Raw genomic sequence first — 51,551 nt, 5'->3', positions numbered from 1 at the left:
AGTATTTTGTCATGCACTGCTTTTTTTATGAACAGCCAATATTAAAAAGCGGTTTTTACTGTGGCAAAGCTTACGTTAAAAATCGATAGTACTTATTTTCTATTATTATGAATAAAATATTTTAGTTTGTTATTAGAATTTTAATAATGTATATTATAACGTTGATATTGAAGGCCTTTTTGTTTTATTTGGAAGCACTGCTATTTTTATTAACACAACTGTAAATATGTAGATCACAGCAAACTTTAAGTATTTACATTTATTTTCAAATATAAGAAAATTCAAATAAATGTAGAATGTATGTAGGTTCAATCAATCACTCAATGTTTTAATTAATTCAGACCATAAATTTACAAAAATTTGTACATGAGTATAATAATAGAAATGTACCATGAACTGATAAGGTATATTAAACTTCGAAGCATTACAATGCAAAGGTCTTATGCGTATTTTGATAATGATAATACTTAGATAATATAGTCATGGTAGAATATCTACACTGAGTTGGTTTCTGAAACAAAAAAGTTAAAAGACAATCGTGCATCGATAAACCCACATAATTTTGTTCTGTGATAAGTTTAAATAAAACAAATGTTATTGTACTTCTCAAAAAAAAAATATTATTATTATATTATAAAAAAGCATTATTTTTTATGCTGGATAGATACAAAAAACCATCTTTAGAAGACATTTTAATTTTAATTTAAGTTTACATTTATGTATAATTATATTTATTTACCATACTTTCTAGAAACAAAAAGAAATAATACATTTTGAGTTTGATTAAACTTTTACATTCATAATGTTTCACACATTTATTTATTTATTTCATATTTTATATTTTATTACTAACTGACCAGTTTATCAGCTTACAAAAACACAATATTCTTTTTTACAGAAAAATCACACTAATACAATAAAATTGAATATTTTTCAACTTTTTAATATAATATACCTAATTTTACAACAAAAAAAAATTATTTAAAAAATACATTTTTACTAAAAAAAAATACTAGTTTTGAATAAAAAGAAACACAAATGCACCTACTCCTTAATGTATGTTATATGTTTTGCGTGAAGAGGAGAAGTAAGCTAAAGCTTTTATCTAAATGCTTGCACCGACCCTCGTCGATTGGAACAGATTTATATATAAGAGTTCGGCCAAAACGTTCTCAGTCTGGAACAAAGGAACAAAAAAAAATGCAATTTGGAATAATTGTATTCAAAAACAAAAATTCAACAAGCAAAACAAAACTCAATTTTACATAATGAAGTTTGTGTAGATGCATATTTATTAAAGAATTAATGCAATAAATTATTGTATTTGAATGATTTCAGAAATATTTGGCGTTGAAGTTTATTGACAAAAAAAAGAACAATTTAAACATTTAAATGTCTCACAAAATAATCACATTATACTTTAAAATTATATAATTCGCCATATGAAATAAATATTAGAATAATAATTGTGCCTAGTGAATTGGGTTGAAATTTCTCTAAGTTTTATTATAAATTATTTTTTTTATGTTAATTTTATTTAACATTCGATGTAGTATTATTTTTTGACAATAAGTTCCATTCAAGTTAGTTTATACAATTTAATATTTTATGTGTTCTGTTGTGAAGAGTCGTCGAACTAAGACGTGTCTATCATTCATTACCTTTGCTTGTATAATAAATTGGTCTATACCGTGATATACATTGATTAAATACAATCAATTATATTCCCAAAAATGAATGAGTGTGTAATGTGCTAAAGAAAAATAACCTTAAACTTTAAAAATGGAATGAACTGGATAAAAGGAAAAACCTTAAACTTTAAAAATGGAATGAACTGGATAAAAGAAAAATAATATGCTATTTCAGAAATGATGGCTAGTGGAATTTAAAGAACACTGTTTTGCAAAAGATGAAATTAGAATGAGTGACGCACTAAAAGAAAAACCATGTGGAACGACTGAAAGGAAATAACAACTGTTAGCCAAGTATTTTCGCCACTGAAGTACCATCGTGACACCGCCAATAAATAACATAAGTCAAAATGTTATTAGAATATTAGATTTGAAACCAAGGGATATGGTAGGTAAAATCAATGTTTTTTTTTTTATTTCAATAAACACATCATAGATAGCCCTATTATGGCTATCAACTATCAATTATTTGATAACTGATAACTTCTATCAATTTATTGATAATTTGGTATTATGAGTATCAAATGATAATATTTCACCCGTTGTGAATACTAATCAATATACGATTGTGAATAGGTTTTGTTTGCTGTTTGACGTTTGTCATTTGTGCTGAGTTCTTGTGTTTTGTTTTATAAATAATTTCGGCGGTAATGTAAGTTGTTTTCATTAAATAAATTTCTCTTTTTTCTTAATAATATTTTGTTTATTTAGGAGTAGAATAGTTAGCAACAAAAAACAACTAGAAAGGCTTGTGGAATTGGAATTGTGCTAAGCCAGTTCTAACAAAAAAATGGGAAGACATCGCTCTGGAACTTAATAGCTTGGGGCCTCCAGAACGGGACTCAGCTAAGTGGCAAAGAGTGAGTGTTTTAATTTGGCTAATTTTAATTCATTAATTTATAATTTGTCTAATTTTATTCATAACCTTTTAGGTATGGGCTGATTTAAAATGTAAAATTAAAAAAAAATTTCGCAAAATAAAATTGAACTCAATGCGACCGGTGGAGGGTCCAATAAATTGCATCGATTGACTGACACCGAAGAAGCAGTTATGCATTTTCCTGCCTGCGTTGATCCACCAGGTGTTGAATTTGGATTGAATTCAACAAGTTTTCTTATTGAAGAAGATGAAGGAGTCGGAGAAATTTCTGCAATGGACACCAAAGAAGTAGTCACGGCCGTGCAGGTTGGAGAAGTGATTGCAGCGTCAACAAATCCAAATCGAAAAAATAAGGCAACATTTAAGGACACAAATGAAAAAGAAAGAATGGCTCTGTTGGAAAAGCAAACGTCGGCGCAGGAAAAATTTTATGACAACATGAGTAATTTAATGAGCAATAGCGACACAAACTTACAAAGCATGAAATCATCCATTCAAAACACTGAATATTATGCCAAAAAAACTTACAATTTAAAAAAAGAAAAACAAAGTGAATTACTTAAAATTAAAAAAGAAAAGTTGCAGCTATATAAAGAAAATATTAAAAATAAAGAAAACGATAGAAAAACCAAATTAAAATTAAAAAAACAACTTTTGGAAATTGAACAAGCAAAGCATAATGTGTAATGTAGTTCTCGCGCTTGCAAAAGACACCTAAATCTACTTTTCAGAACACCAATAGTGCGTTCGATAATATTTCGACCCTGTGCATGTTTTTTATTGAAGTTTGCTTGCAAGGAACTCTCTTCAACGTTCCTATATGGTGTAATTAAGTATGGTGAAAGAGGATATCCCCCGTCACCAAGAATTCGAAAGTTGGTTCTTCCATTACGATACGAGCCTTCTAACTTTACTTTTAGCTGTGACATACTCCAAACGCTAGCATCATGTGAGTACCCTGGATGTTTTGCATTTACACACCTGATGTACATTAAGTGATCACAAACCTTACAAAAAAAAAAAACAAATACCTAAATAATAATCGTCTATTGCCTAGTAAAAAAAAAACTCACAAGCATCGCATTTATACTATAATAGCCCTTTCTATTGTATTACACATGCTGAAGAACGTCGGGCAAAAATATACTTCTTCGAAAAATATAGAATTCCAAATGTGGTCGGGGCTATCGATGGTACGCACATAAAAATAATTGGACCCAATAAGACCAATATTAAAGTCATTCCCAACGCTCAATTGGTAGCTTCCTTGAGCAAAGAATTTTAAAACAGCTTCTAGCTTGAGTATATTTGGGATAGATTGTTGACTTTTTATTGCTTTAAGTTTATCGTCAATATCGGTGAATACATCTAGGAAGGCTTGTTTCGAAAGTCGGAAATTTTGTATGAATCTGGAAACGAATCACAGTAAGTACCTAAAGTAAAAATGGAAAACCTTATTGCCTACATATTTTCGTCCAAATCCATTGGGTTTGAAGCATCTCGTAATGCCCTGCGTATCTTGGCGTGCGTGATAACACTTCTTTCCTCATCATAGTTGCCTTCAAAGAACAATTCTACCGAAGACATCGTTTTAAAATGTTTGTTGCCAATACAAAAAATACCTAACAATTTATAAGCTGTATATAAATAAAAACTATTTACAGGCTGCGATAATTTGATACATTAGGCATGTTCCACAAACTGAACGCTCAAGATCAGATTCGGCGTGTTATTAATCTGAAGTTTGAAAATGAAAAAAAATTATTAAAACTTTTATAAATCGTATTTAAATTACAATTCTTTACCAATAACGAATGTTTGATACATTTGTCAACGAAGATTTTGTAGCTGATAGAATATTTGATGGGTATCAATATGTTTGATAGCCGTAATACCGATTTTATCAATAAAGCTATTCACAATAGATCTTTTAATTCACTATTTATCAAAAATATTGATAATTTATCACCATAATACCGATTCATTAATTTTGTTGATAATTATCAACTATTATCAAATATCGTGTTGATATTTGGTAACCATAATAGGGCTGAGAGTGAATGTTGTTCAAACATCTCTGCTACAGTTTTAATTTATGCGTCTTGCAATACAAAACAGCCATTATATAATTATACAAATAGTCCAATAAGTCTCCGTACAGCAGCTTTCTTTTTTATGATTTGAGATAAAATATTTACTATAACAATATATTAATAACGCGTTTTTGGAAATCACAATCACAATTTTTTTTAAATTTGGTATAAAGGTGAAGGTTTTTACATTTACATCTAGTACTTTTTTCCAAAAAAAAACACTAAAATTAGGCTGCTGTAAGGAGACTCTAAGTACTAAGTGTAGGTGTGAATTTTAAGCCATTACATTCCTTGTGGGGAGATTCTAAAATACATCTGGTTAAGTTATCTCGATAATAGATTTTTAGATATCGACATTGTAGCAGCTTCAGGTGAAGGAAGTAAAATTTCACGAACGAATGAAACTGAACCCGTATCCATGAATAGCGATCCTTAACAGAAAAAAAGCTGCAATTAAACTGAAGACACTAAATTCTAAACTAATAGTATATACAAAATTATTTCGTGCACTCCTAAATAATGATTTTCTCATATTTACATTTTCCCCAATGTTGCTTTTCAGATGCACAGATTTAAGAGGAAAATAGTTAGAATATGTATTACAAAATATCATAGATTATCAGACAAGTATTATTATAATGAGACTCTGTATTATGAAAATTAGACAAGCCTATTTGACAATTTCAAATCAATTGGTAAAAAAATATTTACGCGCTTAAAAACCTTGAACACACACTATTCTTTAAAAAGAATATTTGGACAACATCTACTGATCTTAGTGAAGGTTCGAGTTTCGATTTCATAATCGAAATAGATGTCATCGAAAAGAAAGCGCTATGTTACAATACAAATATTTCTACCTCATGAAGTTGTACAGTTTTTCTGGTGGCAGATTTATGTTCCGAGCTAGGTTCGCGCAACTGCTTCGGCTATGAAAACTCCACGGCTAGGGTCCAGTTGAATTTTAAGGACTCCCGAAAACATTGAAGTTGTTGAAGATAGTTTACGTGCAAAATCCACAACCTTCTATTCGGAAAAAGCCGCTGAGACTTTAAAGAGCGATTATTCATACAATTTTAAAAAAGGATTTCAAGTTCCATCCACTCGAAATTCAAATCGTTCAAGAACTTAAAGAAAGTGATTTTGTTAATAAACGAACGCTAGGAACGTAAAAGAAAACATTTCGGGAAATCAGCGCAGTTGAATCAAGTTTACTGCAGCGTTTGGGGCGCAGATTTATGTTCCGAGCGAGGTTTCGCGAAACTTCTTCGGCTATGAACACTTCACGTCTAGGGTCCAGTCGATTTTCAAGGACTCCAAAAAACATTAAAGTTGTTGAAGATAGTTTACATGCAAAATCCACGACCTTCGATTCGGAAAAGTGCAGCCCCACTTTGACTTCCAAGAGCGATTATTCATACAATTTTAAAAAAGGATTTAAAGTTCCATCCATTCAAAATTCAAATCGTTCAAGAACTCAAAGAAAGTGACTTTGTTAATAAAAAAAACTGCCATTACTGGGCTTCAAGAACCCATGGCCCTCGACTAAAACACCAAAAGCCATTGCATAGCCCTAGGATAAGTGCTCGGGGACAGGCGACAAATGTCGATAGTGACGATTACCGACGCATTATAATGATTTTTTTTTTTTGCTTAACCTGCAAGCTCATCGCACACGTGGTTCCAACAGGAGAGTCCCTTTAGAATTTGGGGACATCACGTTGCCACCAAATTAACCCCAATGGATCTTATTATGAGGCTACTTCCCAGAACTCTAGGAACGTAAAAGAAAGCATTCGTCGAAAAATCACCGCAATTAAATCAAGTTGACTGCATCGTGAGGTGCGCAACACGAAGCTTCGTTTTGAAAAGTGCGACGGGAGACATTTGGATTAGTCTGTAAGTTTAGTATTTCTAATAAAACGATAAATCAATAGATTTGTTTATGTTTTATTTTCAAAATACAAATCTGCCACTAGACACGCATAAAAAGCAATGAAGTTAGCCATCAATTTAAATAACTTTGAAAAGAATGAACATATAGTTGCTCCCAAAATTGAGCGTACACTCAATTGAGAGTTAGTTATTTGTTACTTTTCAAATTTAAGATGCAATGTTTTTTGAAAATTCTTTTTAATTTCTATTTTTTCTTACGAATACATAAAAAGACATTACTTAAACAACAAACAAAAGGTAATATTAAAAAAAAACTTCATTATCTCAACATTTCATCACACAGAATTAAGCGTACACTTTGTATTTATGGCTTCTTAAATCAAGTTTTCAAAAAATGCACTGCTATATTTACTTGTTTTTTAAATTGAATTTGAAACCAATGTTCGTCGGAGAATTTATTAACAAAATCATGGACAAGTGGACATTTTTGGACGTTCTTAAAAGAAATATGCGTCAGTCTGCAGAAAAACTGAATTTATCAGCAACCTTTAACTTCCAACAAGATAACGATCCAAAACACACATCGTTTTGGAATGAAGGAATTTCCTCTGGTAAACTTAAATTGTCAAGTGATATTTTTGAACAAAGCCTTACAAAATCGGTCATCTTTCCAATTCACAAAAAAAGATCTTTAGATAAGTGAAAAACTATCGAGAAATCTTTGCTTAAATATTAGAATTGTCGATTGACGTCAATAATATCCTCACTTTATATCCAGCTGGTTTAAGGAAAACTATTTCAACCATAATTGAGTTAATTTGTTGACAAATTTGTGTAACAGTTGTGATTAGTGGATGTATAGTTTTCCGTCGGCTTTTTTGGTCGCTGTAATTTTCGCAATGAAACAATTAAGTTACATTAGCTTTCCCAACGTTTCGGCAGTTGTCAAACATAGGCAACATTTGTTCTCACTCTCAAAGCTATTGTTGAAACTGCCCTCTCAGACTGTTCAATACTTTGAATTAATTTATACTTTGTTTTTATATATTGTTTCAAGTAAATTTTTGTTAAATGTTTTTATGAAAATTAAATTAATATTATTAAATCATAATCATCGTTACTAGAAAGAAGTCCTTGTTTTTATTTCTAAAGGAAATATATATTGAAGAGGATACTTTCAATACTTTTCGAGCTAGGAACAAGAAGGTTGGTGCATTCTTTGTTGATATCAAATCAGCCTTTGAAATCGATGAATAAGAACGCTCATTTGTATAAGCTCTCTCAAGTGTGTTTATCTAATAAATTTATTCAGTATTTTAAAAGCTGCCTGGGAGGTCTTCATTGCTCTCAAAATGGTTTACAACGGATAATGGTGTCAAACAAGGATATCTGCTCAGCACTTGTTCCGGTATAAAGCAATGAATCATTTAAGAACCAATAAAATAAAGAAACTAACAGAATCATCTTAAATAGCTGGAAACAATACTGGAGCCTTAAACATATTTTACAATTGGACCAAAGTGCAGACACAATTTATACCGATCCTTTCTTGTGGACTACAAACAATGAGCTTGACTGCAAAAACTCTGACAAAAATGGAAAGAAAACTCCTGAGCATACGACCAAGTCAAAGGTTACGAAATGAAGAGATTCGCAATAGAACTAGAATTATTGATGTCATAAATAGAAGGCTGAAAGGGAGCTGGACAGATCATGTATCAAGACTTCATGACCAAAAATGAACGATTCAATAAAAGATGGCGTGACAATCTATCAGAAATAAGCACAAAGAAGCAAAAAATAGAGAGACATGGATAGCTTTGGGGGTGGTTTATGCCAATAACCAACATTATTAACTTTAAAAAGTTGACCTAAATATTTTATTTTTAAATTTAATATACAAATTTAGGATTTTAATATTAAGGCCTATTCTGCTATACGATTCGTCCGAATCTTTCGATTCACGTGAATGATTCGTTACATTTACTTCAAAATATTTCTTGAAATCGTGCATCCTTTGAAAACAAAACTTTAACAATATTTATTATTGGATTTCTAAAGGCAATCTAATTGTTTAAATTTTATTTCGCTATCAATTTATAAGCATTTTCAGGCAATTTCTTTCATCCTGGCGGATAGCAAAATACAAACATTCACGTGAACGTTTAGCAGAATAGGGCTGATTGTAAGTTTTTAAACTTTAAAAAAATATTTGTTTTTCGTTTAACGCTTTAAATCATATAGTTAATACGATTGTAAATATTTATAAATAAAATCATCAAACTGAGGCAGTAAGAAGCTTATAAGAATAATAATGAAGCGATTAAAAGATTCCTATCAATAAACTTAAAAATAATAGGGCTTTTGGAGGAAACTAATCGGAAAACCCTCGGCTTTAATTCACACCATTTTTTACAACAAATAAAGTAAAATTTAAAATGGTTAAAAAGAACATTTACTGCTAGTCTTTAATTTTTATCTGATTTCTTTCGGAAATAACAAGGAGTTTTTAAATTCCAGACAGAGGAAGTTTGCCTTTGATTTTTAAAATTTATGAACCATTTAGTCAGTCATAATGATAAAAAGCGATTTTAATTTTACACAGGCCCACAAAATAAGAAAATTTAGACCAACATTACTTTCAAGTCAAAAATACATAGAAGGCCGAATTTTATAAAGATAATTTCAGTCGTTTTTAGTTGACTTACGAGATTAAAAAATCAAGAAAGTACATTACATTACGCACTACTCAGAACATAAATGTACAGAGTAGAGAATGTAGCACCTTAAGCGACTAGACTATGTAAGGTGATAACAAGACAAGACAGAAGGACAGAAGAGAAAGAACAACAGACAGAAAGAAAACATGACAACAGCACGCGGTAGGTGCTGTTTACTAACGAGGCTCACTAATGCCTGACTTCGGTGATCGATGAGAACCGAAGCTTTATCAGTAACTAGGCCGTTGCCCATCAAGAAAATAACTATTAAAATCCTAAATAAAATTAAAAAAATTACCAAAAAACCTGGTGCTCAACTTTCTGAAAAACAAATTTAACAGGCTGGACTTAAAAATTAAGGAAGATTTATATCTAAATGGGATTACCACAAAATGGCTGATTAATATTGCACTAATATCACAAGAAATTGTTTCAGACACTCATGGAATAAAAATCTTCTTGTCGAATTCTGAAAATAACTGTTTGTAAAAAGGATAAATTGAGTGTATTTGCACATATGCTAAATGTCAAATAATTGAAGTAAGATACAAAGTCTAAGCATAAAACAAGTTAAGCTAGCTCAAATCTCTCTTCGTTGGGTTAAAAATTACCTTTCGGACCGTTCAATTCAAGTAGTCTTGGACGGGTTCAAATCTGATATTCACAAAATAAACGCTGGTGTGCCTCAGGGCTCCGTTTTGTCTCCGACACTTTTCCTTATTTTTATAAATGATCTTTTGTCTGAAACTTCTAACCCACTTAATTGTTTCGCTGATGACAGTACCCTCAGCTTTTCATATTCGTATGATGAGCTCATTAAATTCTGATCTTGACAGCATTGTCCAATGGGGAATCAAAAACCGTGAAGAATTTAATGCTTCGAAAACTCAATGCTGTCTACTGTCACAAAAGCGTAACCTTTCCCCTATGCCACTATCCATGAGTGGTACTTGCATCGAGGAGACTGAACAGCTTTCAGTCTTAGGTATGTGCATTACAAACCACTTGTTGTGGAGTGATCACATATTTGACATCGCCAAAAATGCTGCTAAGTGTTTAGGTTTTCTTCGAAGGTGCAAGAAGTTTTTTACTCCTACTGATCTGGCTATAATCTATAAAGCCTATATTCGTCCGAAACTCGAGTACAATTCCCATATCTGGGCAGGTGCTCCTATAACCTACTTGAGTCTCCTAGACAGAATTCAAAAGAGAGCTCTAAAGATGATAGGTGACCGTTGTCTAACTGAAACTTTTGTATCTCTCGAGCACCGTCGTAAGGTTTCATGCCTGTCATTATTTTATCGCTACTTTCATAAACAATGCTCTAATGAAATAGCCAGTTGCATTCCTCCCCTCAAACAATTCAACCGTAATACCCGTTCCTCTAGGAATGCTCATCAGTTTACCCTTGAGCCTAATTTCGGACGTACTGTAAAGTAGAGAGATTCTTTCTTCAGCCGCACCACACGAATGTGGAATGCTTTACCAGACTCAATGTTTCCCACTCATTACAATATGCAGACATTCAAAACCAATGTGCATCGGTATCTCCTTTCTAATCCTATCCTCCCTTCTTAATTGCTCGCACTGTGATTTATCATGATAAGGGTATTCATATCCCCTTGAGTGCGCGTATAATATATAAAAAAAAAAAAAATAAACTAAATGAGTAATATTTAATTTTAAAATTATGTGTCTAAATTCTAATACAATTGAATTGGAATGTTAGAAGATATCGTTTTGTGTTAAAAAAAAACATAATAAATAGAAATGTAGACATTTAAATAACACAAATTCGTATATACTACATTATAGCAAAACCCGATTGATAGAAGCTAACTTTTGTATTATGCAGACAAAGATAGACCCATTTTTCAGTTGTGCCTTTCTTTTGCTAAGTTTTTAAAGATGTTTTTTTTTTTGCATTAAATTATAATAATTTAATGTAGGCGCAAGTGTAACACTTTCAATAATTTCAACAAAACATATAACTAAACTAAGGCAGTGCTTAGAATAATACACATAGGTATATTTAATGTATTTTGCGTTCATATTTTTTTTACTCATACATACATAAAAACATAAATACTATTTAAGAGTGATAAACTTTAAGGTCCCTAACCACCATTTTATTACTATTAATTTTTGTTATGTTGTAATTAATACTATCCAATAATAAAATAAGTCATAACTGGTTTCATAGTCCAGAAGTAAGCTCTTGTTTGTGGCTCTTGATACAATTTTTGTTTGCCAATTACGGTCATCTGGCAGAAAGGACTCAACATATTTATGTACCTTATATGGATATATTTATATTTACCATAAAACTAAAGGATAATTGGGGGAACTTATTTTAGAATGTTTATTACAATCCTAAAAAGGGCAGTGTTCAACATCATTTTATTTCTGAATGTTTTCAATAACCTAAATAACGAAAATAAGGAACGAGGACATTCGATGTCATTTGATTGAAGCGAACAATAAAATCCAAACAAAAAATATTGCACATTTTATGAAATCATAAAAATATATTCTGCTACATCTGTAAACCCTAAAAGATCTTTACCATAATATTACCATCGGCTCGCCGACCGAGATCCTCATTCAATAAGTCTCTTTCTTAATCAATCCCGATCGCGAGTTCATACCCTCCGTTGTGTACCCTATGGCATCGGTTGTCTTGCCAACTCTGAAGCCTACCATAAAATATACTTAATTTTCAGTGTCTTGACTACAGAACCTGGGCCAGATTCGAAATATCTTGTCCCAAGCACAAGACCCATCTTTTTTGTGAAAAATATGTGATTGATTAAAAATTTTAACTCCATAAATATTCTTTACAAAAACATAAATAAATACATATGATAGTAAACATATGTTTTGGCAATATTATGGACTTGTTTATTATATTGAGTGCAGTGCATTTGTTATATTTGTTTTTTGAATGGGTTAAGACATTTTGTATCAGTCTATTACACGAAAAAAAATTCTTATTCTATCACAACATACATATTAAAATTTTCCAATATTTAAATAATTATACCATTTACATATACATTTATCATGTTATTTTCAGTTCTTGGAGAACATTTGAGTCTAAGTTCATATCAAAATGAATTCATATTAAAAGACTTTAAAAGTGTCATGCCATAATATTTTAACTTTTTTAGCTTAAGCTATTGCGCGTAGACTGATTTAATTCTAACTTATCATGTTTAGCTGTTTTTTGGTTTATAGTTCATCATTGATTTCCTCTATATGTTGACTTAATTTCTCATTCTTATAAATTGTTTGACAAACAACGCTCACCTTTTTTAATAGATCAATGGCAGTTTGTAGCACCGTGTGCCATTTTTTTAGCTCCGTATCGTGAAGTTGTTCTTGCTGTCTAAGTAGATCAATCCAGTCCTCATGATTGTTTGGTAGATTTCTAGGAATACAAAAAGAAACATAAAATGAAACATTTACAAAAATTTATAAAACAAAATGTGTTCGAATTAACGACATCAAACATTGAATCTTACTTAATCTGAGATAGATTAGGCACAAGGCGAGTACTGAGATCGCTTTGAATGCGGTCCTCTAATCGCCATAACTTAAGTAGTAATATCACATTGATAACAATCAGTAAAAATAGCAGAGCAATAACAGATATTGACATCCATTTGTAATTGATGGTGGGTTCGCTTACGACTTGTACTGGGATAGGAATAATTGGTTCAATGACTTCTGGTATAAAAACAACTGGAGGAATTTCTTCCACAGAAGGTCTAACAGCAGCAGTTGTTCCTTAAACAAAAGTAAAAATATATTTGTTAGAAGAGAGAGCAGGAATTCTTTTTAAGCAACATACCTTTCCTAGGTCGACGTCCTTTGCCTTTGGCTGGTGGTATGCAAGTCTCACTTTGGAGAGCACGTAATAGAGCACTGTAAAAATCTTCCAAACCAGCCCAAGCGTTTTTTTCAATGAAGCCCTTAACGACTCCCCAAATGGATTTTTTATATTTTATTTGCGCATGAACGGACAGCATTGTGTTATCGTCAATAGTTCTATATAAATGTTTTTGTTTTTAAGATCTGCTTTTTAAATAAATTTAATATTAACTTACTTGACTAAGCAATAGTGTAAAAGAACACCAAAACTATCAGCATAGGGAATTCCAGCGTTGGTACTATCAATATCAATGGAATACAATTCCCCGGGTTTACTACAATCGCGCATCACCTGCGATTCAGTTACCTGAAAAAATATTATTGTACATTCTTCAATTAAATGTGATAATCAGCATGGTTTCGTGAAAGGAGATCTAAAGTTACTAATTTATTCAACATCACTTCCTTTTGTTTAGCTGTGGACAAGCCGATTGTGTATTTAATGATTTTAGTAAAGCCGTTGAAAAGTTGTGTCACAATACAATTATTATAAAACTAAACAATCAAGGTTTTAACATCAACTTTTTAGATTGGAATTAAAAATATATTGTGTTGTATTTTGTAATGAGTATTTAGATCAATTTGTTGTGAATTTTGGCGTCCCTCAGGAAAGCCATTTAGGTCCTATTTTATTTATTTTTTTGGTTTCGATCATACAAAATTCGGCCGTGCTTATTTATTTATTCATACAAAAATTTTCCCCTTTGATTTTAGTTATACGTTTAATACATGTCATTTAAGTAAAGTCTCTGTGTTTTCTGATTTAGGTGTTTTTTGATTCCAAGCTTACTTTTAATGAGCATTTGAACTACATAGTTAAGAAAGCTAATAGGATCTTAGGATTCATAAAAAAGTTCGGTCTCGATTTTAATGACCCTTACGTTCTTGAGATTCTCCTTGTTTCATTTGTAAGACCTATATTTGAATATAGTTATGAAGTGGTCACCTTAGTTCATATAACAAGACTTGAAGCAATTCAGAGATATATGCGTTTTTGCCTTTGTTTCCCTCCATGGTCACATGAACATACAATTCCCCCTTACTCTTAAAGACTCGCTTTAATAAACCTTCCAACACTCACTAGTCATAGAAAGTATTTGCGATGTTTTTGTATAGTTGGCATTATTAATGGGTCAATATCATCCCCATCAGTTCTAAGTCAGTTAAATTTGAGTTTTAGTCGCACAAGCATAGACTACAGCAACAATTGAAATGCGGTACAGTCAAGTTACCAAATGACCTCACTTTGTACCATTCAGCTTAGACAATTCACTATAGGAATTCTGTTTTTGGTAAGAATAGCATTTTTTAAGAGATATCCAACAACAAAACAAAATTGAATGATGTAAATTTTAATAGAATGTACAGGTTCAATCGACATAAGGGATTGAGGTAAGGCCAGTAGCTGGAAAAGGGCTTTATTTGGTCACAGGAATGGATTTTTCAAAAACGGGGAAGTAGATAGGGTAAGTCATCTTTTCATGTAATCCTCCCCAAGAAAGACCAATAAAGCTTCCAAATTACTGCAGTGTCTTTCAAGGTGAAGTACTGGTGGTTTCTGAAACCGCTTAGGATTTTTCTTCCCACAATTTGGAAGACAAGTGCATAGACATATTTATCGACCGCCTAGCAGGAATCAAGGCCATATTTGCAACATTGACGGTAGTGAAAAGGCAAACAAATTGGCCAAAAACGGATCAATGCCCATTCCAAGCCATATGATATCGATGATAATATAGATGCCAAAAGACCAGGTAAATGAACAAATCCACTAAAGTTTCAATGAAATTGCAAATAGCAGGTGACCAATAATTCCAAAGGTAAAACTAAATTTAAACTTTGCAACTGAGTAGGACTCAGCTGTCCTTACTAATAGGTATCCTTACGGGTCACAGCTCAATGGGCACCCACTAGAATGGCTACCGCCTCAACTGGTTTATGTAGACCCGGGTTGCCTTAAGTGTGCTCCGCGAAGAATATCCAAGTGATCAGTAGAAATATTTGAAAACATATACAAATTCCAAGACGGACTAGTAACTAGTTAATTATGGGCTTCTGATCTCGTAATTTTGATCGCAGCCATCGAATTGAAATTCATATTTAAAAAAAAATCAGCATAGGTTAGGTTACTCCAAACAAATTTCAAATAATTTTGAACTTCCTAAATCTCAAACCATTATTAGGTACTTATCACTCAAAGACAGTGAACGAAAATGTGTTGATGTCGTCCTGCTTGGTAAGTTTCCGAAGCCCATACCATTGCTGAAAACTCAATAAAGCCATGTTTTAAAGACATTGTTGAATATTTGTCTGCTGAAAAGGCCAACAAATTAGTTAACATCGTTCTAACACAATATCAAGACAAATCGGAGACTTAGCGGAGAATGTGAAAGCTACTTTACTTACTTTTACGAATAAAAGTCACATAATTTTCGCTGCAAATGGATGAATCAACACTGTGCACTACCAATTACTGCAGTCCTTTCAGGAAGATCTGCTCTTCTGCAAGCCGTTGCCAACTACTACAACTGATGGTGAAATTTTTAATTTGTTTCGCAATTTTTGTATTGTAAATGGCATACCATGGGTTATGCACGGACGGTGCCAAGTTCATGAACAGAAAAACGTCCAGTGCCGTCGCAAGAATAAAGCAAATTGCTAAAGGATGCACCAGTAGACATTGAGTTCTACACAAAACGCCGGTCTCCCTTAAAGAGGCGTTGGAGGAAAGTGATGACATCGGTAGTCTACATACGTCTTTACTTCTTTACGCAGAAGTAAGGTGGCTTTCTCGCGGAAAAATACTGACGCGGCTTTTCGAAATAAGAGCTGAAGTTAGAACTTCCTAATTGAGGACAACTTTGTTTTGGGACAGGTTGTGCAATGAGCGTTGGTTATTTCAATTGGCATATCTGTCAGATATATTTAAACAAACAAATGATTTGCCAGTGACAAAATAGAAGCATTTAAAAATAAAATCCAGTTTTGGGCTGAATGTATAAAAAATCGAAACCTTAACAGCTTTCCAATGCTCAAAGAATTTAAAGAAAAAATAGATTTGGACATTCCCGATGATATTTTAAATGAGTTTCATATCCACCTATTTTCCAGCTTCCACCTGAACATAAAGGAAAACATGTGGGTAATAAACCCGTACTTTGCCGCGTTGGAAAAGCTACCTACCCTGACATCCGTGCAGTTTGAGTACTTGATTGACCTGACATCAGATTCTTCGATAAAAGAACTTTTTGCAACAAAGAAGCCTTTAGCAGAATTCTGGTGTATGTTAAAAGAAGAGTTCAGCTTACTGTCACAAAAAGCAACAACATACATGTGCGAATCGGGGTTCTCTGCATATGTTGGAACCAAAACAAAATATAGATCCTGTTTTGATGAAGAACTTGATATACAGTTGCAGTTGTCCCAAATTCAACCAGATTTTTAGCTTTATGCAAAAATAAGCAGGCACATTATTCCCACTAAAAAGAAACTCCATATAATGCATATAATATAATCATCTAATTCCTTATTAAGTTATGTTAATATTATTATTGTGTTTTTCATTGCAGAAACTGTTTCCTGAATTCAATTAAATAAACGAAATTTAAAAAAAGTTATTTTATTTGCTACATGTATCTGCGAAAAATGGCATATTCGCAACGAAGTGCTCCGCGTGAAATATATCACGCAAAAAGTGCTCCGCGACTAAAAAAGATTGGGAACCGCTGGTGTAAAGGATGTGAGGACGAGGAGACGGCCAAACTAAGAATGTCAATATTAGGAAATTACTTTTTTAAAGACTCATGCGACGTGTCGTTCTTGCCACCTAGGGACATTCTTAAATTTTCCCAAAAATCAAGATGGTTCAGGGAGGGTCCTCAACCTAAATCATCATTAATTTTCCCCTACCCTTCTCAATTCTTTGCCCTTATTGGGCAGCATAATTGATCCAAAGAAATCGAAGTGAGATGTTTTCTGGAACGTAACTGATGCATACAACCTAACCTAAGGCCAGTTTATAGATTAGAAAGTTGACTGGAATGCAAGCCAAGAAAAAACTCCCTTACAATGCAATGGTTGCGTTCAATCTTGTGTTAGATAGGGTATTCTTCGTAGGTTAATTTTTAGATATCTTATTAACCGAGTTGGATAGCTAAATTGAGATAGCTGACAAAAAATATAAATAACTTTCAGACAAACATTTAGATTTCGAGGTTCAAAATGATTGAACAGTAATGGATAATTTTAATAATTAACTAATTTTTGTTTGCCATCGAATTCAACCAGAAATTCTAGGATACCTTTGGATTCCTTCTTTAACTTCCCAGCTGCTTTGGATCAACTTTTCTTTTACACACAAAACACTACAAAAAAGGTATCCGGATACCCTATCCGTCTGAGATTAAACGTAGCCAATGAAGTCAAGTCTACTTATGTCAAAATGTCAGCTGATCATATTTTTCATTCAAGTGAAAGCTGAACTTCATAACTTTTCAATTTATTTATTTAACACACAATTAAATTTAATTTTTTGAGTAAAGGGGTTCTTTGTCTTTTTGGAAAAATAATAAGGGCTTTTTGTTTTCAATGCAAAACAGAATTTATGATGGATAGTAATGTTGTTGGCACTTTTTGCAAATAAAACATAGTCAAATAAGGTTTTCAGTTTGATTTGATTTAATGACATCTGGTACTTGCATTGAGGAGATTGAACAGCGTTCAATCGATGCAAGAAGTTTATAAAAACTCCTATTATTTACAAGGCTTTTATTTGTCCGAAATCCTAATTCTCATATTTAAGCTGGTGCCCTAATAATGTACTTAAGTCTTTTGAAAAGAATTGAAAAAACAACTTTACAAATGATAGACGATTATTTTCTCAATGATACTCTAGTGAAAAAAGCCAGTTTTCCAGTCGGACTACACGAATGCGAAATGCTTTATTAGGCTCAATATTTCCCACCCATAGCAATGCGCAGTCTTTCTAGTCCTATCCTCGCGCACAATACAAATAAAAATGATAACTGCCTTGGTTTTATTTTGCGTTCAAAGAATGAAGTTGACTGAAAATAAAGTCCCCTACGTTGCCTGTAACCTGTCTGTACGACTTAAATTGCTTTTGAACTATTTATTATTTCATACTTGGCTTGGAAGTTATACCGTTTTCAATTTTTTGTTGCGTTTGATGCAATATTTTCTCTGTGGTAGTGAGATACAAACATGCGTAGAGCCAAAATAATATATAAAATCAAGTACTAGCTTATAAACTGCCTTTCGTAAATCAAATAAAAACTACTTACCTTAGAACTTTTCGGTCCTACCGATTGTGCCAGCATGACTGTTAAGTTGACGGTCCTTGTTTTAACACCAGTCGGACTTGTTACCCAGTCGCCAAGTGAAAGATCAGTTGACTTTCTGTTCTCGTGGAATTCCAACAAAAATTTTGATTTTGAAAACAGTAGATTGAATAAGGTATCAATATTTATTGGAAGAATCGTGTGCACTAATTGACGTCCCTCGTGTGTAGATGTACATTCCACCGTACTCACAAAGCTATAGAATTATTAACCATCATATAATCATTTTACTTTATGAATTTATCAAAAAAAAACACTCACGGAATATTATTCTCCTCTGAATCACTTGAATCGGACATATCCGTAGGCAATGTTTCGGAATTTTTATTCAAACTTTCATCCCGTTGGCGAGAATTTTTAGAAACTTTTCGTTTGGTACCTTCTCCATTACCATTTATGGTTTCGGCTTCAACTAAACTCTCATCGAGTTTCGTTGCCCCCTTTGAGCTCATTTTATCTTTTTCACTTCCTGTTCCTCCACCACTATTAGTATCACTAGTAGCTTTCTCGGAGCTACTCGTTGTATTGGAAGTAATTTTTTGAAGATCTTTAGTGTTTTGTTCGCATACGCTAATGTCGACTTCTCTTGGAATATCCTCGATGGTTAATGGATCGATGTAATCTTCGTCGTCTGTAGTTAGTCCTAATTCATCACCATAGCAATTATGCACCCATTGCCACATTTCCTGCGGCAGCATGGGTTTGTTCATTAATGTATTTTGCCATACTCGAAAGAGCATTAAAAACGCCTTATCACGAGTTGTAAACGATGCAAAAAAATGTTTATCTTTTTCGGTGCAGACAGATAATGCATTGGGTATAACTAAAGCTGTTTTTTCCTTAGTTATGGATGTGACATCCTTCCATTTGATTGTTAAATACGTTTCCCATCGGAAAATATTCGCATAAAAGCATAGATAGTTCTGAGAAACATACAATCGACCATGTACTAGGATGTCTCTTTGTAGAGCACACGAATAATCTGTTACCAAATAATAGGGATAATAGTTTTAGTAACTTGTTTCGAAAGGTACATACGTACCGCAAGCTTTGTTTGTATGCTATACATGTTTTAAAATGTAGGATTTGGTTTTAGGAATAAAACAAATTTTAACTTACCAACTATTAATCGTTCGTCATTGGGAACTTCTTTGAAGAGTTTTTTAAAGACTTTCGATCTTGATTTGTAGGATGGATAAATAACGTTATACCACGATTTCTTTTTAGCTCGTTCAGATATTTTTGATGCACTTTTAGGTTTTTCGATTGGTTCCGATGGTGGAGGTGTTTTAACAGCTTCTCCAGAAGTATAAAGTGATGAACTGTCACTTGATTTGCTTGTAGAGTCCTAAAAGAATGTTAAAAAATAATAATTTTATGAGTACGTACTTGTATTTGTATTTGTATTTGTATTTGTATTTGTATTTGTATTTGTATTTGTATTTGTATTTGTATTTGTATTTGTATTTGTATTTGTATTTGTATTTGTATTTGTATTTGTATTTGTATTTGTATTTGTATTTGTATTTGTATTTGTATTTGTATTTGTATTTGTATTTGTATTTGTATTTGTATTTGTATTTGTATTTGTATTTGTATTTGTATTTGTATTTGTATTTGTATTTGTATTTGTATTTGTATTTGTATTTGTATTTGTATTTGTATTTGTATTTGTATTTGTATTTGTATTTGTATTTGTATTTGTATTTGTATTTGTATTTGTATTTGTATTTGTATTTGTATTTGTATTTGTATTTGTATTTGTATTTGTATTTGTATTTGTATTTGTATTTGTATTTGTATTTGTATTTGTATTTGTATTTGTATTTGTATTTGTATTTGTATTTGTATTTGTATTTGTATTTGTATTTGTATTTGTATTTGTATTTGTATTTGTATTTGTATTTGTATTTGTATTTGTATTTGTATTTGTATTTGTATTTGTATTTGTATTTGTATTTGTATTTGTATTTGTATTTGTATTTGTATTTGTATTTGTATTTGTATTTGTATTTGTATTTGTATTTGTATTTGTATTTGTATTTGTATTTGTATTTGTATTTGTATTTGTATTTGTATTTGTATTTGTATTTGTATTTGTATTTGTATTTGTATTTGTATTTGTATTTGTATTTGTATTTGTATTTGTATTTGTATTTGTATTTGTATTTGTATTTGTATTTGTATTTGTATTTGTATTTGTATTTGTATTTGTATTTGTATTTGTATTTGTATTTGTATTTGTATTTGTATTTGTATTTGTATTTGTATTTGTATTTGTATTTGTATTTGTATTTGTATTTGTATTTGTATTTGTATTTGTATTTGTATTTGTATTTGTATTTGTATTTGTATTTGTATTTGTATTTGTATTTGTATTTGTATTTGTATTTGTATTTGTATTTGTATTTGTATTTGTATTTGTATTTGTATTTGTATTTGTAATTGTATTTGTATTTGTATTTGTATTTGTATTTGTATTTGTATTTGTATTTGTATTTGTATTTGTATTTGTATTTGTATTTGTATTTGTATTTGTATTTGTATTTGTATTTGTATTTGTATTTGGATTTGTATTTGTATTTGTATTTATTTATTTCAAAAATCGCTTACAACGACATAAGTCTTATAAAGTGTTGCAAGCCTTTACATTAATTTCAGAATGCTTATAAAAATTATATACCTAAGACTACTATTTACATATTTATATGAGTTAAAAAAATTTAACATCAATTATTTACCAAATAGTTGAAATGTAAAAATTTAAATCTACTTATGCTTCTTATTCTTCTCATAGCGATGGGCAGAGAGTTCCAAAGGCGTACAATATGAATAACAAATTGAAGCTTAGTATTTAGAAAATTGTGTCGAGGTAATATTAAAGCAAAGGACCTTGTTGAATTAGGGAAATTCAGCATACCGTATAGATAATTAGGTTGTTGTGTTTGGATGATTTCATGCAGGTAACTTAGACAGCGAAAGTTTATTAAGCTGTCAAGGCTACAACCAGAAATCCGTACTGCAAAAATGGATATGTGATCATAATGACGTAGATTATAAATATAGCGGGCAACGTTATATGTTATAAGTAAATAAATACATTGGGGGGCGTAACAGTCCGTTTGAGAACTAGGGCCTAGTGACTGACAACTCTCAAACATTTCTATGTGCGAGTACTGTTGTCAGGGATAGAAGGAACCTACAGTTATATGTTATAAGCAACATTCAATTTGCGCCTAGTCACACAGGCTAGTTTTCAAAAGATTTCACACCCATACAGCACAATTGGTATGATAAGGACCTTAGCAAGTAGCAGTTTAGTTTTGAACGGGATGAAATTTCGAGTGACTTGAAGAAGTTGGAGACTTCCATAAACTTTACCAATGGCACTATTAAGGTGGTTATCCCAAGTGAGAGTGCGATTAAATACTACTCCTAGGTTTCTAGCAGTGCTAACATATTCAATGGTTTCGTCGTCAAGTTTCAACGGTTTTTAACCTGATAGATCAAAGTTTTTGCGATAGATGGGGAGGGAGGTAGATTTGACAGGGTCAAGGCGGAGATCGTTCTTTTTTGACCACTGTGAAATGTGGAGCAGATCCTCATTCATTAAAGCTACGGCATCATTTTTAGCCCCAAAAGGTCGACTTATCAGGAGCTGCACATTATCAGCATAAAGATGAATTAAACAATGTTTAGCAACTTGTGGTAACTCATTTATGTAAAGTGAAAAGAGGATTGGTCCAAGGATAGATCGCTGTGGCACTCCACTCAAAACATTGAGAAATTTGGACGAGTATCCATTAGCCACCACTCATTGTTAACTTCCGCTGAGATACGAAAGAATAAGCTTACAGGACTCTAAAGAAAACTCAAAGTTAATTCGCAGCATTCTACAAAGAATTGAGTGGTTAACAATATCAAAAGCCTTTGAATAATCTAACATTGTTAGCAATGTAACATGATCACTTTCCATAGCCATTCTTATTTCATCAGTTACAAAAAGTAAGGCGGATTTGCAGCTGCGCTTAGGTCAAAAACCAGACTGACAGGTTGTTGATTGTAAGATATTTTTGGATCTGCCCCAGAATAATTTTTTCAAACACATTCGAAAGAAACGGAAGAATAGCAATCGTTTGCTTTTTGGGTATGGGAATAATCTTAGCCTTTTTTCAATCTGAAGGAAACTCGGAAGTAGTCAATGTGCTGTTAAATATGTATTATATAGCGCAGTATATATGGAAGCAGTAGTCTCAAGAACTTAGGGTCCATTTGGTCCAGGCAGGTAGCATTAGATCTAATCGATATTATTGCCTCTACAATGTAGTCCTCTTGTATACTTATAAAACTCAAAGAGCTGTTAATAGCAGTTTAGCAGTTGGTTCCTCCTCAGTAAGGGAATGAATGGGTGAAGCAACGTTTAAGGGCATGGACTTAAACTTTTTGTTGAGAGCATCACAATTGACGTCACCAACAGGCTTTTTAGATTGTTTACCAATACCGATTTCACGCAAGGTTTTTGCCGTTCTGACCATTACGACAACTTGATTACGCAGTCTGCAATACAATTTGTGAAAGTGCTCCAGTTTGTAACGTCTCCATTGACTGACTATAGGCAGCAGCTCTACGTGACATCAGAGCAGAGATGTCACTATTCAGCCAAGATGAAGCCGTATGCTTAACGAGAAGGGTTTTAATAGGAGCATGCCTCTCAAAAAGCTGATTGACGTTATGCCGTAAAAACCTGACCATTCTACGCAGTCAAAATCACGCACTAAGTCAGATGTGTTTAAGTTTTTGAAGTCTCGGTATTGAAAAAATTGTTGATCAACCTGAAAACTTAATCCAAATATACAAAAAGGAAATCGTGCTTGGAAAAACCAGGTGCTAAAAGCTGGCTGTAAAGCATAACCTTTTAAGATACAGATCTTGTGATAAAACTAAATCACTAAAACCTGTCACAGTGTTAGTTGCAATGGGATCATGACGAAATCTAGAACGCCAAAAATCTCGAATCCCCAAAATAAAAAAAAAATCTAGAACGCAAAAATCTCGAATCCACAAAAATCTAGAATTAGAAAAATATAAATTCGAAATTTTTTTTTGTAGTTTTAACAGTTAAAAGTCAATAAAACACAAATATGTACATCAGTTTACCCAATTTTTTTTTCTGAGCAAGAAAAATAGTTGCATGAGTAGCAATGTGCCATTGTATGATTTATAACTTTACTTGTCAACTTTAAGTTTGTTAAGGAGAAGTAATTATTTTAAACATTGCCTCAAAAATACAAACATGCATTCTGGATTTTTGCATTCGAGATTTTTTTTCTAGATTTTGGCATGTCGAGATTTTTTTTTTTTCTAGATTTTTGTTTTCGAGATTTTTTCCATTCTAGATTTTTGTTTTCGAGATTTTCATATCCGAGATTTTTACTTTCTAGATAATTAATTTCTAGATATCGTGGTAGACCCAGTTGCAATACTCCTCCGAAACGGCTTACCTAATTTCAATGAAATTTTGCATATACATTCGGTAGGTCTGAGAATAGGTTTTCATCTTTTTTTATATTAATAAGTGCTATTGTTTAATTGCATCAACATCGTACTCTGTGCAACGATTTTACGATAGTATTCAATTATGATATGTACAATGAAGCATTGATTGCTTTTTTGAGGATCTTTGCATTATCATTGCCAACTTACCACTCAGTTATTGCGGTATGCATTCACCAAATCTAAATGCATTCATAGGGTGGAACTGGCAAACCATTCCATATTCCGCTATTTCTTCCAAAAATAGAATCAATTAATGGTATCGCATTGGCTGTTGCATCTTCTGGGCTTGCGGCAACTTAATGGATGGAGGAAGAACAGCTCATTCAGTATATAAACTGACACTAAATATTCAAAATAACCCAGTCGCGGTGTGCAACATTGAAAAACAATCATCCATGTCCACAGTAGTGAAACAGTGTAAAATTATCATTTCGGATAAATGCGCTATGGCACACAAACATTCGCTTGAGGCATTGAACAGGGCATTGAAACATATAAAAAAACAACGACAGACTATTTGGCGGCCTCTTTTCACGTGGTTTCAGACAAACATTTCCCGTCACTTCACTTAAATCACCGCCACTGTGGCAGAGAGAATGTTAGATCTCTAGTAATTTTGTTTCGTAATTTGAATACACCACGGCTGTGCAACGGCACGAGATTAGTAATTACAAAAATGGTACAAAATGTTTTCGAAGCCATAATTCTAAATGGAAAATTCCGAGGTAAAATACATATTATTACCGCGAATCCCTTTTATACCCACAGATGAGCCAATTCAATTCAAACGCCTTCAATTTCTCATAAGGCATTTGCAATGACTATCAATAAGTTTCAAGGCCAAACAATTTCTGTCTGCGGCTTAGATTTCAACCCTTCATGTTTTGCACACGGGCAACTATACGTAACGAGCTCTCGAGTGGGTAAACTATTCAGTTTGTTTGTATTTGGGAAAGCTCGCATTGCAATAAATATTGTATACACTCTGTTGCATTAATTTTTGTTTTGATATTGTTTTTTTGTAGTATTGTCATGATTAGCGATATGTTTATAATTTTAAAGAATTAATTTTAATAAATTAAAAAAAATTGTTTGGTGATTTGTTCGTTTAATATTTTGTCACCGTCTACAGTGCTCTATATCTCTTCCACTTATATACCACATCCTTACACACTAACAATAGGATATTTATTTCTAGCAAAATATTCACTAGAAATAATTTATATGACAAAACAACGTGTGTCGGGTCAGCTAGTTATTATATATGAAAGACTAAAAGATACAAATCTATACATACACAATAAACAAAGTTAGGATATAAATTGGCAATGCTTACAATAAACAAAACAATTGATAACTTCTTTCAGTTACTGATTTCAACAACTAAAATTTTTGCAATATGTGCATTTAATTAATTCTTAGTTTAACTCACCTCCGTACAATCAGCTTTGGAGTTATTTCCTTCTGTTGGCGGTGTCAAGTGTTGTGTTTGATTTGAACTTTGATCTCGCTTATTTTCAGGTGAACCAACGTTTTTTAGTTCTGAATTTACAATATCGAATGATTCAGAAGTATTTCCTATATTTGACGAATTTTTTGGTGAAGATTGCACAGCGTTTTTGATTGTTGAAAAAGAAATATTTCCAAGAGGTTCTTGTGTGTTACTCAGAAAGCCCTCTGCGGTCTCTTGCCTTTTAATTAAAACAAAACAAAAGAACTTATTAGTTTTTATTAGTAAGTTAAAATTCAACATTTGTATGAGTTTCTAGTTAATTTTGTAATCATTTTTCGTATGTATTAGCGAAGCCCAATAAAGCAAGAACTTAATAATGTTCATATTGTGAGTTGTAAGAAAATTCAAAAATGTTATTCTACTATTTCCAATACCGTGATAAAATTAGATGGTATTTCTCTTCTTTACTTAATTTACTTTGAGAAAGAAATGTCTGGACAGAGCTGAATCAGACTAACTTTTACAAAAAAGTATCCTATCTTTATGAAATGCCAAATTGCATCTGATATGCAGTTCAATACTTCAAAAGTAAATATTCTAAAAGCCAAAGATGATTTGTTGCATTTGTTGGAAATTTATATTCAAGATGTATTTCATATTCGATGTCTGTTTTAATACCATGAGCCCTTTATCCTTTTCAACAATTGATTTGAGCTATGTATTTCTCTATTATTTAATTACTTAAAAACCACTGAAAGAAACAACTTTGAACAGTTCAACTAAAATTTTAACAAAATGGAACTTTTCATTCAAAAAGCATATTTTAGTCATCTGTATAATCTTTTTCATAGCTACATAGCGACGTGTGTTACAGAAAAATGAAGTTTGTTCTTGGAAGTATCACTTTTCATACTTGCATCTTCTAAATGAACTATACGTCAAAGGAAGAACTTTCTTAGCGTTTGAATGTTATGCGTAAACAATCTTTTTTTTAGACTGAGATTATTTGCACTGTAGGTGAAATTCATACAAGGTTTTTAAACTAAAACACAATCCGATTAAAACTCTGATGCAAATGCACAAATACTTTTTTGTTTATATGTATATCAGTTGATTCATATGTCATCAATGAATATCTAGCTCCACTGGAGCCAATTTTTTTGTAACAGTAACCGATGAAATTTTTTAAAAGAGCTGTGTACTTGGGACTGTGTATATAACTTCCAACGATAAAAACTATCCTCAGATTGTATCTAGAATGTATAGCAGTCTGAAACGCCTTTCGCACTTGTTACAAATACTAGATTTGTATAAGAAACCAAATCAATAGACAACAAAGACATTATTTAGTTATCAACTAAAGAAAGCTTTAAATTCTTTTTGTTTAATTTTCTTTTTTACTTTTAGTTGCAGTTTATCTGCTTGACTTTTTTGTGAACCTGCAAATCACATTGGTAAAGTATAGAAAATGATATTATTCGGTAAGAATTTTTTATTACAAAGTATTAATATTTACGATAATCTTTGATTTCTATATAAATTAATAAATGTGTATTTGAAATTTAATGTTGAATGATAAATTACACATTGAACTAATGTAATAAACAAATTATAAACATATACAGTGACCCCTACGACTAATCGGACACAGAAAAGAAAAATTTAAATTAATTAATTAAATTTAACCACCTCAACATCCACAAAGGAACTTGGACTTCTCCAGATCAATCTACCGTCAACCAGATTGACCATATTGCGATCGAAGCTGTACGAACTTTCCGAGGAGCTAACATCGACTCGGACCACTACCTCGTTGTAGCCAAGGTAGTACTTCGGATTTCCAGACCCAAGGCAAAACAGAGAGGTGCTGGGAGAAGGTACAACGTCGAAAGGCTACAATCGCCAGAGATCGCCAAATCCTTTTCCGACCGAGTTACAAGTAACCTCTCTCGAAGTTCTCTTCTGCCAACACAATGTATCGAAAACCAGTGGCAACATTGCCAAGATGCAATAAGAGAAGCCGCCTCAGATGTGCTGGGTTTCAAACAGCCACCAACTAGGAACCCCTGGTTCGAAAGTTTTATGAACAGGTGTAACGAAATTCACAGGTACATAAACCTAGAATCGAAGGCTACAAAGACGAAAGTGGAAACATCATGATGGAACCGCAGTCAATGCTGAGGATATGGAGGACCACTTCTGCAGACTGTATAACGGCGACGAAGAACTGAATTCCGCTGTCAGGCAGGATGATCCATTCAATATAGACGGCGAAAGCCAACAATCCCGTCCTCCCGACTTAGACGAAGTAAAGATTGCCATATCTATGTTGAAGTCTAATAAAGCCGCTGGAGCGGATGGCTTGAATGCCGAGCTCTTTAAAGCAGCTGGAGATAAGTTGGTTAGGAGCATGCACCAACTTATCTGTAAGATATGGTCGGAAGAAAGCATGCCCGATGAACTAAACCTCAGTATTGTTTGCCCGATCCTGAAAAAAAGAGACCCTCTAAACTGCACCAACTATAGAGGAATAACATCGCCTATAAAATCTTCTCTGCCGTAATATGTGAACGTCTAAAGCCCATCGTCAACAACCTGATAGGTCCTTATCAGTGTGGTTTTAGACCAGGAAAGTCCACAGTTGATCAAATATTCACATTACGGCAGATCCTGGAAAAAAACTCAAGAACACCAAATCGACACCCACCATCTTCTCATCGATTTCAAGGCCGCATATGACAGCATCTACAGGGACGAGCTTTATAGAGTAATGTCTAGTTTTGGCATCCCTGACAAACTCGTCCGTTTGTGCAGAATGACCATGAAGAATTCACGCTGCTCCATAAAGGTTGGAAACAACTTAACAGAACTTTTCGATGTCAAAAAAGGTTTTAGATAAGGTGATGCACTGTCATGTGATTTTTTTAACATCGTGATTGAAAGAATAGTGCAGAGCTCACACGTCAATACTAGAGGCACTATCTTTCAAAAGTCTATCCAATTACTGGCATATGCTGATGACATTGACATAATCGGAAGAACTCAGCGTGATGTCAATGGGGCTTTTGTGAGTATTGAGGCAGAGGCGGCAAAAATGGGTTTAACGGTTAATGGGGGCAAAACAAAGTACATGCTGTCGTCTAGAAAGGACCTACAACACCGACGTCTTGGTCAAAACGTCACAATAGACAGACGTAACTTTGAGGTAGTCAAGGACTTCGTCTACCTAGGCTCCGCTGTAAACGCAGAAAACAACACCAGCGCTGAGATCAAACGAAGAATAACTCTTGCTAACCGCTGTTTCTTTGGACTAAGAAAGCAATTGAGTGGTAAAGTCCTCTCTCGAGGGACCAAAGTGTTGCTATATTCGAGAGAAAAGTTCTTCGTGTGATCTACGGTCCCGTATGCATCGAAGGAGAGTGGAGGAGAAGATGGAACGACGAGCTGTACGGGCTGTACAGCGACGTACACTTAGCCAGAAGGGAAAAAGTCCAACGACTAAGATGGCTGGGTGAGGTAGAGCGTAAGGAAACCAATGCTCCGGCCCGGAAAGTCTTCGAATCCGCACCCACAGGACAGCGCAGTAGAGAAAGACAGCGATCAGGTGGCGCGCACAAGTGGAAGGTGACCTCACCCAACTTAGAGCGCGAAACTGGAGACATCTAGTTAGAAACCAAGCTATATGGAGAAGTTTGTTGGGTGAGGCCCTAGTTCACACAGGACTGTAGCGCCACCTTAAGTAAGTAAGTAAATAGTTTTATTATTTACAAAAAAATAAAATTTTGGAAATTCAACAAACTGTTTTTGAAATTAGGTGGTTATTTTACTAACCACCGTGGCGCTCAACCTTGTGCATAAATAAACATAAATAAGAATGAAAAAGATAATTTCACTACATGATAAATAAAAGGACTTGTATGAAAATCCGAGCAACATTTTATGTCTTTTGCGAATACAAAGCGGGACTTTACAAGTGTTGCATTTCACATACCGTACTTAAGAATTTGTTGCTACATTTCGCACATCTTCATGAATTGGCCCATTGTTGTTGGGCAAATTGCGATGTGACGTTTTTTTGAAAACGGGCACTAGACAGAAAGACCCAGTGCCTGTCCAAAAAGTGGAAAAATTTCGATGCCACCATTTGTGGGAATTCCTATCGATGGCATATCGCACCTCCGGTGCAATAATGACGTAAATGCAATTTTCTTAAATGTTCAGGAATCACGGTTAAAGTTTGCTTGCTTATTGAAAATACTATATCGCCCTAAAATAGGCCTACAGAATCGACTTCAAGAGTCCTAAAAATAGCTGACTATTCAGTGAGTTAGAGTTCATATTCTTACCTTTTATATCTTTCACCTGTTTCTTTTTTGAGCTTGTGAAGGGTTTGAACTATTGTGGAGCGCAAGTTACATTACGACTTTGTTGCTCCGAAAAATTTTATAGTTTAAACTTTTGTGTCAAACAAAAAAGTGGCCTCTTTTGGGCACTAGCAAAGATACAATCACGTCAATTTTACCACGGATAAAACTTGACATTTGGGACATTATGGCGTTCTTAGCTCAATTTCAGAAAAAATTGCAATTGCGTCGATATTGCACCGGAGCTGCGATATGTACCTTTTAGTTGGTCACATTTATCCACATAATTCATTAAATTATTCATTAATTCATTAAATTATTATGTATAGTCTAAATAGTTGGATAGAACTTAAAACGATCTTTTATCTCTCTACTTTATAGCTGCGATATTCGTATCGCTTACCCTATAATCAAATTGGTCTCGTGTCATATTTTTGTCTTCTTTCATTTTCAGCAGATATTTACGATTTGAATGCACAGTTCTACACGCTAACATATTGTCTTTCAGTAAGTCTAACTATAGGGCGCAGCTTTTAAAATAATTATCAAAGAATACTCTATTATTCTTCGATTCTAAATTTTCGCCAAATTTTCGAACCAACTTACCGGCGAGATCGGGTCATGTCTTTCTATCTTTCCTGCGTATATTTCAAAATCTAAACAATATCCAGACTCCGCACACTTCATCCAAACTTTATATCCTCGCTTTATTACTTTTTTTGGCATATACTGCTTAGAAAGCTGAACCCTTTGAATTTGATCATACTTTAATCAATAACAATGTTTTTTAAAAGTTTTGAACAAAATTTCGTTTTAGAATGTCTAACATTGGCCTTACTTTATAGAGTTTTCCAAACCTCGCATTGGTTCTATAAGGCAAACTCTCGTTGAAAGTTGATAGGTATGTCACCAAGCACCATCATAGCTGGAGGCCCATCATTGCACTCGTCGTCTAGGTCTTAACTACAAAAACTTTCATCATCTGATGGAATATCTTCAAGAACAAAGTCAGCCATATCACCTTCATTCAGAACACGTGGCATTTTGCAAATGTAACATTCAATTCCGTTGAAGACATTATTGAATAAGACCTTATAAAGTCACAGTGGTCAGTTAACTAACCACCATATTACTCTTGGTTTTTTTTATAAAAAACGAATAATTTCAAATTAAGTGTTATTATAAATCAATCAAATAAACACTAAATTACAAAAAAACACTAAAATCATAACACCAGAAGCACTCTTACCTTTTTTACAGATTTTCAAAACTAAACATTGACAAAAATGACACTGAACGTGTTTTGTAAAAAATCTTACAGCTCATATGGTGCGTTTCATTTGTAGGGATTCCGCAACGTACAACGAAAACATACCAAAGTACACATATAAATTAGAATTTAACCGTTAGGTGAGATTGAAATATATTTTAAGTACCCGCAAATAGGTGGTTAGTAAATTAGCCACCAGACCTGAAAGAGTTTAAAACAAAACAATGTAGGCTAAAAACTAAAACAACTCTAATATTCCGTCTCCCACACATAAACGGACACTTGCTACTGATGACAAATTATGATACAAAATGTTCTATTGTGTAACCGATTAATTTGCCATAGGTTCTGTTTGCCGGAAAAATGCCCCATTGGCTAGCTCTGCCATGGGTTCTTGAACCTAAGTCGATCACAAAAAAATTAACTTCCAGTCTAAGCGTTAAAGATCTTGAATGACGCGCGAGAATGTCGCTTCGACCCACCCTCGGCTATCGGTTTGCTTTGATTCCGCTGCTCTGCAACCGTTTTGCTTCTTGCTGGTCTATGTTTCTAGATTTTTGTCTATTGAAACAAAGGACTAAAAAAAACTCCTCTTGAGTTTTTATTCTTTGGACAATCTCCTAGATTTTTATGATAAAAAAAAATAAATTTAACTTATATATAATTATATGGATATATGAATGTGATTTCAAAAAAAAAAATATTTGTTTCTTGTTCCCTTATCACTTTTCCATTATCTTTTCTGAATTTGTTTTCCGCACCTTTTTTTCTGGCTTTGTTCTTAATTACGTATGTTCTTATTTTTATAAAACACTTATTTCCGGGTAGTTAATAAAAATTATAAAAAGAATTGAATGCGAATTGGTGTCATAATCAATTCACTTAAATTGTTGGACCAATGTCTGTTGCCTTAATAAAAAAAAAGACTTCGAAAAGAAAAGGATTTTAAACTTTCTTTTTCTTTTGGCTAATACTTTCTCATTAACATTTTGTGCTGAATTAACAAACAAATTCAGCCAAACAGCTAAAGAAATATTCCCTGAATACATGTTAGCAAGGAAGGACAGGGGAAAAAATTGGATATGTACGAAGAAAAGATACTTGTTCGGCAAGTGAAGGAAAATCCTTTCTTATCCTCGGAATCTCTAAAGGTGTTTTTGAAGGAGACCAAGAATAAGGAAGTGAGCAACGACACGATCCGAAGAGTACTGCAACAACAAGATTTTTTTTTTAATTCATTTGTATTAATTTATTCTTAAACCTATCTCAGAGCTAGACAAAAATTCATAAACCTAGCCTAATTATCCATAACTTACAACTAACGCATACGGACACTCTAAGTTAAGCAACAACAAGATCTGAAGCTCGAAAAAAGCCATTCATAAGTAAAAGCCATATAAGAAAAAGAAAAAAGGCTTAAATTTGCTGGAATAAGGTAACATTTCTTGAATTTGTATTGTTTGTGTACGGATGCACATTATAACATCATAAAAAAGGTTTTTTTCACGGATGAAAGCAAATTTAACTTAAAGGGATCGGACGGACGAATGTTTGTATGGAGAAAAGCAAATGAAGAATTTTCAAATAAACATACACCGGCAACAGTTAAACATGGCGGTGGGTCGGTCATGGTATGGGGATGTAAGTCTAGTTCTGGTGTTGGAAACAAACACTTTGTGGAAGGTAAAATGGATCAAAAGGGCTACATCAACATTTTACAGCAACATTTGGTGCTAAGAGTCAGTAAGCTTGGAATTAGAGACAATTTCATCTTCTACCAGGACAACGACCCCAAGCAGACATCTTACAAGGTCGTGGTTGTTGTATAATTGTCCCAAAGTGCTTAGAACAAAAGGGCTACATCAACATTTTACAGCAACATTTGGTGCTAAGAGTCAGTAAGCTTGGAATTAGAGACAATTTCATCTTCTACCAGGACAACGACCCCAAGCAGACATCTTACAAGGTCGTGGTTGTTGTATAATTGTCCCAAAGTGCTTAGAACAAAAGGGCTACATCAACATTTTACAGCAACATTTGGTGCTAAGAGTCAGTAAGCTTGGAATTAGAGACAATTTCATCTTCTACCAGGACAACGACCCCAAGCAGACATCTTACAAGGTCGTGGTTGTTGTATAATTGTCCCAAAGTGCTTAGAACACCTGCACAGTCCCCTAACCTTAATGAAATTGATCATATTTGGGATGAATTGAGACGTCGAGTCGCTCAAAATATTCAGGAGCTAAAGTCAAGTCTTCAAGAAGAATGGACAAAAATACCCCCTGAAGTTTGTTCAAAACTGGTTTCTTCATTGCCTCAACGCCTTGAGGAGTTAATTAAATCAAAGGGATACGCCACAAAATACTAAATGCAATGTGTCCGATTATTTGTGAGACATGAAATTATGAAGTTGTTTTAGTTTTCAGTTTCCTTGTTTGAAATAGTAATTTAAAATGTTGTTTTTGTTTATTTAAAATAAATATGAGTTTCCTTATGATAAAATATGATCTTAGAGAAATTGCACTGCGAAAATTTTTCTTTTCTATGTCCGATTAGTCGTGGGGGTCACTGTATACTCACAGACACAACTATCGGACCACCTGCATTTTTCGTCACTTAAAATTCACTTTCTTTAATTTCCTTAGTACTCAATGTAAATTTATCATTGAGCTTTAACGACTTAAATCTTGTTTTAGTAAAACAAAGCTCTAACGAATAATAAAACTATTTTTTTACATACATTTCTGACATATTGGAGTTTGTTAGTTTTGATTTAGCGGTAAACAATTTTGTCATTATTTTATAAATTTTCGATTTATATTTATTTTTATTTTTCTGTGATCCAATTTCGTTCGTTGAGAAGTTTATTTTTTGTATTTCATTATTATTATGTATGTTTTGCTTTTAAAATGTTTTTTTTTTATTTGGTTCCAATAAATTTTCGAAGAGCTCGCTGTGGCAAGACCTGCCCATTAACCTTAAGTTTACAGAAATTCAAACAGGGTCTATGGGACTTATGTCTTCCTCTGAATTGAAGTTAACGTGATTCAGGTAAAGGAATCGCGTCCGTTGTTGGAAAAACATAATTAAGCGTAACACATATTTTACTCTGCGATATAATTTTTATTAAAATATCGTTTTTCAACACAAAGTATAACTAAATAACATTATGGCTTTTTAAAAGGACATAATGTACCCGAAGACGAATTGAATTTTTTAAACAAACAAAATGCCAACCTATGGACAAACAAATTGTTCATGATTTGTATGTCCCCTTGCGTGGCTTACAGTTCAGAAGCTTAACATTAAAACCTACATACATTATGTATACAAACACTTATTATGTATATTTTTTAGCCTGAAAATTTTTGTTAGGTGGACTTGTCGGCGCGCAGAACTTTTTTTTTATAATTAGCGAACACTAAAAGGGTTTTGAATACCCTTAATATGCCTAAGACACAGTGTGAGCATTAGGAAAAGAGGGAAGGGTTGGACAGGAGGTGTCGGTGTACATTGATTTTAAATTTCTGACAGGGAAAGATAGAGCGTGGCAAGGCGTTCCACATTCGCGTAGTAAGGCTAAAAAAAGAATCTCTGTACTTCATAGTACGGCCGAAGTTGGGCTCAAGGGTAAACTGATGGGCATTCCTAGAAGCGCGGGTATTACGGTTAAATTGTTTAAGGGAAGGAATGCAACTGGCTATTTCACTAGAGCATATTCCGTTAAAATAACGGTAAAAAAAGGGTGAGGCAAGAAACCTTGCGTCGATATTCTAGTGGCGTAAACGAGTTGATGATGTTAATGTCACCAATCATTTTAAAAGCTCTTTTTTGAATACTGTCCAAGAGGCTTAAATAAGTTACTGAGCACCAGCCCAGGGATGGGAGTTACATTCAAGTTTCGGACGTATATAGGTTTTGTAGATTGTAGCCAGATCAGACGGAGAGACAAATTTCTTGTAACGTCTCAAAAAACCTGGACATCTTCCGGCATTTTTGGCAACATCGCGTATGTGATCGCTCCACAAAAGGTGGATTCCGAGGATGTCAAGATTTTCCGTTTCGTTGATGCAAGTGTCACACTCATAGATAGTGGCAAGAAGGGTATATCTCGCTTTAACGATACAGGACAGAATTGGGTTTTCAAACATTAAATTCCATACGGTTTTTTATTCCGCATTGTACAATGCTGTGTAGGTCGGAATTTAATGAGCTAATCATATTTTGCCGTTGCAATTCCACATCCGAAGAGCAGGGTTGTGAGTCCGGAAACGAATATGAAAAGCTAAGATTGCTATCGTCAACGAAACAATGTATTGGATTAGAAGTAGCAGACAGGAGACCATTTATAAAAATGAGGAAGATTGTGGGCGACAAAACGGAGCCCTGGGGCACACAAGCATTTATTTTATGAGTTTCAGACTTGAATCCGTCCAAAAAAAATTGTATTAAACGATTCAAGGAAAATTTCTAATCCAACGAAGAAGAGATTCGTCGATACCGAAAGCACGAGTTTTCGATAAGAGAGCAAGATGCCAGACTTTATCAATTGAAATATCAAGTGCAATAATCTTACTTTCTCCAAAACGTTGTAGAGATTTGTTCCACTGTTCGGTGAGATGAACCATGAAATCAACAGTGGACCTATTGTTGCGAAAGCCGTACTGCCGGTCATTAAGAAGCTTCCGTTCCTCAAAATATTTCTTAATCTGATAATTAATCAGCGTTTCCTAGTTCAATTGGTCCATAATTTGTGGGAGAAGAAGATTCTTTCTCCTTGATTAGATCTTTGCAGCTCGAATCGATCCATGATTTAACCTTGGGTTTAATACTTTTAAACCTATTCGGTATTAAGGGTTCCATTCAAAGGTGAATCATACTAGAAATCATATCTGCACTGGAGTATACGTCGTTACCGATGAAGCATAGCGACCAGTTAAAGATCCTGAAGAAATTATTGAGACCGTCCCAGTTTGGAGCTCTTTCTTTAACTGGATTTATTTGACACGAGAAATCAGCAGATATGACATTGTAGTCCGATGTGCCTAGAGGCTTCAATACACTAATTGTGTACTTATCAGGATCAGAAATGAGAAGCAAGTGAAGTGTATTTTCTGCTCGTCCTCGTTAACGTCTGATATACGAGTAGGCTCATTGACAAGCTGAGTAAGATAGTTAAACTCAGCAAAAATCTCAGCACACATTCCTTCGGGCGTTGTCTGGCCCGAATGGCGAAGCCACTAAGAATTGTGAACATTGAAATCGCCCGTAATAACGTTTTTAATGTGAGGATACAGGGAGACAATTCTTTGTATGGAGCCAGGAAGAGCATCAAATTCCTGAGAAGTCGAAACTGTGTCCAGGTTTAGGCTACGATAAAGAAAACAATAGTGAATGATGTGCTTATTCCTGGAAAGTTTTAACCGCATGAAATTAAAAAGGAAGTTGGTACAATGACCGTATTGTAGTAAAAGTTGATATGCAACATCATTCCGAATATATATAGCGAGACCATGGTGTGAGAAGAATAATGGCACCAAGCAATACCCATGAATACAAAATTCAGTAGGATCTAGAACTGTATAACATAACATAGCAATTTATTAGTATTTGACATAAAAGGAATTCGGTGACTTCAAATTTGATAAAAACAATATTACATTCATCTCTTAACCAAGTTCTGATGTCTTAGAACCTCAAATTTGAAGTTTTATGTCTAACTGAGATCTAAATCACAGTTCTAACGCTCGAGAACTTGATGAAGAAATGATTTAAAACAATCAATAAACCGAATTTTAGAAACTACAACATTGTCAAAGAATTGAGCGTAAGACTCTTATTTCTCTTGATAAAATTGTGCCATCGAAGCTTATTTATTATTTAAAATATTGTTAAAAATACTTAAACTTGAACACATTATTTGATCTTTTGTAACAAAGTAACTTAATATCGATAAATTTAGGTTTATACTGTTGATGTATTATTTGAGATATCAGAGCTTTTAGACCAGCGCTTATCCCCCTATTTCTTCTACAATGCTATTAATCAAGATTTAGTTTTGGGCTTGAATATATGAACTAAACTGTTGGGGAATTGATGGACTTCCTATTCTCAGACGAAAACAAAATAGGTCGTCGAAATCCTAATTGACGTCAGCGTGTCTAAAGTTGAAAAAAACATTAGGTATGACCAAAAAGGGTCTATAATGGGTTGGGAAAGTATCAATTATGAAGCTGACATTGTGTTCGATGGAGTCAAAACATCCGAGCAAAAACACTATGTCCTCATTTTCGAAGAGCTGACGAGATATTCCATTCTAAATACATTAAAATCAAGTAAAAGCAAGCCCTTTATTGATACAATTGATGAGCGTCATAGCTACGAGTATGAAAACTGTAACTGAAGACTGCTGTCAACGTTTTCAAATATTGAACTCTTGTATGATTTTCCACTGTGGGAAATAGGTAACAATAATCTGTTCGAAGGCACTCGCGATAATGAAATGAACTTAATAAAACTATCAGCCAGCAAAAGATGAGAAGAAGCAAAAATGGGATAAATGAAATATTCGAATGCTAAGCATAAAACACCACACAAATATAAAGCACAGGTGAACCAGGAAAGCTATTAGCTATACACCGAAGGCCTTACGCCATTAAATGATGAGTCCTTAGATTTTACATTAATATTTTTTTTTGCTGAAATCAGTGATGGTGCAGAATTGAGGCAACACAGATTCAGCAAAATAGCCAACAATAACATTTTAAAGCCGTAACTTGCATCTTACATTTGACAACATGTAACAATATGCATTTTAATAAAGCAGAGTATTCCGTACAACTCTTGTTTGACAAATCCCTCCAATTTACGTACGTCTTTATTTAGGTCACACTCTAGCAAGGTTCCAATACCTTTTAAGTCATAAAACATTCCAAAATACTCTAACAGCTTCTTAAAAGGTCATATTCAACATCTCTTATAGCACATCAATCGTTCGTTACCCAGACAGGTTGGTAACATTTACGAACTCCTTAAAAACATTAAGACTTGCAATATATTATGTTGAAATTATTAATAGGATATTAATTAAATCTTAATTTAAGTCTTTGGTTTATTGTCTTCTTATGAGAGCCGAAAATTTTCAGCCATAACTAATTAGTTAGTCTGTAAATTAATAAAATACTTATAATATGTTATTTATATCGTTATAAGAACACTATAATTATTATTTACTATTTTTAGTTTTCATATTTCCTGGAATACTTGAGTCTTAATCAAAATTCTGTTTTTCGTGTCTCTGTATATTTAATAGTGTTTTGAAATGAATGAAAAATGAATCATCATTAAAAAAAAAATTACGTGTACTTTGAGTTATTTGTTTAAAAGTGGTTCAGTTGAACGCCTCAAGATTTATACTGCAAAACGAAATTTCGAAAACTTTCCATTTTAGGAATTCGCCAATGTCTTCAAATATTACCCTTATGCATTTTTACAAAAATCATTATACAAAATTAAATTTTTAAGCTTCGCTTAATAGAGGAATGGTGCAAACAGTGAGACATTTATAAGTTTTAATTTCTTGAATTGTTAACTGTTATAAGCAATCTTTATACAAAAAGCAAAAATTGCAAAGAATATTTAATTTTATGCAGCAAAATTAATTTTTAATGATCACTCTTTTTGATAATAGTGCAAACATTGAGAAGAAAGATGAAAAACGGTTTCACACACATGTCTTGGATATAAAACCGATAAAAATCATCATCATCAAATGAGGACAGACATTTTGGAAAAGATTTTTGCTTTTTATATCTGGTGGACATTTTTTATTCGAAAACTTTTACTAGCCGTTAAAAACTCCGTTTTCCCTCATTACAAATTCATAAAATAAAGGGCAAATTAGAAACGACCGTTGGAATTTCCTAAGATAAAAAAAAATTAACTACTAACAAAGCTTATAAATAGGTGCTTCAAGGATGAGGCTACTTCGAATATTTCCGTAAAAAATATATAAGAGAATGTTGAAAACAACTGTTTTGATTTAATTTGAAACACAAATGGGTTCTGGAAAGACTTCGACAGCTACAGAAGAGCAAAAATAAACGTTGATCCACAAAAATATAGGAACAATTAAAGGGTATGATGAATTCTTCCTCTTCCTCGGTTCCTACGCTCGCTGTCAATGACACTCCATTTGTTAGATCTTTAGAGAAAGCTAATCTCTTTGCTAGGCAGTTCGCCGCCAATTCAACGCTGCCAGTGAGTGTTATGACTCCGCATGGACTAGAGCGAGTTAGTGATTCTATGGGACTAATCTTTTTTCGCACTCGTACTGTGGCAAGAATTCTTAAAGATCTCAGCATTCTTAAATCCGTTGGTCCAGATGGTATCACTGCTGTTGTTGTTCGACGCTGGTAAAACCCCTGCGTAATCTTTTTTATCTGTTCTATCCTCAGGTCTCGTTCCAAGCGGATGGAAAACCGCATTTGTCCAGCCTATTCCCAAAAAAGGCGAATCTTCTTCACCGCCTAATTACAGAACGATTGCACTTACATCCCTTCTTTCCAAGGTGGTGGAAACGCTAATTAAGAAATATTTAGAAGATCGAAAGCTTCTTAATGACCGACAATACGGCTTTCGTAGCAATAGGTCCACTGGTGGTCTCATGGTTCATCTCACCGCACAGTGGAGCAAATCTTTACATCGTTTTCGAGAAAGTAAGATTATTGCACTTGATATTTCAAAAGCATTTGATAGGGTTTGGCATCAGGCTCTCTGATGGAAAATGATTGCTTTCGTTTTTCACGAATCCCTGATTCATTGGATTAGTAATTACTTTTCGAATCGTTCAATACAAGTTATATTGGATGGATTCAAGTCTGAAAACCACAAAATAAATGCTGGTGTGCCCCAGGGCTCCGTTTTATCTCCAACACTCTTTCTCATTTTTATTAACGATCTCCTGTCTGCAACTTCTAATCCAATACATTGTTTCGCTGACGATAGATCTTTAAGCTCTTCATTTTCGTTTCCAGAATCACCTCCCTCACCTTCAAATGTGGAACTACAACGACAAAATATGATAAGTTCATCAAATTCTGATCTAAACAGCATTGTACAATGGGGAATAAAAAACCGCTTGGAATTTAATGCTTCGAAAACTCAATGCTGTCTTGAATCGTTAAAGCGAGATATGCCCCCTTGCCATTATCCTTAGATGGCACTTGCTTTGAGGAGACTGAACATCTCGATATTCTCGGTATGTTTATCACCAACCACCTTTTGTAGAATGATCAAAAACGCAATGTCGCCAAAAATCCCGCATGTTTGGGTTTTCGACGCTTAGTCCAATTACGGCCGGTATCTCACGAATAAAAGCTTCAATGTTGTCTTCCAATGCGTCAATTGAAGCAGGCTTGTCTATATAGCCCTACAAAAAATAGTCTAAAGGCGTCAAGTCGCACTATCTGGGCGGCCAATTGACCGGCCCCGAACGTGAAATAAAATGTTCACCGAACTCGCCTCTTAATAAGTCCATTGTTGCGCGTGCTGTGTGGCATGTGGCACCGTCTTGTTGAAACCACATTCCATGCAAGTCAAGCTCTTACATTTTGGGCAAAAAAAGTTGGATATAATCTCACGATAGCGCTCACCATTCACAGTTACTTTACGATTCGCATCATCTTTGAAGACGTACGGTCCAATAATGCCACCAGCCCATAAACCGCACCAAAATGTGACTTTTTCTGGATGCATTGGTAGCTCTTGCAATGCTTCTGGCTGATATTCACTCCATTAAGCCAAAAATGAGCTTCGTCGCTGAACACAATTTTTCAGTTAAAAAGTGGATCTTCGGGCAACTTTCCAAGACCCCATTCAACAAAAATTTTACGTTGCGAAATTAAGTCCTAATAGCCCGAATAGCCGCTTCAGTGGGTCGATTAAACTGACCATAACATGTAAGTAGCGCGATGAACTTTCTTAACAGAGCACGCATTTTGATAATAAAATTCAATAATTTGCAAGCGTTTTTCATTTGTAAGACTATTCATGGTTAATACACCAAACTGAAGATGTTTGACAATATAACAAAAAGCTAAACGTGCGTCAGCTGTTTAAACCAGCCGAAAAGATAAAAGCTAAAAAATCATCCTTTATGAGGTCGCAACAACAAGAGAAAAGTGGTTAATTCTACAGATTGCTTCAAATTCCACTCTACTCGTATCACCGACTAAAATAAGGGCCAAAATTGGAGTATTATCCAGCATAACAACTGTTCAAAGGATAATACAAAAAATTGATACCATCCAGAAAAGAAACTTGTTTTGAGGTTTGTACACAAGGATCATAGGATGATTTTTGCAAGAGAGCACGTTGCTTAGACCATTGAATGGAAACGAGTTGTCTTTTCGGATGAAAAAATGTTTAGCCTTGGCGGTCTCGACTGTTACAAGCTTTTATTTAAATGATCTGAGAAAGAATGAGCTTATTTTGACAAAGCATCATAACCGTAAATAACCTACAATGGCACAATCGTCTTCGACAATGAACGGGAACAACTATAAATGTTTGGTGGAACAGACATTTCCAAAAATTAAAAACATTTGTCTTGGACAACAAGACAATGCTCCCATCCACACTTCCACGGTTGTTAGAAGTTGGATTCAACCAGAAGAATTTTATCAATTTGTAATGGGGAGTAGTACATGCTTTCAGGTACAAAACTTCTACCTAATATAGATTCGAAAACCGCTTGCAAAATATGTCGCCTCATCTTAGTGGTTGGCAGTGCATCTGTTTGTATATTTCTCATAATTCGTTTGTTATCATTTTACAGAGAAAAGGTTTTAAAGTTGCAGTTTAAAAACAAAATCACCGCGGAAAAACACTTTTGTTCTAGTGTAATAAAAAAAAACATTTAAAACGAAATATTTATGTACAAATGTCTGTTCTTGCTTAAACAGAAAGTGCCTCACTGCTTGCACCTTTCCTAAACGCATTTGTAGAACAAAAAAAAAAAAAAACAGATTTTAATTTTCATTTTTAAAAGCAATTTTATAAAATATAAAAAAAAATACAGAGAAGCACTAATAACGTTTAATTAACTACTCAAGCAAAAAACTTAACAACTACAAAAAGCTTTTAAATACTTTACCAAAAATCTACCTACCTTTCCGAGCAACTACTGTCCCCCCCTTCTGGGCAATTAGGGGTTTCGACTGGATTTTTAATCCTACATAACCAAAAAGCAAAAGGAATAAAAATATCGAAACAACATTTAAAATTTACAACATGCTTAAAAATAAAAAATTAGCGAGCAATATTATTAAAAAGAATAATATAATTATTATAATACAAATATATTTAATTATTGTAGGTATATGAAATGTATTTATATAAATTATTTGAATTAACATTACTACAGCATTCATACAAAAATTAAAGCCAGAGATAAGAAATAACATACAAACATATGAAAGTATAGTAAACTAGGTTTCCAATAAAAAAAACTACTGATCTCAACAAAAGAAGTTTCTCGAAAAAACCAAAAGAACGAAAACCTCGAAAAACCATTCCATGTGTGAAAATGGAAAATCCATTCATTGGTATTCTTGTTTTTACAAATATTGGCCCTTCCTTATACAAAACAAATATAGAATCAAATTGAGCCGAAGTTGGGCTCAAGGGTAAACTAATGGGCATTCTTAGAAGCGCGGGTATTGCAGTTAAATTGTTTAAAGGGAGGAATGCAACTGGCTATTTCACTAGAGCATAGCCCGTTGAAATAACGGTAAAAAAGCGTGAGACAAGAAACTTTACGACGATGTTCAAGTGACGTAATCGAGTTGATGATGTTCATGTCACCAATCAATTTAAAAGATCTTCTTTGAATATTGTCCAAGAGGCTTAAATAATTTACTGGAGCACCAGCCTAGAGATGAGAGTTATATTCAAGTTTCGGACGTATAAAGGTTTTGTAGATTGTAGCCAGATCAGACGGAGAGAAAAACTTCGTGCGTCCTCTTAAAAAACCTAGACATCTTGCAGCATTTTTGGCGACATCGCGTACGTGATCGCTCCACCGAAGGTGGTTGCTGATGCACATTCCAAGGATGTCTAGATGTTCAGTTTCTTTGATGCAAGTGCCACTAATAGAAAGTGGCAAGAAGGGTATATCTCGCTTTAACGATACAGGACAGAATTGGGTTTTCAAACATTAAATTCCATACGATTTTTTATTCCGCATTGTACAATGCTGTGTGGGTCGGAATTTAATGAGCTAATCATATTTTACCGTTGCAATTCCACATCCGAAAAGGAGGGTTGTGAGTCTGGAATCGAATATGAAAAGCTAAGAGTGCTTTCGTCAGCGAAACAATTTATTGGATTAGAAGTAGCAGACAGAAGATCATCTATAACAATGAGGAATAGGGTCGGAGACAAATCGGAGCCCTGCGGCACACCAGCATTTATTTTATGGGTTTCTGACTTGAATCTATCCAAGACAACTTGAATTGAGCGGTTTAAAAGAAAATTTCTAATCCAACAAAGAAGAGGTTCGCCAATACCAAAAGCACGCATGCCACACTTTATCAAATGCCTTTGAAATATTAATTGCAATTATCTTACCTTCTCCAAAACGATGGAAGGATTTGTTCCACTGTTCGGTGAGATGAAACATGAGATCACCAGTGGACCCATTGCGACGAAAGCCGTACTGTCAATAATTTGCGAGGAAGAAGATTCACCTTTTTTTTGGATTGGCTGTATTGCCGGTCATAAAGAAGCTTCCGTTCCTGAAGATATTTCTTAAGCTGATAATTAATAGGCGTTTTCATTACCTTAGAACGTAGGGACGTAATGCTATCAGTCGATAATTTGCGGAGGAAGAAGATTCGCCTTTTTTTTGGGATTGGCTGAACAAATGCAGTTTTCCAACTACTCGGAACGAGCCCATAAGAATAAGATAGATGGAAAAGCTTACGCAGTGGCTTTGCTAGCGTGGAAGAACACCTCTTCAGAATAATAGTGGATACCATCCGGATTTTTGAATGTTGAGATCTTTAAGAACTCTCGCCACAACGAGTACGAAAATAGATTGGTCCCATAGAATCATTTACTCGCTCAAGAACTGGTGGAGTCATGATACTATGTGGAATTTTCGGCGACCTTCCTTTCAAACAGGTAAGCTTTATCAATAGAGCTGACTAAAGAAGTGTAATTGGCAACAAACGTAGGAACCGAGGAAAAGGAAGAATTCTTCATGTTTTTTTACAAATGACCAAAAATTCTTACTGCCTTTGGGACATTGCAATATTTTTTGCCGTAATTTTTGGTCATGCAAACATTTGGTCCTTCGAATATGGGCGTTGTAGGCCTTCTTGGCTTGTTTAAACCTTTTCCAGTTAGTTTCAGTTGGGAAACTCACCTCTTTCTCCTTGATACATCTTTGCAGCTCGAATCAAACCATGATTTAGTCTTAGGTTTAATACTTTTAACCCTATTCGGGATAAAAGTTTGCATTCCCAGATGAATCATATCTGTACTGGAGTCTACGTCAATACCGAGGAAGAATAATGACCAGTTAAAGATCCTGAAGAAATTATTGAGACCGTCCCAGTTCTCGTAATGCCAAACGGTTCTCGTTGGAGCTCTTTCTTTAACTGGATTTGTTTGACACGAGAAATCAGCAGATATGACATTGTAGTCCGCTGTGCCTAGAGGCGTCAATACACTGATTGTGTATTATCAGGATCAGATGTGAGAAACAAGTCAAGTGTATTTTCTGCTCGTCCTCGTTAACGTCTGATATACGAGTAGGCTTATTGATAAGCTGAGTAAGATGGTTAAACTCAGCAAAAATATCAGCACACATTTCTTCAGGTGTTGTCTGGCTCGAATTGAGAAGCCACGAAGAGTTGTGAACATTGAAATCGCCCGTAATAAAGATTTCAGTGTGAGGATACAGGGAGACAGTTCTTTGGATGGAGTCAGGCAGGCATCGAATTCCTGAGGAGTTGATGAAGGTGTGATCGACTTGAGTGTGTGATTATTATATTTAAAAAAAAGGACCATATTGCGGTAATGCGACATCATTCCTAATATATATGGCGAAACCATGGTGTGAGAAGAATAATAGCACCAAGTAATACTCATGAATTAAAAATTTATAAGGTCTGTTAGGAACAGTGTGGCTGTACACAGACAGAAAATTCGATCTCAGTCAACGAATCTATTCTAAAATGACAAGTCATTGCAATACATAAAATCCTAATTGTAACAGAACTTATGGCACGACAATGAAAATGAATCAACGTTTCTTAATAAACCGAAAAATGATATTACAAGCAAAATAATTGTATGCATTAAAGACCAACTGTTTTGTAAAAAGTGAAGTGTTCGATTGTTGATAAAAACTAAAGATATTGCGTTTGAACTATTTTTATCTTATACCATATATAATAACCACAATTGGCAACATTTTAGAAAAATCTAATTGTCATTAAGTAATTGTATTTTGCCACAAAAATAAAACGATATAACTTTTTTTGTGTGAGACATCAGATTATTTTTTTTTTTTAATTTGCAGGTTAAAAGAAATTTGGATAGTGCAACGGTACCATACTTTGTTCGGCATTTCTGTCCAAATGGAATTTAGGACAATTATGAGGGTGTGAACATCTTTGCCGAATATGAAAGCATTGCACGAAGACCGTACGTACGTATCGAGATCCCAATGTTCGTGTTCAGGACACAATCGCCGCTGTGACATCGGCAATACAGACGAATCCAAGCGTTTCGACCCGAAACTTGTCGGGGCAAATTGGAGAAAGCAGACGGTCAATACAGCGGATACTTCAAGATGACTTAAGCTTGTTTCCATACAAAGTTCAAATTACAAGCAATACCTTTAGGATTTTTCTTTCTTTAAAAACAATTAACTTCTAAAAATAAAATTTAATCATCTATTCAATAAAATAAAACAAAATAAATACACCGCTTAAAAAATAAGTTATTTGAATTTCGTATTGTAGCACAATTGATGCGCCGCCCAGTATTACATAAAATTTGTAAGACTTGATGTTTGATTCGAATATCTAGAGAATAAATAATATATAGGCATGTGAGGTCGGCCACCTCCAGTAGTCGGCCACCAACTCTTAAATTTAAGGTTAATAGTGAACACATACATAGAATTCATAGGAAAATACTGTTTTTTTATGTTAACGGTTCTTTAACGGATCGCAAAAAAATTTATACAAAGAAGCTGCTGCTATTCTTGTAAAAAATTGTCATTTGTTATCAAGTTTTTGCAGAAAGTGTACACGTTAATTTAGTTAAGGAAAAAATAGTGAAAGTGGTCTGCATAAAGTGTTTTCATTAATAAAACATTGAGGGTTAGTAATTTTGTTAAGTGTTTTAATATTGTTTATTGCTTGTTTTTTACGTTTTTTGCATAAAAACATGAAAAACTATTTATTTTTCAATAAATAAAGGGGGGCCGACCTTAGAAGACATTTTTTGTACAGTTCTTCTACTGAAGAATATGATTTTTTTTTTGTTTTGCTTATTTTCATATGAAAATCGAACGCATACCTTAATCTCTCTTAATTTTTAACACAATTTTCGAGTCTTTTTTCCTATCTTCAGTAGTCGGCCCCCTATTTAAGATGAAAAACAACAAAATTTATGAAGAAATCCTTATTAAGAATTTCCCAAAAAATATTTTAGGTTTAAATACAAACAATACCTAAATGGATGGTTCTAAGCGCGTTTTTCATAAATATTCTGAAGAGGCCCTAAGTGAAGCTCTCAAAAAAATTCGGGAAGAAAAATGGGCAATCCGAAAGGCAAGCCAACAGTTTAATGTCCCAAAAACAACACTGCAGGACAGACTTCATGGTCGAGTTGCTGAGAAGCCTAGGCGTATGGGCCCCGACACGGTTCTTAGCAAAGATGAGGAAAAGTGCTTGGAAGATTGGATAATCAACATGGCAAAATGTGGATTTCCACTTAAGCCATCTGACCTTCTGAACACCGTTCAAAATATCATATTGGAGGACAAAAGACAGACACCATTTAAAGACGGCCTTCCGGGAAAAACTTGGTGTTATGGATTTTTAAAGCGGCATCCTCAATTGTCCCTCAGAACTCCAGAGGGACTGTCAAAAGGACCAGCAATCGTTACTGAGGAAGTACTTCGGAAACGGTTTCGAGATTTGCAGGGATATTTGCAGGAGATAAATGCTGCAGATATTCTGGAAGATCCTTCCAGAATCTTCAATGGAGATGAAACGTCATTTTGCTTGGCTCCAAAATCTGGTGTAGTTTTGGCTCCTAAGAGATGGAGAAATCTCTACAAGGTCAATGCAGGAAATGGAAAGGAGACAATAACAGTTCTATTTTTGTTCAGTGCTGATGGTCAAACTCTACCGCCTTTAGTCGTGTTCCCATATGTGCGCCCTTCACCAGCTTTCGTGAAAAGCATGCCGGACAAATGGGTATTGGGAAGATCGGAGACTGGTTGTATGCGACCCGAAACATTTTTCGAATATGTGGTCAACAGTTTCGTTGACTATATTTCGGAAAACAATGTTAAGCGGCCAGTATTATTTTTGGTCGATGGTCATAAATCCCATCTGACCATGGAACTGAGCGACTTCTGCAGGAGTAATGGGATAATTTTGTATGCACTTTATCCAAATACAACACACATTACTCAAGAAGTGACTACAAGAAAACGGTTCACAAATGGCAGAGCATTCCAGGAAATGAAAATAAGGCTGTGACGAAGACCAACTTCTGCGAACTTCTAAAAGCGGTCCTGGATAGAGACAGGACGGAAAGCATTAAAAACGCTTTTAGAAAGTGTGGAATTTTTCCATTCAATGCAGATGCTATTGATTATGCTAAATGTGTCCAGAATACGCTTGAGAAACTCCACGTAACCCCACCGGAAAGAGTCACAGCTTCAAGCTTCTACGAAACAAAAAAAGTTCTGGCTTTGGCAAAAACTGATTTTGAGGCACAGGGAATCGACTTTGCATCTGTAATAAGAATTATAGACAAAATTCAGAATGAACAGCAGCCAAATCATGGAAGATGGAACAGCCGAATTTCAAGAATTGCTAGATGAAGCCAACATGGAAGTTGAAACTCCTTCAGTCAAACCCCTTGACGAGAGCATAACCGGAGCGTTTATTATAAACGATACTGGGGAACTTAACAAAATTTCTGCGACAGTTTCAATACCAACTCTATCACCAGTTAATGAGGAAATTAATTCTATAACTGATCTTCTAAAGGAAGCATATGAAGTCTTATCTGCAATTGACACACCAACAATCAGTGGTAGGACTTGACAGACATTTTATTTATTTTATTTTATCTAATTTTATTTTCTTAACAGGACCATCATGCACACGACGTTACTCGAAGTCCTTGACAGTGATAGACGAACTGCTGCAGAACATTAATGTCCAGAAGGAAAATGTAGTCATCCAGAGCTCACCATCGACTTTCTCTGCAGTAAGTCCTGCTTTTAGAAAGCACATTTTCTACCCAGAAATTATCCCCAAATCCTGCAAACCTCCACGCGAAAAACCTATAGCGAGTATTTCCTCTAAAGCATGGAAAGATTTCTTTGATAAAAAAGCTCAAGACAAGGCCAAACAAATCGAGGAGATCCAGCTTAGGAAACGCTGTCGAAAGAAAAAGCTTTTGGAAGCGGAAAAGAAAAAATTATCAGGAAAACCGAAGACAAAAAAAAAATACCATGTTCCTACTGTAATGAAGTTTTGATTTCAGACGTCGAAGAAAATGAATTAAAGAACGTAGGCTGTGATTCTTGTCCTAAATGATTTCATTTAAGATGCACACATTTTGTCGGACGAAATTTCGAAGACATACAAAATGAAGTAAGTATTCTTCTGTGAAGCATGTGACAAGTGAATATGTACCTGATTACCTACCTATATCTTTTTTTTACTCTTAGAGTTATTTATTCTTTTTTTTTTATATTAATACTACACATGTACCTAAATGTATGTCAAAACATACAAAACTGTTGAAGTTTTTTTTTGTTTTTTTTTTGGAAAGTTTTATTTAAATTTTTGAGAATTATTTCTTTTTCATGGCAAATTCACTAAAACAATCAAGAGTTTTAAAATTTAGACATTTCAAATAATCAGATAAACTATGTTTTGTATCCAAAACTCAAACAACTGAATTTTGAGGAACAGTAAGACGTAAAAAAAAAGTAAGATGGCCGACTACTGGCTCCATCACATATGTAAGTATTAACTTCAAAATTATTTCACTTTATGCAACATTTTGTTGTTAACTTAAAATAATGTTCGTAGAAAAATTGAATCAGTAGATATTCTAAAAATAAATACAAAAATAAATAAATTAGGGGGCGCAACAGTCCGCAGAGAACCAGGGCTTAGTGACTTATAACTCTCAACCATTCCTGTGTGCGAGTAATTGCAGGGATGGATATTCTAAAAACCTCGGCAATAAACACAGAAATTGAAATGAATCATATTTTATAATAATATAAAATATTTTTGCTAACCCTTAGTTATTTTTTTTTTTTGTAAAACTCAATTGGAAACTTTTTTTTACAAAACACGAAAAACTATTAAAACAACACACACAAAACTGATAAGAAATGGGTTTCAAGTCAATTATTATGAGAACAAAGAAAGATATTGACTTGCAATTTTTGTATCTCATCTTAAATATTGTTATTAATATTTCGTTAACGTTTTCGACAAATCCACAGAGGGCACGGACGGGAAGTTATCAGTGTGGATCCCAATCCGTCTCTTTTTTGATAGTTTATATAATTTAACATTTTAAAAACAATAGGTACACTTTAAGTTGCAATAGAAGGCGCAGGCGAAGATCGCTTATTTTAATTATTATACCCTTCACTGAATATTTATTATTTACACATATGAAAAAGAAAAGAGTCAGAACCCTGAACAACTTAGAGGAGTTATAATAAAAATAATGATTCAATTTGAGTCTTATTTTTATTATACAAAGTACAAAGCAACTCTATACCTATTTTAAGTTCAAAATGTAAAGGTGTTCTTCAACAAACGTAAAAGTTTATTAGGTTTGTTATAAGGAAATAAAATGTTTTGGGGCGACTTTCCATTACCACAGCACGAAATTGTTATTTGTTTTTGCAAATAAGTATATTTTATATCAACAGTAAGCAAAAATTAACTTTGACAATTAAGCACATTTTGAGAGAAATGAAAAAACTAACAATGCAGGCAAATTGGTGTTGAAAATCAATATCGATTAAGCTCCAATCTAAGCGCCATTCCTTTCGAGTAAATAATGCGTATAACACTGTAGATTTCCTTTTTTAATTTCGGATTTGATGGTGTGAATTTTGTGTCTTTGGTACTTCCTTCAATGAAGAAATAATTTAAATAAAATAATAACAACTACCTACGGACGAAGAGCACAAATTTTGAACGTGGACTACATTTTCAATATTAATTGAAATGATTAATAATACCACCAAGGTTTCAAGCAACAACAATATAATTTCTTTATCTTTTATTCTACTGGCTTTAATTTAAAAAAAAATATATATAAAATCAATCAAAAGTTTACATTCAATAACACCGTCTTAAAATTGATATATTTAATAAAAAATAGAATGATAAATTAAAAATATAGATAAGTCGAACTATAAAGCTTACATTAGCGATGTTGTAGATAATGAGGGTGGAGAAGAAATTGGACTTTTTGTGGTGGCGGACGTTGTTGCAATAAAACTCATGACAAATATCTCCTCTGCGTATTGAAAAGGTTTTGCAACAACAATTGCAATATACCACCAATTGTGTGCACCATTTATTTATTTAAAAAACAAAAATTGTTTAAACTAACACGTTCATAAAATCGGCTTGAAGTTTTTTAAAACAATTTTAAAAAATATATTTCTGGATTTCGTTTTCGTGTCGCAAATATCACGAATGTAACAGTAGTTTAAAAAAATAAGCAAGGAAAATGTTGTTTCTTTTTTCTTTATCAGAAAAATAAAAGTAAATAGTTTGACGTTTGCAAAATATTTGCGAACCGTTTGAAAGAGCCAGTTGCTGTCACTTTGATAAAAAGTATCTGTCTCACTCTATCGTCAAACGGTAAAGAAAATTCAACGAAAGAACCAAGCGTTGTTCGAGACCAAAAGAAGTTGACGACAACTATAATTTACTAGAAGCGCGAGTAAATTCATTGCAACTTTAAGATTCTTAGGTTTCATGTGATTTAGTTCTTCAAATTACGAAGCATTCATGACTGAAACCATAGA

At 33.7% G+C, this 51,551-nt stretch overlaps 1 protein-coding gene across 3 annotated transcripts; it reads right to left on the bottom strand.

Moving 5' to 3' along the window:
- Window positions 1–831: 831 nt before the first annotated feature.
- Window positions 832–51,289, bottom strand: LOC129952802 (protein Aster-B). 3 transcript variants are annotated; one of them, XM_056065634.1, is made up of 11 exons: window positions 50,941–51,288; window positions 42,384–42,446; window positions 25,559–25,817; window positions 19,690–19,918; window positions 18,832–19,552; window positions 18,514–18,766; window positions 13,390–13,520; window positions 13,134–13,330; window positions 12,805–13,069; window positions 12,590–12,710; window positions 832–1,177 (listed from the first exon to the last, which is right to left on the bottom strand). In XM_056065634.1, exons 1-11 carry the CDS (start codon window positions 51,018–51,020, stop codon window positions 1,106–1,108), a joined length of 2,391 nt encoding a protein of 796 aa, XP_055921609.1. In that variant the 5' UTR covers window positions 51,021–51,288; the 3' UTR covers window positions 832–1,105. The 3 variants fall into 3 exon arrangements, with proteins under 3 accessions (XP_055921609.1, XP_055921610.1, XP_055921608.1); XM_056065633.1 differs by lacking the exon at window positions 832–1,177 and having other exon boundaries at window positions 11,595–12,710; XM_056065635.1 differs by lacking the exons at window positions 832–1,177; window positions 42,384–42,446 and having other exon boundaries at window positions 11,584–12,710; window positions 50,941–51,289.
- Between the last annotated feature and the right edge of the window lie 262 nt (window positions 51,290–51,551).

The sequence above is a fragment of the Eupeodes corollae genome, chromosome 3 (assembly GCF_945859685.1).
Source record: "Eupeodes corollae chromosome 3, idEupCoro1.1, whole genome shotgun sequence".
Lineage (NCBI taxonomy): Eukaryota > Metazoa > Arthropoda > Insecta > Diptera > Syrphidae > Eupeodes > Eupeodes corollae.
The sequence above is the reverse complement of the archived record's forward strand: the minus strand, read 5'-3'. Positions and strand labels throughout refer to the sequence as shown.

What these genes read in the sequence shown, in the direction of transcription:
- LOC129952802 (XM_056065633.1), bottom strand. Translation starts at nt 51,020, where the DNA reads ATGAGTTTTATTGCAACAACGTCCGCCACCACAAAAAGTCCAATTTCT. An exon ending in TCAGAGGAGAATAATATTCC is followed by an intron (nt 18,767 to 18,831) that starts GTGAGTGTTTTT and finishes ATAATTCTATAG; the next exon opens with CTTTGTGAGTACGGTGGAAT. An exon ending in AGGACGTCGACCTAGGAAAG is followed by an intron (nt 13,070 to 13,133) that starts GTATGTTGCTTA and finishes CTTTTGTTTAAG; the next exon opens with GAACAACTGCTGCTGTTAGA.